Below are 72,089 nucleotides of genomic sequence, written 5' to 3'. Positions count from 1 at the left end.
AGGTTATGTCTTTACATTGACTAGTGGAGGAGTATCATGGCGTTCTAGATTACAAGATTGTGTTACTCAGTCTACTACAGAGGCTGAATATGTTGCAGCATCAGAGGCATGCAAAGAATCAATTTGGCTTAATCGACTAGTAACAGATTTGGGAATCAAAGAAGAGATGCCTGTGTTATATTGTGATAGTGCTATACAATTGGCTAGCAATCCAGTTTATCACTCAAAGACAAAGCATGTGGATGTGAAGTATCATTTCATCAAGGAAATGCTCGAGGATAAGCAACTTCAGCTTGTCAAAGTTCACACCACAGAAAATCCTGCTGATCTACTTACAAAAGGACTTCCCTTAGAGAGATTTGCGCATTTTCGCAAGCAGTTAGGTGTAGGGTAGTACATCACTTCTCTACATCTCTTGTATATTAGCTTGTATAGTAGCTTCTCTCACACTTAAAGTACCACATTGGACTTTAAGTGGGAGGTTTTTGGGGTATAAAGCCCAATGTGGTCGCCCAGGTAAGTGGGCGGGCCGTCAGGTATGTACACATATTCTTTTGTAAAAACCTAATAATAACTCACTATGCTCTACACATTACAGTAGAGCGAGTTCACCATATCTTCGTGCTCTTCTTCTCGCGCACTCTCTCTCGCGTCGCACTTTCGCTCGTACTCCTTCAGACATGAGGTAAGCAGGTGCGTCATATGGAATCTAGTGGCGTCAGGATGGCGAATGGGGTCAATACTTGCACGCGGAGAAGTACGGACACAGCGTGGATGTTTTCTTGTGATAATTATGCAGAAAGGTCATCATGAGGACCATAATTTGGGGCCACTTCACGTGGTGGCGGGATGCATTATTGAAAAAAGCTGAGTGCCAGGTGTGCGGATGATGCAAAAAGGTGACAAGTATGCACTGCGAGGTCAGTTTTTGGCCTGCTCGGGGTCCGTTTGAGGTCATCTAAAAGGCCAAGGGTGCCCAAGTAATAAAGCTAAGTGTGGGAACTGAAAAAACAGAGAGAAGACCAGAAAAAATGTGGAGAAGAGAGGAGGAACAGCCGCAGGTGTGTTTTTGGGGTTTTTGGAGCCTGTTTTGGCCGTAAACTGCTCATCCGAGGTCGGATTTGAGCACTTTGACATTGTAGACTGGGTTTTTGGGCTGTTCCGGATGCGATGGCGCTATCCATTTTGCCAAATTCCTCACTCTTTTCGTGCTGTTTTTCTGTGTAAGTTTCTCCTTTGAGCGAAGCTTCCGCTCCAATTTGTGATTGTATCTGGTATCTTTTACCCATATTGTGTGAGCTGTTTGCCCCATTGGTGTTGGCCCAAGATCATTTGTATCTAAACATCAGAAGTTATCCTCTTTTGAGATGATTTTTTGGGTGTGTGTGTGTATGTGTGTGTCTCTGTGTGGAGTGGGCAAGTGGATAGTCTCTCTCCTCTCACTCCATAGGTGTGTTTCCTGTCTCGGCCAGGTGGTTGTGTAAGCCGAGTGGTGCCCCATAGTGTGTGTGTGTGTGTATCTTTCCAAGAGTGTGTGTCGGGTCGTTATAGAGGCACTGTGTGTGTTTTCATCCCGCTCACATTCTTTTGGTGCCCCCACTGAGGATCTTCTTCGAGTACCTTCTGCTTCGAGCTTCAAGCTTGGAGATTCGGGATTACAGGTTGCAGGTTGCAGATTACATGTTACAGGTTACAGGTTACAAGGATAGGTACAGGTACATGTGATTCACACAGGTACAGGTAGCTGGAGTATAGTGATATACTAGCAGTGATGTCACTTGCAGTTGTTGTGGGTATGCATCACTTGGCGCCTGTTTGAGCGCATTTTCTGCTGGATTGTACGTTACTTGTGGGAACTGCCATTGTACGCCTTTGTGGAGCCATATTTGGTTTTATTTGGCAGTCCCAGCCATTTCTGAGACTTGGTCTGGAAGATAGTCATTTTTGAGACTTGACTATACGAGGTTTGCATAAGCCTTCGTGTGAGGGTCGATAGCGTGAGATTTTATTGCGCTGGGGGATTCTCAAATACGGAGATCCTTTCGGTGATACAGGTAGCTGGAGCACCTTTTCGTGAACTCACCATAGGCTATGTACTAGTGATTCCTATTTGATGCTCGGGTTCTATTGTTGACAGTTTATGCATACATATATGGTCTATATTTTGGGTTCACACTGCTCTACTTCTGGGGAAACTCTGTCAAAATTTTTCCAAGTTATGATGGCTGGTTTTTTGGTCTTTTGAGCCATTTATGCTGTTACGCTGCTGAAATTTTGGCAAAAATCAGAGGATAAGTCAAGTGTGCTTTCTTGGTAGCTTCATGGTTGGCTTTAATGGATGATCAAAATGGACCTCAATTCACTCCTTTTCATTTAACTCAGAGAATCCAGATAAATGTTCATGTGTCCAAGAAGATTTTTTTCCAACAACACATAGTCTTTATATTTGGGCCAATAAGATTACGAGAGATCCTGGAATGTCCTTTTCCTGTTGTAATTCCAATGATCAACTATGAAAACTCATTTGATGTGCATGTGTTTGTCCTTATCTAAAGTTGAGCTCCATTGAGGTTTCTGGGGATTGAGTCAGTCAAAAGTTATGGGTTCTTGCATGTGTGTTTGAAGGGGTTCTCAAAGCATCGTAACATTGGGTAGCCATGGCTTTCTCTTATCCGGAATTTCATGGAAGAAGTGGTGAAGATGCGGAAGACTTTCTGGAGCAAGTCGAGGTGGAATGCATAAGCAACAATATGTGTGATGAGGAGAAGATTTTGAGGCTATTTGGATTGCTTTTGAAAGATGAGGCCCGTGTTTTGTTCAGGGATTTGGAAGCTAAAGAAGCAGTGGCTTCTTCTTATTGTTTGAGTCTTGACAAGTTTATAGAAGATTTTTTAGAGCGTTTCCAGGTTTTTGAAGATGCAAATGCAATATGGAATGAGCTCAATGCTCTTAAGCAAGGTTCTTGTCAAGGTGTTGATGCCTATATACAAGGTTTTACAGATTTATGGACTCGTTGGTGTGTTGCTCTTAAGGATGAGACCCCCCTTTGTTCATTGAAGAAAAGTTCTTTTGTTGATGGTTTGTCACCTTGGTTGCGGTTCGAGGTTGAGTTGAAGAGGCCCGAGTCTTTTGAAGATGCGGTATGCATTGCAAAGCACAAGGAATGGAAGTTTAAGCGTCTTGAGGAACATGGTATTAGTACAGGTATGCATGTGCAAAATGGATTTGACATGGAAGATGAAGTTAAGCCTAAGCAGGTGAAAAGTAGCCTATCCTATGATGTTTCTCGTTTCTTCCCAAGGTCTATTGTGAAGCGTAAAGAGGTCTTGAAGGTTGACAGGTTTATGGAAGAGCCTAAAGAGGTGAGTAATGCTTTGGATACAGGATTGAAAAGTCTTGAAGAGGATGCATTGCCTACTTGTGTACCTTGTGATTCTAGGTGTGAGTGTGAGGTTGAGGTTATTGATGATGAGCATGTATCTTTGGATACTAGTTCCTTGGAAATTAGGGAAGAGGGCAAGGTTGAGAGCCATTTTGTGGATTTGTTGGATGTGGAGCCTGTTTTGAAGCCATATTTTGATGTATGTGCAGTGATTGAACTGATTTGTGAGCATGATTGTGGTTTAGAGCAGTGATCTGTATTCTTGGAGACTGATGAACCCATGCTAGAAGCTATGGATAGTGGTGCTAGCCATGATTATGATGTGGATAAAGTTATGTGTGATGATGAGTATTCTTATGATGATGAGAAGGGGTTTGACATATATGAGTCCAATCTTAGCTATGTGGATGCCTATGCTAGGGATATGTGTGCTGCGGGGATACTTTTGTGCTTTGGATATCAACAACTTTACCTTCACACAATGCTTTTAGCTACTTGGGTGCATGATTTGCAGGTTGTTGCTATGGATGGTGAAGCCAAGATGCCAGGTGATGAGTCACTTCAGTTGTCTCTATCGGTTGGGTTGAATGTGGCATGCAATATTTATGCTTTTGGAACTCCAGACAGGGTGGATGTGTTAGTTGGATATGCCTATGGTGCATTTTGGTTGATTGTTGACAAATGTAGGTGTGGTGTTATGATGCTTCTAAGGAATCGGACGATATGCCTTTGGCCTTTTGATCCAGGTGGGATGAGCATCTACTAGTGCTGCTGCTGAGCATGAATGCTCTAGCAGGCTAGGGGGTGGGCAAATTATGTCAGGAGTTTCTTGGAGCAAGGAATTGTGCATATGTACATACCCATGCATGGTGAATTGAATAAAGGATTGCCCAGAGCCAGGTGGTTACGTGGGGCCCACATGTGTACAGGTAGGACACCATGTACATAGTGCATCGATTTTCATCATTACCAGTACCAGTGTGTTTTCTCTACAATAATTATTTGGTAGCACATAAAACTTCTCGAGGAAGATATCCGCAGGCCGACGACATGAGGTAAGCAGGTGCGTCATATGGCATCTAGTGGCGTCAGGATGGCGAATGGGGTCAATACTTGCACGCGGAGAAGTACGGACACAACGTGGATGTTTTCTTGTGATAATTATGCAGAAAGGTCATCATGAGGACCATACTTTGGGGCCACTTCACGTGGTGGCGGGATGCATTATTGAAAAAAGTTGAGTGCCAGGTGTGCGGATGATGCAAAAAGGTGACAAGTATACACTGCGAGGTCAGTTTTTGGCCTGTTCGGGGTCCGTTTGAGGTCATCTAAAAGGCCAAGGGTGACCAAGTAATAAAGCTAAGTGTGGAAACTGAAAAAACAGAGAGAAGACCAGAAAAAATGTGGAGAAGAGAGGAGGAACAGCCGCAGGTGTGTTTTTGGGGCTTTTGGAGTCTGTTTTGGCCGTAAACTGCTCATCCGAGGTCGGATTTGAGCACTTTGACATTGTAGACTGGGGTTTTGGGCCGTTACGGACGCGATGGCGCTGTCCATTTTGCCAAATTCCTCACTCTTTTCTTGCTATTTTTTTGTGTAAGTTTCTCCTATGAGCGAAGCTTCCGCTCCAATTTGTGATTGTATCTGGTATCTTTTACCCATATTGTGTGAGCTGTTTGCCCCATTGGTGTTGGCCCAAGCTCATTTCTATCTAAACATCAGAAATTCTCCTCTTTTGAGCTGAGTTTTTGGGTGTGTGTGTATGTGTGTGTCTCTTTGTGGAGTGGGCAAGTGGATAGTCTCTCTCCTCTCACTCCATAGGTGTGTTTCCTGTCTCAGCCAGGTGGTTGTGTAAGCCAAGTGGTGACCCATAGTGTGTGTGTGTATCTTTCCAAGAGTGTGTGTCGGGTCGTTATAGAGGCGCTGTGTGTGTTTTCATCCCGCTCACAACGTGTATGATGTCCAAGGTTACAAAATTTCAGTTTTTGGTCACAAAACTCTTGCACATGCCCTCTTACATGCTCAACATCAATTTGTTATGCAACAATGTAAACATAACTCTTTTTATTGAATTTTTTTCTCAAAAGAAGACTTTTCAAAGATTCCAAATGCAAACAAGCACTTTAGGCAAATAAATCAGTGATGAATAGCTCTAGATCAGAATCAAATCACTTACCTAAAGCTACTCTTACAAATCATATGGGGTTTTACATTTATGAGTAGAAAAACAATTGAATGCCACACACGGACTAGCAAACACTTTTATCACCTCACAAATCACAACTACTCTAATCCACAAATCCTAACTAAATCTACGTAGTTGCAGACCCTCGGCAAGACACGCGCTTTGTGGCTATCCACTTGATCTCGGAATAACCTCTTCCCAATCCACTTGAAAAAAAAAGCCTTCTTTAGCCGAAACTAAAGCAAGCAAGCATCACATGAGTGTTAATAGGATCACCTGCCTAAGTCCTTGTATCCTCGACCATGGTGCCAATGTTGCGAGAGGGAATCACACCACCCATAAAGTGCATGCAACACAACCTAGATCAACATAATGTCAATGGAGGACACTGATGACACGATAGGCACATGGAGGAAATATCTTTTGCTTGTGAGGCTGAGACCATCCTACTCATACAACACTCTATAAGGATAACTAAACCAGTAGAATCTCATTGCTCTCAACTACACCACCAACCCACATACACAGAACGGAAGGAACCCATTAAATCATACCAGAATCGTACGCAACTTAAGAAAAATCATCCCCTCGCTAGGATACAACTATCAGAAAGCCTCTACACTCAAAACCCTCACTCTAACACCATCTACAAAAAATTTGTATAAAGATAGAGCAGAATTGTGAAATGCCCGAAACTAAAACCTATGAGTACCTATGCGTAACTTATGTCATCACGATTCTAATGACTACTTTCATGCACAAGACGAACATCATTTGATACATGTACAGCCACAAATAGCTCATAGGTGTGTCGACATGTGTGCTTCATCTTGAGTGAAACTCTTGGTGTTGTTGCGTAGCTCTCCTCAATCCTACAACAATGATGCAGTCGGATCTCCAATGCAATGAGTGAGCGGGGTGTAGCATGAGGATGAAGCTCACACTTACTCTCTTTCTCCCACACAAACAGTAGACAACAATGCTAAACTTTGATTATGATTAAGTTTTTTTACAAAAGTGACCTAGGTACCTTATATACTAAGGCTACCTTAGTTTAACCAAGAATAGAGTTTGAGGGGTTAAATGGCTTGGTATTTACAATTTGGAGATGCCATTGCATGCCGGCTTCTGCAACTAGACTACCTACTTATTAGAAATGATGTTTATAACCATAATCCTCAACATTCCATAACTCTGAGAGAATAAGTCTTTGTTGAGTTATGTCGTGTTGTTGAACCAACCATCAACACCTTTGTAAACTTCCTTCTCCTTGGATTGATTATTGTTGTTGTAATTTCTTTGGGAAGCTTTTTGGGCATTGGTTTTCCCCTTTGCATCACTTTTGCCTTTGCTTTCCATGGGCTTGACATTCCTTCTAGCCCCTTCTTAGAAATTGAGGCATGAAGCAACCATAGTGTGTTGGATTAATAACATGATGATAGAACCAGGCCATTGGGAGTTGACGTACTCGTCTCTTCTGGTAATTTCACACAAAATTGTTGCTTTTTGCTCAGCAAAGTCTTTCTTTTAAAAGACAATAGCCTTGAGATGTAAATCCCAAAAAAATTCCACAAATTTGTGGATAGACTCATGGAAGAGAAGCTTCAAACTCCATCATTTGATAAGAACTTTGGTCTTTGCATCGCTTGCAAGGAAATGCTTCATGATCCATGTCTTTGGGGCTTTGCCATTTCCACGAAGAATAGCCCACCATTGACAAACCAATTTTGAGAAGTGCATAGCTACATGGTGTATCTTGGAGGACTCCGTGAAGCCCTCGTCTCCAAAGGCCGCATGAAGGCCAATATTTTGTTGGTAGCACCAAAGGTGCCATCATAGGTGAGAAAAGAGATACTCTTTCCTCCCTCTTTGAACTTCTTGAGCTTTTGGGACCTTCGCTATGCGGGTAAGATTTGCGATGTCCTCTCCTCTTGTATTCTCTAGGAGAATAGCCATAGCTTTTGTTGGAAGAGGAGGAAGGTGAAGAAGAAGGAGAAGAGCGTGACCTCTCTCTTGCCCTTTTCTTCCTTTGTCTTCTCTCTTCCCGTTTGGAGTGATGAGGAGAAGGACTGTGGGTTGACTGTTTCCTCTTGGGAGGATTTGGAGACCGTCTAGACGGTCATCTTCATGGAGCCACATCTTCAAAGGAACTTACAGATTCATTAGTTTCTCGTTCTTTGGATTTCTCCTCTTGTATGGGAGAGAGTCTCCTTTTGGGGGTCTTATCCAGAGGCCTCCTAACCTTTCTCTCCTCTTGCAGAGGAAGGGAAATGCCATAAGCACAAAGTTGTTTAGTAACTTTGGCTTGCAAAGCAAGGTTGCCCATAGCTTGCTGCAACCTAGTAACAAGATAACTGGCAAACATGAGGGAATCATTATTAGCACCTTCATGTGTAAAATCAAAGTTATCAATGTTCATTCTACTCTCTTGGTTGTTGTCAGCCATGCTAATTAAACTTATGTATAGATTTATTTTGTGCTTTGGTATCCTCCAAAACCTTAGTCGCTACTCTTCTTTACCTTTGAAAATCAGTGCTCAAGTAGCCACACCCGTGGTTTAGACACTGTTGATTGCAAAGACTAGTGGAGAGGGTCTAGCATTGCTTGGTTGATTATAGTTCCTATTGATCTTGCTTGTAGCTCAATAATGGTAAATCCAAAGGCAAGCCCCGAGAGGTTCCATTATTATAAGACTATAGTTCCCAATGGTATATCTCGAACTAAGTCCTTATCAACCAAGATAATAGATCCCTGACTCACTTACACTATTGCAATAAATAGGCCCAACCTTTCATGGACAACTTAAGGACCTCTCTTCTTAAGCAAGAAAAGATAAACCAATAGCTTTGATACCAATGCAATGAAAATGGACTATGAACTTTGAGAATAGAGGAATTAGAATAATTAGAGAAAGCATTTATGTGAGACTAATTTGAAAACATAGAGGGTGAACTTATTTAGCAGTAGAAACTTAACAAAAATACCTAATTAACTTGTCATGAACAATACTTTTGCAAGAGAGAGAGAGAGTTTAGAGAACTTGACAACAGTTGAGGACCGGATTTATGTGGAGCCGGTCCCCCCTCTAATAGTCTTTTGTATTATAGATTCTCCCATCAAGAGAGACTTGGTACAATAAAATCTTTGTGTTTCTTGTGACCTTGGTGATGCAATGAAGATGGAAAGCTTCATGCATCACGCGCATAACATAGACTTTGTAAAAAGCATTAACTATCCCCAGCCTCAGTCCCAAGGCCTTAAACACCTTTAAAGGTGGAGAGATCTAGAGGGGAATGAGGGTAGTGAAGAGAAAGAAGAAGTGTAATGGAAATGGCCTATGAACTTTGAGAGTAGCGGAATTAGGAAATTAGATAAAGCACTTTTGTGAGCCTACTTTGTCAGCATAGAGGGTGAACGTAATTGATGGTAGAGATATAAATATAGTACTTAGTTAAATATAGTACTTAGTTACTCTCTCTCTTTTGCAAGAGAGAGAGTTTAGAGAACATGACAATAGTTGAGGACCGGATTTACGTGGAGTTGGTCCCCCCTCCAATAGGAATTTGTATTATTGTTTCTCCTATCAAGGGAGGCTTGGTACAATACACCTTTGTGTCCCTTCTACCTAGGTGATGCAATGAATATGGAATTCTTCATGCATCACACGCATACCATAAAATTTGCAAAAATCATTAACTATCCCAAGCCTCAGTCCCAAGGCCTCAAGCACCTTCAAAGGTGGAGAGAGCTAGCGGGGAATGAGGGTCGGTAAAGTTAATGATTTTTGCAAAGTTTATGTTATGCTTATGATGGATGAAGCTTTCCATCGTCATTGCATCACCTACGTCACAAGGAACACAAAGATTGTATTGTACCAATTCTCTCTTGATGGGAGAAACTATAGTACAAATGCCTATTGGAGGGGGGACCGACTCCATGTAGATCCAGTCCTCAACTGTTTTCATGTTCTCTAAACTCTCTCTCTCTCTCTCTCTCTCTCTCTCTCTCTCTCTCTCTCTCTCTCTCTTGCAAAGGTATTGTTCATGACAAGTTAAATAAGTGCTATGTTTATGTTGCTACCATCAATTACGTTCACCTTCTATGCTCACAAAGTAATCTCATAAAAGTGCTTTATCTAATTTCCTAATTTCGCTACTCTCAAAGTTCATAGGCCATTTCCATTACATTCGTATCAAAGCATTTGGTTTCTCTTTACTTGCTTAAGAAGAGAGGTCCTTAAGTAGCCTATTAATGGTTGATTTTGTTGATTATAGAGAGTTATGGAGTGGGTCTAATGTTAAGTATGAAGCCTGATTTACCCTTGTAATTTTCTGTGGTAAAAGCGCACATTTGTAAGGCCCCCATTATGAGGAGAAGCCATCGTGCATGAAGGAAAATCACTCACTGGAAACCAAAATTTTCACGGACAAGAATCAAGGGCAACTTTAGAGGCCTTGGGGGCGGAGGCCCCCGAGACTTTTTTTCCGCCGGAATATTATGGCCGGACGGCGGCCGGAAAGTGGTCGAAAACAACCGGTCGGTTGGCCGGTGGCCGGTAGTCAATGGCCGATGGCCGGTGGTCGGAAGTCAATGGCCAGTGGCAGGTGGTCTAAAGTCAATGGCCGGTGGCCGGTGGCCGAATTCAAAAGCGGACTTGTCTTCTCAAGGGCGGCCACACATGGGCGGATTGGAGGGTCCGATTTGGACTTATTCGCACAAGGGCGGCTACACATGGCTGTCTCTCATAAGAGAGGGCAGCCCTTTTGGCCTATAAAAGGAGGCCATTTCTATACACATTTCATAGTGTGAAGTTAGTGAAACAAGGTGAGTGTGAGGTGGTGAGAGTGAAGCAAGGCGGGAGCTCTATCAAGGGTTTAATCCCTTTGTAAAATACTTCTTCTTTTGAAGTGCTAAAGCCATAGAGTGGCTGCTTTCCCGTGGACGTAGCCCACATTGGGTGAACCACATATATCGTGTGTAGTCTCTCTCTCTCTCTCTCTCTCTCTCTCTCTACTCTATAATCTCTTGTGTGTGAAATCTATCTCTCTCCATTAAGTAATCTACTCAAAAATCTATTTAGCTACGTCTTATTTCCCAACAACTGGTATCAGAGCAAGGTTTGCTCGTAGCTAAATTATCTCAAGGAAAGGATTCCTTGAATTGAGTGGGAGTTATGGCGGAGGAAGGGAAGCTCAAGATTGAGAAGTTGAACGGCAAAAACTACCAACATTGGAAGATGCAGATTGAAGACTATCTCGACCAGAAGGACCTCTATTTGCCACTAGGCGGTCTTGCGAAGAAGCCCGCAACAATGGCAAATGAAGCATGGATTGTCCTTGATCGAAAGGCACTGGGAACAATCCGGTTAAGCTTGGCGTCAACGGTGGCCTTCAATGTTTCAGAGATGAAGACCACGGAGGACTTGATGAAGTCACTTGACGACTTCTACGAGAAACCATCGGCATCCAATAAGGTATTTCTTATGAAGCGCTTGTTCAATCTAAAGATGGCAGAGAATGGTTCAGTTCCAGAACACCTAAATGACTTTAACAAAAACATAAGTCAACTTTGATCAGTGAAAATCAATTTCGATGACGAAGTGCGAGCTCTCCTTATACTATCATCTCTACCGGATAGTTGGGACAGCCTTGTGATGGCTGTAAGTAATTCTATCTCTGGCACAAATACTCTTAAGTTTGATGATGTTGTGGGTGTTCTCCTAAGCGAGGAAATGCGAAGGAGAAGCACAGGAGAATCATCAAGTGTTGTACTATCAGTGGAAACAAGAGGAAGGCCTAAGGAGAGGTTCAAAAACCAAAAGGGTCGTGATCGCTCAAGGCGGAGCAAGTCACGCACAAAGTCAGTTCTTGAATGTTGGAACTGCGGCAAGAAGGGCCACGTCAAGAAGGATTGCTGGTCCAAGAAGAAGAAGGAGACAGAGTCTCAAGACACCAAGCCAACATCGGAGGCCAATGTGGCAGGTAAAGTAGAGCAAGATGCTCTAATTCTCTCATTAGACAATGTGTCTAATTCTTGGATAGTAGATTCCGGGGCTTCATTCCATGTGGCACCACACAAGCAAAATTTCCAAGACTACAGCAAAGGTAATTTTGGGTATGTATACTTGGGAGATGATGAATCTTGTGAGATTGTCGGCAAAGGTACAGTTTCTGTCAAAACTGCTAACGGAAATGAATGGAAGCTTAAAGATGTTAGGCATGTTCCTTCTCTTCGCAAAAATTTGATCTCTACAGGAAAATTGGACGATGAAGGTCACAACATTGCATTCGGAAACAAACGGTGGAAGATCTCAAAGGGATCTTTGGTGGTTGCCAAGGGAGAAAAAGTCGGTACACTTTACTTGTGTACTGTTAGCACGCAACCTTCAGCCTGTGCAGCAACTACAGAAGTTGATAGTGCGGTGTGGCACTACCGACTTGGGCATATGAGTGCCAAAGGAATGCAAATCCTTCAAACAAAGAAGCTTCTACCAGGTTTGAAAGAAGTGGACTTAGAGTTCTGTGAAGATTGTGTTTATGGTAAACAAAAGAGGGTAAAATTTCAAAAATCAGAAAATGAAAGAAAAATAAAAAAACTTCAGTTGGTTCATTCTGATGTTTGGGGTCCATCAAGTACACCATCACTTGGTGGCTCATTGTACTATGTAACATTCATAGACAATGCGACTAGAAAAACATGGGTCTATGTCATGAAGAATAAATCCGATGTATTTTCCATATTTCAAAGGTGGAAAGCCTTTGTGGAGAATGATACAGGTACCAAGGTTAAATGCCTCAGATCCGACAATGGAGGCGAATATTGCAGCCAAGCTTTTGAAAGCTTTTGTGCTAGCAATGGAATTCGGATGCAAGGGACAACCCCAAGGACACCTCAACAAAATGGGATTTCGGAAAGGATGAACAGGACAATCATGGAATGAGTACGAAGCATGCGGCTACATGCAGGCCTACCGCTTGAGCTTTGGGCGGAAGTTGTAAGTACGTCTGTGTACTTAATCAATCGGTCACCCTCAACGGTATTGGATGGGGGAGTTCCAGAAGAGGCATGGATAGGTAAACCGGTGAATTATGCATTTCTCAAAGTGTTTGGGTGTGAGGCTTTCATGCACATAGATAAAAGCCTAAGATCAAAGCTAGATGCAAAGTTCAAAAGGTGTTTCTTCATTGGCTATGGAGAAGAAGACTTTGGGTATCGCCTATGGAATCCTGAAGATGGTAAAATCTTAAGGAGTAGGGATATAATTTTTAACGAACAAAATATGTACAAAGATTACTTGGAAAGAAAACAAACAAAAGAAACAGGTGATGAGTACATGGAGCTTGAGGACGGTGAAGACTCAAGGACTGCAAATGGTGACAATGTGCAACAACGTCAACCAAATGAGGAGCCTCAACCTATTCCCCGAAGATCTACAAGAGCAAGTAGACCTCCAGAAAGGTTTGTTCCCTCCTTCAACCATCTCTTGATCTCAGATTCTCGAGAGCCAGAATCATACGAAGAAGCTATGCAACATGAATCCAAAGAAGAATGGATGAGGAGCATGCAAGTGGATTAGCGGGCACTTCAAAACAAATGGGTGTACAAGCTGAAGGAAGAAGAAGGTGGGAAGAAAAGGTACAAGTCTAGGCTTGTGGTAAAAAGTTTTTCTCAAAAGAAAGGTATTGACTTCAATGAAATATTTTCTCCTGTTGTAAAAAAAAACTCAATTAGGCTTGTATTAAGCCTTGTGGCTGCTCATGATCTAAATCTCAAGCAAATGGATGTAAATACGGCATTCCCTCACGGTGACTTAGAGGAGGAAATCTACATGCTTCAACCAAAGGGGTATGAAGTAAAAGGTAAGGAGAAATGGTTTGCAAATTAAAGAAGAGCTTGTATGGTTTAAAGCAAGCATCAAGACAATGGTACTTGAAGTTTGATCGATGGATGTTGGATCATGGATTCACAAGATGCAACTCAGATCATTGCGTCTACATGAAGAATTTGGGAGATGGGAAATTCATCATCCTAATGTTGTATGTTGATGACATGTTGATTGCAAGTGCTAACATGCAGGACATCAAAGACCTAAAAGAGGAGCTATCCAAATCTTTTTCAATGAAAGATTTAGGTGTTGCAAAGAGGATACTTGGTATGAAAATATCAAGGGACAGGACGAAGAAGACAATAAAGCTATCTCAAGAAGATTACATCAAGAAGGTACTAGAAAGGTTTGCAATGCAAAATGCAAAACCAGTTTCTACACCTTTGGCTGGTCATTTTAAACTAACGAAGGATATGTGTCCAAAGACACAAGAGGAGATAGCCTATATGTCTAAAGTTCCATATGCTGCAGCGGTAGGTTCTCTAATGTATGCTATGGTCTGGACAAGGCCAGACATTGCACATGCAGTGGGAGTTGTGAGTAGGTTCATGGACAACCCAGGTAAAGAGCAGTGGCAAGCTGTGAAGTGGATACTTAGGTATCTAAAAGGGACAACAACAAATGCTTTGCATTTTGGAGGAAGTGATGTTTTTCTAGAAGGGTATGCTGATGCAGATATGGCAGGTGACAAAGGTACTCGAAGGAGCACTACTGGCTATGTGTTCACAGTTGGAGGCACAGCAGTAAGCTGGGCTTCAAAGCTGCAAAATGTGGTTTCACTTTCTACCACGGAAGCAGAGTATGTAGCAATGACGGAGGCAAGCAAAGAAATTCTGTGGCTTCACGGATTCTTAGAAGAGCTTGGATTCAAACAAGACAATTGTGTCTTGTACAGTGATAGCCAAAGCGCTATCCATCTTGCGAAGAACTCAGCCTTTCATTCAAGGACAAAGCACATTGACGTGAGATATCACTTCATACGCACTCTTTTGGAAGAGGGACAACTAAAGCTAGGAAAGGTGCATACAAGTGAAAATCCCGCAAACATGTTTACAAAGGTGGTCAACAAGGAGAAGTTGAGCTTTTGCTCATCTTCAATCGGCATTCAAGGATAAGAAGCTAGAATGGAAAGAAGTCACATGTTTGGTTTGGAGATTAGTCTCCAAGTGGGAGATTGTTAAGTATGGAGCCTGATTTACCCTTGTAATTTTCTGTGGTAAAAGCGCACATTTGTAAGGCCCCCATTATGAGGAGAAGCCATCGTGCATGAAGGAAAATCACTCCCCGGAAACCAAAATTTTCACGGAGAAGAATCAGGGGCAACTTTAGAGGCCTCGGGGGCGGAGGCCCCCAAGACTTTTTTTTTCGCCGGAATATTATGGCCGGACGGCGGCCGGAAAGTGGTCGAAAACAACCGCTCGGTTGGTCGGTGGCCGGTAGTTAATGGCCGATGACCGGTGGTCGGAAGTCAATGGCCAGTGGCCGGTGGTCGAAAGTGAATGGCCGGTGGCCGAATTCAAAAGCGGACTTGTCTTCTCAAGGGCGGCCACACATGGGCGGATTGGAGGGTCCGATTTGGACTTATTCGCACAAGGGCAGCTACACATGACTGTCTCTCATAAGAGAGGGCAGCCCCTTTTGGCCTATAAAAGGAGGCCATTTCTACACACATTTCATAGTGTGAAGTTAATGCAACAAGGTGAGTGTGAGGTGGTGAGAGTGAATCAAGGCGGGAGCTCTATCAAGGGTTTAATCCCTTTGTAAACTACTTCTTCTTTTGAAGTGCTAAAGCCATTGAGTGGCAGCTTTCCCGTGGACGTAGCCCACATTGGGTGAACCACGTATATAGTGTGTACTCTCTCTCTCTCTCTCTCTCTCTCTCTCTACTCTATAATCTCTTGTGTGTGAAATCTATCTCTCTCCATTAAGTAATCTACTCAAAAATCTATTTAGCTACGTCTTATTTCCCAACATCTAATAGTGTAGAATTGCCGAGGGCTAGCTCCTTTTGGACCTCTTATGGCTCAATAATGGTAAATCCGTAGGCAAGTCTAAAAAGACTCCATTATTAAGACCAAAGCTCCCGAGGTGTGCATCATATCCCACATAGTGAGCTCAACAAAACTGATAATAGACCATCAAAGTCTCAAATACTTCATGACACAAACAAATCTTTTCGACAAACAAATGAGGTGGGAAAATTTTCTTTTACAATTTTATTTTCATATTGCTCACATTGCTAGTAAGCACAATCAAGTGGTTGTTGAACTTTCACGACGACCAAAATTTAATGCGGTGTCTATAGTTCCTCACAATGATCTATCTTATATGATAGATGAGTATGATTCTGACCCTTACTTTAGAGACATAATGTCAGCCCTTGCTTTGGGAAAGAAAGAGGAACCATTCACCTTGCACGATGGTTATCTTCTCCATGGAAATAGGCTATATGTTACCCACTTCCTTCATGAGAAATTCATGTATGAATCACATGATCCTCCTTATGCGGTACATAGAGACATAGAGAAACATACTTTTACTGGCCTACCATGAAAGTTGACAAAGAAGAGTATGTTTTAAAATGTGTAATATGCCAAAAGACCAAGTATGATAAAGGGAAGCAACCTGGATTACTCCAGCCATTGCCTAGCCCAAATTCACCATGGGAGAGTATATTCATGGATTTCATCTTTGGATTACCCAAGTCTATCCATGGGAGTATGATAATATAGACAATAGTCGACAGGTTTAGCAAGGAAGCACACTTCATTGCTATCAAAAAGTCTATTAAGGCACACCAAATGGCAACTCTCTTCATATCTCAAATTTTCAAACACCATGGATTATCAACATCCATCGTGTTAGATATAGATCCTAGAATGAACAGTAATTTTTGGAAAGGTCTCTATGAAAATCTAGGTACAAGATTGAATTTCTCTTTGAACTATCACCCACAAACGGATGGCCAAAATGAGATAGCCAACCTTACGATACTCGATCTACTCAAGAATTATGTTACCAAAGTAGATCAACGCTCACAATGAAAAAAGTACTTACCTCTCATAGAGTATGAGTACAATAATAGTGTAAATACTTCTACAAGAAAAACACCTTTTGAAATCATTGAGGGAATAACTAAAAGTCCCTTGCTACTTAAGGTACATGGGAAGATCTTCGCTGCCGATAAGTATAGCCGTGACCTACAAGAATATTTTCAAAAGATTAAGGAGGCTATATCCATATCTCAACAACTGCAAAAAGCTGCTGCTAGACAAGCACAAAAGGGCCCTAACGTTCAAAGAAAACAATTGGGTCCTACTTAAGTTTCCCAAGGCTCGATTAAGGAAAATGACGGGAAAAAATCCTATGGTCCATAAAAAATATTATGCTAAACTAGAAAAAAGATACTATGATCCTTTTCAAATCTTGAAGCCCATCAATGAGATGGCTTATCAACTCAAGTTGCCTAGCCATTGGCTCATACAATGCTTTTCATGCGAGCCTACTTAATCCCTATAAACGAGAGCCACCAAGTGAACCAATTATTGAAGACCTCCTGAAATTGAAGACCAAGAAGAGGTGCTACAACCTAAAGCTATCCTTTGGCATGAAGACAAGGTACTACGACAAGGTAAGATTATTCGACGGTATCTTATTAAGTTCAAAAATTATCCTTTTGAAGATGCTAGATGGATGCAAGGAATAGAGCTTAAGGATAGCATGAACCTTGTCAATGCTTACACTGCTACATTAGAGTAAGAAAATATATAAATTTCCTTTAAATGATCAATATTTTTTTCTTATAAGACTAGTTCTCTTTTTATTGTCCACAAGTTTAAATAGCATCCATGCCTAGAGTCATGTTTGTGATGACAACGTCTCTCAGACACCAAGTAGAATTTGTCACTCTACTTTGGAGAATGAAATGGACTAACAAGCAGACATGCTTGCGGAAACTATGTCCCCAAGCACGAAATGGATTAGTCATCCATCTTGGAAAGATGTCACAGGGTAAAAAGGGATCCTCTACCCACTAACAGAGATTGACTAAAGACTAAAAATTTATCTCTTCTACCTCATAGTCGAGGACAACTATGATTTCAAGAGAGAGGTAATGTAATAAAATCTAATATCTAACCAACCCAAATGATTTTCTCATATTAAATTCATCATTTAATGTGAGAGAATAAATAGGAATAAGGGTTAGAATATAGACATGTTCTTACAGATCTATCTCAACACGGGGGCAATGGTAAAGGGGCCCAAATGAGAGATGGTCTGCAAAGAGCAAGGATACCCAATGGAGCTTAAAAGATCTATCTCAACATGGGGACAATGGTAAAGGGGCCCAAATGAGAGATGGTCTGTCAAAGAGCAAGGCTACCCAATGGAGCTTAAAAGACCTTAGGGTTAGCTTCATTGAAGGCATCCAAAGGTTAGTGTTAAAATGTTCTTTGACCTTAGGTAAGCTAGGGCTAAGCTTGAGGTGGAACCTGGCCCAAACTTGAGGTGCTTGTCATGCTTGATGACTAAGACGCTTGAGGTGCTTGTCGTGATTGAAAAATAAGGTGCTTGAGGTGATTTTCATGCTTGATGACTAAGGTGCTTGAGGTGCTTGTCATGCTTGCTGACTAAGGTGCTTGAGGTGCTTGTCATGCTTGCTGACTAGGTAGCTTGAGATGCTTGTGGGAACATTACCCAAGCTTGAGGTGCTTTTTCATGCTTGCTGACTAAGGTGCTTGAGGGTATGGTGTTACAAAAATTCAATAACTATCCCTACAAGGAGGGGGCGAGCCCTACAAGAGGGGGCTAGAGAGAGAACACAGACACCCTAACACAAGGCAAGCTTGGTACAAAGAAATCATATAAGACACTTGTCAAGTTCCTCCTCATGTTGCCCCATGGTGTGCCTAAAGCCTATTGGTTAACCTCCCAAGGGGTCCAATGATAATTTAGTAGATTTAATGAATTATTTTTGCACTTATCAAATCCTCTCTCTCAAAGGGGAAAGGGGGACACTTGTCCCAAGACTACACTTGTTGATTGTTATGCAACTTACAGGTGATTGGCTAAGCCTATAAGGGTCTAATGAGCTTCAAGCATGAGCTACAAGGGGGGGGGGGGTCGACCAAAGAAATATAGGGGGTTTCTTGAGGGGTATACTCTCCCACACACACTCACACACACTCTCATCATGGGAAGTGCAAAGTGCAAGAGCTCCATCTCCTTCTCCAAGCTAGTAGAGAAGTTGAGAGCCTACATCAACACTCTTGTCTAGGGAATGCAAATCCAACCAAGAGCTGTGCTTCAATGCTTAATCTTGACATCTTCTCCATATTCATTACTATGCTATTATGTATGCTAGCAAGAAGAGTGATGATAAGTGAGGAGCTAATTCTTTCTCATATGATATGTTTCTTGTTCGTGTTCCCTACCCTCATTCCCCGCTAGCTCTCTCCACCTTTGAAGGTGTTTGAGGCCTTGGGACTGAGATTTGGGATAGTTAATGCTTTTTTGTAAAGTTTATGTTATGCTTGTGATGCATGAAGCTTTCCATCCTTTATTGCATCACCTAAGGTCACAAGGAACACAAAGGTTGTATTGTAGTACCAAGTCTCTCTTGATGGGACAAACTATAATACAAATGCCTATTGGAGGGGGGATTGGCTCCACATAAATCCAGTCCCTCAACTGTTGTCATGTTCTCTAAACTCTCTCTCTTGAAAAAGTTTTGTTCATGACGAGTTAACTAAGTACTATGTTTATGTTGCTACCAAAAATTAAGTTCACCCTCTATGCTCACAAAGTAATCTCACAAAAGTGATTTATCTAATTTCCTAATTCGCTACTCTCAAAGTTCATAGGCCATTTCCATTACATTGGTATGAGGGTAGGGAAAGTTAATGCTTTTTCCAAAGTTTATGTTATGATTGTGATGCATGAAGATTTCTATATTGCTTCACCTACGTCACAAGAAACACAAAGGTTGTATTGTACAAAGTCTCTCTTGATGGAAGAAACTATAATACAAATGCCTATTGGAGGGGTAACTGACTCCACATAAATCCAGTCCTCAATTGTTGTCATGTTCTCTAAACTCTCTCTCTTGCAAAAGTATTGGTCATGCCGAGTTAACTAAATACTATGTTTATATTGCTACCATTAATTAAGTTCACCCTCTATGCTCACAAAGGAATCTCACAAAAGTGCTTTTTATAATTTCCTTATTCTTCTACTCTCAAAGTTCATAGGCCATTTCCATTATGTATGTTTCTACTCCTCAAAGAGTAGGTTGAATCCCTCGATGCCCCGCATATGGAGGAGCATGGGATTCATACATGACTTTCCAATGAACGGAGTGAGTAACACATAGCTTGTTGCCATGCAGAAGATAACCATTGTGCAAGGTGAATGGTTCCTCTTTCTTTCATATGGCAAGGGTAGACATTATGTCTTTAAAATCAAGGTCAATAGCGTACTCATCTATCATGGAAGATAGATCATTGTGAGTTTCTATAGACACCACATTTACCCTCGATTGTTTGTCGTGATAGTGCATGGGCCACTTGATTATGCTTACCAACAACATGAGCAATATGAAAATTAAATTGCAAAAGAATTTTTTTCCACCTCATTTGTTTGTGGGAGAGCTTGGTTTGCATCATGAAGTACTTGAGACTTTGATGGTCCGTTTGCAAAAAAAAATGGAGTCCCAAATAGATAGTGCTTCCATGTATCTAGGACATGTAGAATAGCTAAAAGTTCTTTTTTATATATGTCCAAGACCCATTCATCGGTATTGACCCTTTGGCTCTCATATGCTATGGCATGCCCTTCTTGAAGCAAGGATGCTCCAAGAAAATCACCACAAGCATCACATTGGACCTCAAATGGCTTTGAGATATCCGGAAGTATAAGTACTGGTTGGGTGGTAAGCTTCTCTTTGAGCTTGTCAAAATAATTTTTCTCTTTAGCAGTCCATGAGAACTTAACATTCTTCTTTGTTAATTCATGTAATGGTCCTGCTATTTAAGAGGATTTTTCTATGAAGTGACTATAGTATGCACACATACCAATAAAGCTTTGTAGCTCTTGTAATTCCTTGGATTAGACCAAGCTTTTATTATCTCCAACTTTGATGGATCCATACGGATACCATCTTGAAAGGTAATATGACCTAAGTATTGAATCTCTTGAAGGAAAAATTCACTCTTTTTTTATTGATAGAAAGCTTATTCTCCCTCAAATCTTGAAAAATTACCTGGATATGCTTCTTCTGTTCCTCCAATGATTTGGAGTAGTGATGATGTCATCAAGGAACAGTGAACTTGTGGTAGGGTCTAAATATTTTCTCCATTAAAAGATTGAATGTGGCTGGAACATTTGTCAAACCAAAAGGCATGACAAGATATTCATAAAGATTAAATGTTGTCTGGAATGCGGTCTTTACGATATCTTCATTCATTATCCTTATTTGATGATAGCCACTTTTAAGGTCAATCCTACTGAAGTAGGTCAAACCTTGTAGCTTATCAAACGGATCTTCTACCATGGTACGGGAAATCTATTTTTGATACTGATACAATTTAGTGCTTGATAGTCCACACACATGTGGTATGTACCATCTTTCTTTTGCACTAAAAGAACTGGAGAACAGAAGGGAGAGGAGCTAGGCCTCACCATCCCTTTGTCTACTAGCTCATGCACTTGCCTCATAATCTCCTCTTATTCAGCTTGAGAAACTCTATAAGGAGGTTTATTAGGCGGTGAGCTCTTGGGTAGAAGCTTTATCATATGGTCATCATCCCCTTGTTTTGGAGGTAACTCCATAGAGATGTCGTCGATAAATACGTATTGGAATCTATTTAGAAAAATAGACAAGTTTAATTCTTCTTGATTCCTACCACTTTGTTTTGTTAAAGCATTAGCATCATTAGAGGCTCTCATGTAAGAGGAAACTGAGCTTTTCATTGACTTATCAAAAGCAGGTGAATTTACAAGTGGTATAGTATGACCAGACGCATTAGCATCTATTTACATTCTCATTTCCCTGTAGGTGAAGTAGATTCTCCTTTCAAGGAACTTCATGTTGGCAGCCATGTGATTGAACCATGGTGCCCCTACGATAACATCCTCATGTTGGAGAGGAGGGATGAAAAAGTCTTCTTTGTCGACATAGCTTTGGAAATGAAGCCTCAACTTCTCAATCAAGGGCGTAGCGGAGGCTTGATGTCCCTTGAAAGCTCCATCAACAATAGCTACCATATCTCCCATTTTGAAAGCTTGAATGACAAACTTAGTAGCCAAATCCATTGATATGAAGTTGTGAGTAGAGCCAGGGTCAAACAAGATGAAGGCATCATGCTCCCTTACCTTTCCCCAAGCATAGGAGAGAGGTGATCCTAGCAATGAGCATATCTTTTGGAGCTTCAATCGTGGAAGCTCTAGGAGTCTCATTGCGGTCATTTCTTTTGGGGCAAGAACGATAGCCATGTCCTTGCTCCCTACACTTGAAACATTTATAGTCCTTACAAAAAGCTTCTAGCTCTTCAAGAGAGAGTTTATTTTTACCTTTGTAAGCTCCCTTCTCCTTTGACCGATTGTTGTTGTTGTTGTTGTTGTTGGAATTGCCTTGGGAAGAGTTTTAGGCATTTTTCTTCCCCTTTGCATCGTTTTGATATTTGTTTTCCATGGGCTTGGCATTCCTTTTAGCCCCTTGTTGGAAATTGATGCTCGAGTTAAACATAGTGTGGTGGAATACTTCAGCGATAGTAGTAGGCCACTGCAAGTTGACATAGTCAGCCATTTCTTCAGGTAGTCCCGCACAAAATTGTTGCTTTTGCTTGGGGAAGTCTATTTTTTGAAAGACATTAGCCTTGAGGTGTAAATCCCAAAACTTGTCAACATATTTATGGATAGACTCGTTGGAGAGAAACTTCAAGATTCACCGTTCGGTAAGCACTTTGTCCTTTGCATCGCTTGCAAGAAATTTCTTCATGATGGAAACTTGTAGAGTTTTCCATGTCTTTGGGGCTTTGACTTTTCCACGAAGGCTATCTCATCATTGACGAGTAGATTTTCGGAAGTGCATAGCTACATGGTGTAGCTTGGAGGACTCCGTGAAGCCCCCATCTCCAAAGGCCACATCAAATTGTTGGATAAAGGCCAAGACTTTGTTGGTAGCACCAAAGGTGCCATCATGGGTGAGAAAAGAGATACTCTTTCCTCCCTCTTTGAAATTATTTAGCTTTTGGAACCTTTTCCAAGCAGGGGAGAATTTGTGATGTCCTCTCCTCTTGTATTCTCTAGGAGAATAGCCGCTGCTTTTATCGGAAAAGGAGGAAGGTGAAGAAGAAGGAGAAGAGGGTGACCTCTTTCCTGCCTTTTTCTTCCTTTGTTTCCTCTCTTCCCTTTTGGAGTAATGAGGACAAGTATTATAAGATGATCTCTTTCTCTTGGGAGGAGTTGGGGATCGTCGAGACCGCCATCTTTGTAGAGCCACGTCTTCAGAGGAATTTGGGGAATCACTTCTGACTCATACATTGGATTCCTCCTCTTTTCTTATCAAAGTGAGTCTTCTTTTGGAAGTCTCAAAAAGAGGCTTCCTAAGCTCTCTCTCTCTCTCTCTTCTTGGAGAGGAATGGAAATCCCATAAGCACAAATCTCTTGGGTAGCTTTAGCTTACAAAGCAAGGTTTCCATAGCTTGTTGCAACCTAGTAACAAGATAGTTAACAAACATTGGTAGTAGCAACTTCATGTGCAAAATCAAAGTTGTCAATATTCATTCTAATCTCTTTATTATTGGCAGCCATGCTAATTAAACTTATGTATAAAATAATTTTTGCTTTGGTACCCTCAAAAACCTTAGTTGCTACTCTCCTTTATCTTTGAAAATTAGTTCTCAAGCAACCATACATGTGGTTTAGAGACTGTTGATTGCAAATAATAGTGGAGAGGGTCTAACATTGCTCGGTTGATTATGGTTCCTGTTGAGCTTGCTAGATATAGTTCAATAATCCAAAGGCAAGGCCCAAGAGACTCTATTATTAAGACTATAGTTCCCAATGGTGTACCTCAAACTAAGTCCTTTTCAACCAAGATAATAGATCCCTGTCCCACTTACCATATTGCAATGAACAAGTCCAACCTTTCATGGACAACTCAAGCACCTCTCTTCTTAAGCAAGAAAAGAGAAACCAATAGATCTGATACCAATGTAATGGAAAAGGCCTATGAACATTGAGAATAGCAGAATTAAGAGAACTGTAGTGAGAATTTTTATGAGACTACTTTGAGAAGATAGAGGGTGAGCTTAATTAGCGGTAGCAACATAACCTTTTTACTTAATTAACTGGGCATGAACAATACTTTGTAAGAGAGAGCATTAGATAACTTGAGAACAGTTGAGGATCGGATTTATGTGGAGCCGGTCCCCCCTTCAAAAGGATTTTGCATTACAATTTCTGCCATAAAGAGACTTCATACAATACAAGCTTTGTGTTCCTTAAGACCTTGATGGCTCAATGAAGATAGAGAGCTTCATGCACCACAATTATGCCCTTAACTTAGCTAAATGAAAGCATTAACTTTTCCTTGGCCTCAATCCCAAGACCTCAAACATCTTCAAAGGTGGAGAGAGCTAGCAAGAAATGAGGATCGGGAAGAGGAAGAAGAAACATTCTTATGAGAAAGAAATAGTTCCTCACTTATCATCACTCTTCTTGCTTAGCATAGCATATAGCATAGTAATGAAGATAGAGAAGATAGCAAGCTTTAGCATTGGAGAATGGATCTTGGTTGGATTTGAATTCCATAGCCAAGAGTGTTGGTGTAGGCTCTCAACTTCTCAACAAGCTTCGAGAACGAGATGAATTGCTTGCACTTTGCACTTTACACAATGAGAGAGAGAGAGAGAGAGAGAGAGAGAGAGAGAGAGAGAGAGAGAGAGAGAGAGAGAGAGAGAGAGAGAGAGTATCCCTCAAGCAATCCCTCTACTTGCATGGTCGACCCCCTCTTCTACATCATGATTGTGGCTCAATGGATCTCTCTCAAGCCTAGGCAATCACAAGCCTTGGCCACAACTAGGAAGAGAGGTAGCCTTTGAACAAGTGTCCTCCTTTCCCCTTTGAGAGAGAGGACTTGATAAATTCTTAAACAATTAATTTCATTAGCTAAAATATTATTGGACCCCTTTAGAGGCCAACCAATAGGCTTTAGGAAACTTATGAGGGAAACATGGAGAGGAGTTTGACATGTGTCCTTGTTTCCTCTTTAGACCAGGCTTGCCTTGAGTGAGGGCATGTGTGTTCTCTCTCATGCTCCTACAAGTAGGGCTCGCTCCCTCATATGTAGGGATTCTTGTTGACTTTTGCAACATCTTAAGCCCCTCTAGCACCTTAGTCATGAATCACCTTATTCATGAAGCACCTCAAACACCTTAGTCAGTAAGCACGACAAGCACCTCAATCTTGGGCCAGGTTCCCACCTCACGTATAACCTTGGCTTTCTTAAGGTCCTAGGTCTAAGGACTTTTAACACTAACATTTGAAGGTCTTTAATGAAGCTTACCCTAAGGTCTGTAAGCTCCATAAGCTAGCATTTCTCTTTGACAGACCATCTCTCATTTGGACCCATTGATTTTGACCCCTTGCTGAGATAGAACCAATGATAAGCACATGTCTATATTCTAACTCTTGTTCCCATTTATTCTCCCAAATTAAATGATCAGTTTAATATGAGAAAATCATTTGGGTTAGTTGTATATTATATTTTATGACACGCTTCATAGTTTCAAAGGATTGCAATCAGTTTTGAAGCATTTGAGCTAGAGTTAATCAACTCTTGCGAGTCTGGAAAGCATTTAACTATCAAAATTGCTTTGGAACGAGAAGTCTTGTCAGCTCAAGCATGGAGAATTTGAATGTGCAACCACAAAATCTGCTAGAGTACACTTTACAAACCAAGCCAACATGGACTCAAGTCAAAGCTGAGAGTTCAGGTATAGCACAGCTAGCTAGCAGTGATAGTAGCACAAACACACGTGCAGTAGAGGAAATCTTACAGCTATATGGCTACAACAGAGACAAGTTTTATATGCAGACTCAAAAGTCCATATGTATCTGATGAGCAACAAAAGCAACACATGAGTCAAGATTTTGTTGGTCAAAGTGAAGCCATAACTAGAGAAGTTAGAACTCCCAGATGTTTATAAATTTTAGTGGCGCTAGGTATTGCAAGCTCAAAGATATGGAAATTTTGGAAGAAAAGGTGAACATCTCTCAAAGGATTGTCCCAAGAATCCAAACAACAGGGACATAGAAACTACAAAGCAAAACATGGAGCAAATTGAAAATGCAAATCTTGATGTAAGTGCATATAATGCGTCATTTTTTATGCATTCAAATTCTCTCGCATTACCATTAGAGGCACCTGTAAAAGCAATACAAGTTCAAAATTTCCATGAAGATTCACGGGCACCTAAAAAGCTTAATTTGGAACCGTTCAATAGTAAATCCTGTGTGAATTTAGTCAAAGTCTCCAGCTATCACCAAAAGTTAAAAAGAGTGTTAGGTTTGCAAATGATTGTGCATCCATAGCTAGTAGTGTGCAATCATTTATGATTCAAAGGGATACATCAAAGTGAATGTTGTTTAGCATTATGGAACACGTCATTCCTATGCACACTATGTAGACCAAGAAGGGCAACTGTACAAAAAGAGCTGACCAATGTTTGAGAGGCCTACGTACCAGCTCATAGAATTATGCCCAGTGATAGATTAGGAAGGATGGTCTATCTCTGAAGAGAGAATCTATTATAGCCCATCCTCTCTAGAGCTAAATGATATTAACCAAGTGAATCTAGAAATTTATCCTGAGCCAAATTCTCACCCATCAAAATTCAAGCTTCAATGTTGTGACCAACTGAGCATATAATTTGACCAAAATGGATGTAGGTATAGATGGGAGTCTAAGATTTATGATGCCTTAGGCCCTGAAACCATAGAATCTCATTTCATAGGATACCCACAAGATAGACAATATTAAAGTGAAGATAAGGCTATTTACAACTTGACCTGGGAAGACATGTGTCATGTTTCACGAAGGTACATAGGAAACTATGTGGAAGGTTTGAAGATGCCAAACCAAACAGTCTTGGGCCCAGTTCATGGAGAAAGCATTAGTGATCACCCTAGGAAAGGATGAACTACAAACCCTTCAAGCCCAGCTCTTGTACAAGGGACTACAACTTCAGCTAGAATCCCTAGAACTTCTAGCCACCCCTCTTCAAAGAAGAAGCCATTAAAGGATGATATGGTTGTAGGAAGTTCTCATTTGACACAAACTCCATCAAAATCTGATGACAAATGCTTCTATGAAAATCAACGAGGATGAAAGTTTCATATGAAAAATATCAAGATGTACACAACAACAAATACCACCAAGTTCATGACTTTTTACAAACTCATATGGATGGTAAGCCTGAAGGAAAATATTATCTTAAGTTAATGGAGAACCTCAAGATGCTAGAACAAGTGATAGATAGCTTAAAATTGGCACTGCATATTCTCAAATTAAGTGATACCCAAATGCAGGCAGATAATGCACAACAATTGTAAGTAAAATGTGTATCACAATCAAATGAGCCAACATTGATTGAAGCAAGCGGTCAAAGCAAAGAAGATATAGAAAAAGTTCAACTGTCAATAGTACAGAAAGAAATCCTAAGAAGATCAAGTGCAAGATTATTAGTGAACATGAAGAAAACTTGTCAAGCAAGATAAAGCTAGATTTTCAGCTAGATAATAACCTCATGTCTTTTTGCACTTGGTGAAAATGTGGACAACCACAATTAGAAGATTCTCCAAAATTTGTTAGCATATACAAAAACAAACAAGAAAAAATGCTAGGGAATCATTTCCATTGCCATTCAAATAGGTTCGGAGACTCTCAAAGATCAATTTCATGTGATGACAATAAAAGGTGTACCATATGAAATTATATTGGGAATGTCACTAGCCCAAAAAGTTCTAGAAATATGGAGGAATGTGATCTTCAAAGACAATTGAGTATGGAGGAAACCAAAATTGGTCACCGAGATTGATGCCAAAAGAGATCTTATTGAAAATGATTCATCTCAACCCAATAGAAACTTAAATGAGCTTGAAGAAAATTAGGCAACAACAAGTGCAATTGAAACACAATGATGAGACTATGACAAAAGCAAGACAAAGGTCTTCAATAGAACCACCAATGAGGATAGCTATAGTCCTTAATAGTGAAAATGGAGAAAGTCTAAGTTCCAACGCTCTATTGGATAAATAAGTGAACTGCACTATGGTTTTAGAGAACATCCAGGGAATCCTCGAGATATCTCTAGGCAACCAAAGATGAGAGAATATGAAGCACAAAGATCAGACAATATGAAGCATACCCGTTTGGCCTTCTTCCTTGGGAGAAATGGTTGTTACTCTTAGCATCCAAACTCATAAAGAGCCGGTAAAGTTTCAAGTAAATCCTTTAAGAGAAATTCTTGCAAATGTCATCCTTGGTCATCAGTGGTTAGGCCAACACAATGCCTATAGAGAAGATACATTGCTATTACTTTCTTTCCCAATGTTAGCCGTTAGGATGCCTTGGCCGTATGGTGGGAACCTTACCTAGGAATGGGGGGATGCCAAGAGGCATGAGTCATGAGGAGCGAGGAGTCATTGATAACCTATATGAAGGGCCTCTTGTGACCTTTGTATTCATACACAATAACCAATCTAATCAGATATGGCTGCAGACGTGAACATCTCTCTCTCTCTCTCTCTCATTCTCTCTCTCTCATTCTCTCTCTCTCTAATGCTGTGCGATGCTTCTCTCTCTTGCATTTCTGTGAGCACAGTCTCGTAATAGGCAGCCATGCCTATTACACTTGGCGACCACGGAGTTGATCGAACCTCCACCCTTTGGTGATGATGGCCGTGCGAGAAGCAAAGTAAACATCAGGAGTAGCCGCAATGTATGCGCTGTCAGGGTGGTTATTGGGATCAAGTCAGTGAAAGCGATGTTCTGAGGGAGGAAAGTGCTACCACAATCTGTTACGGAAAACCTTGCACAACTGAAGACATGATTACAGATTGTCACAAAGAAGGATTGCTGTCGTAGAGGACCATATGTGGGAGGCTTCTTTTGACTATGCCACAACACAGGGATGCAGACCAATGGAGACTGATGGGGGCAACCTTAAGGGTTCAGCAGTTTGGGTTTCTGTGTTGAGCAGCATCGACGGATGTGCTGTGAGGACTGCCGGTGATGGAAATTATGGTGATGCTGTGGCTATTGAACAAAAAGGAGATTGTTAAATATTGGGAAGAGAAGCGGCCTGAGATTTTGTTAGATGAAGCACAGAATCATCGATGCACAGAGAGGGATGAGGTCATGGCGCTAAGACGCAGGTGTGGCAGAGATGTTGCGTGAAGCAAAGAAATCGCAGGAAACAAAATTGTGCAGGAGCTTGAGTATGGTACAGAAGCTCATGCACAGGAGTTAGGCAAGCCAAAATAGCGCATCTCTTGTTGGAATTTGCCTATGGTGCTTTGTGGAGCAGGTTTTCGATGTGCGCAAAGAGTTTTTTTTTCTTCTCTCTCTCTCTCTCTCTCTCTCTCTCTCTCTCTCTCTCTCTCTCTCTCTCACTCCTGCGAATGGGCACAGAGAACTCGATGTACAGCAAGGAGAAGGAGGTTGTAAGAGAGACTGGTTGCGCATTCTGATGGTTGGCCCTCCTAATGTCAGAAAATGCGGTGTCCTCCAGAGACTTCTTTGAAAGCGAATAGCCAAAGGGAGTACCGCAAAAGGTTACAGAATAGCGGAGAATTCAATAATGATCCGCATCCAGAGTTCAAGGACTTTGGTATTCAATAAACAGATGGAGCAGCCTTCTTGTAGAGAGAGGTGTCTTTGTGCGGAATTAAGAAAGCAATGGGATGCTCATGGGAGCAGGGATGCATGATATCGGTGAGTGGCATAAAATGGTAACCATCTTTTTGCAACATTTGTCAGCCTACTCAACGTCCTCTTCCTCATATGTGTATATATTTTTCTACGCTATTAAGTTATCTAGAGTAAATTCCCCCTCTTTGTTTAACCTTTGTGGCGACACATACATTATACTCTTCCCAAAAATGTCACCTTAGTCGTATATTTTAGATTACCACCCTTTTCTTTTTTTCTTTGTAAATAGAATAAGCATACAATAACCAACTATATACCCCCAAACTTTCTTACCTCTTGTGAATTAGTAGTAGAAAAATAATATATCCATCTTCCACCCCATATAGATAAATTCCCATGGAAATCAACTCTCCACTTGTCTTTACCAAATATTATGGTCCCTCTCTACAAGTCTTCTATGCCCCCTACATAGGTGGCCCAATATCTCTTAAGAATATACATATAGTTTCTCTCCTTTCAAAAAGACTCCAATTGTATATTCTTTTCACAAGAAAATAATATTGATCCCTCCTCTATTTGTTTAAGCATCATAGCCCTTTGAAAAAGCATGATTCCCCTTGGATGCATACAAGCAAAGGGCCCATACAAGAAGACTTGGAAGCAATAGGTTCCCTAGCCTAGTGTGGACCTTCCAAACCAAATTCCTTGGTGTATGGGCGTGAGGAATAGTCCAAATTCATATCAAACATGTTGAGAAGGTCAATTTTGCCTTTTGAAGCATGTCATTCCGAGCTACAGGTAAAAAGTTATGGTCAAAATAGTGTAAATCTGTCAGATTCGCAGCAAAAGGGAACTCTAAATCAAGTAATCAAGAGGGTGAGATCTTATTTTTACCCTACTCATCCTCTAGAAGAGCAATGAGTATTCAAGGTCACTTGCATGTGATGGGACCAACCTAAAGATGCTTTCTAAATGCCAAGACAAACAAGTTGAGATACCCCGTAGGAGCCACCCGTAGGGCCTCATGGTGGGGCCCACCTACATTATGCACCCCTATGGAGCCTTCACGGTCTAAAATGATATTTTTGGTGAATAAATAGTCCCTTTTATGTCCAATATTCAATGAGTGTTCAAAGGACACTTAATTAGGTCTAATCACTTACTCTAATTAAGTGTAGCATAATCCCACTCCTACACAACTATAAATAGCCCCCCTTGGAGAGACTCAAGGACACACACCTATATTTTCAACTTCATGTTGTTTCTTGATCAATAGTAGAGAAAACCCCAACTCTCCCTCTTTCACATCCTCCCCCCTAACCCTCCTCTTTGGAGGAAGTGCAACTCTATTCTCCGCTCTTTCCATTCTACAATCTCTTACTCCATCAACCCAATAAATCATTTGTAGCACCTCAATAACTTGTAAATACATCATGATCTCTCTCATGGTTATGTTAATGATCATGAAATCATCTTCAAAACTTTCAAGTGTCGCAATTCGTGATGGTTAGCCAGCGTCTGTCCTCCCCTTAAAAGGCGTGCGAGAAATCAAGTAAGTGTCTATTTTCACTTTACCATTGGTTGTTGATTTTAGCTTGTTTATTTTTAATTGCTGAAAGAACATTCCACACCCATCGAGTCTCTCTTTTTCTATTTTTTTCTTATTTTCTTAAATTTTGTGGATATTTTTTCTTGAGTTTTATATTTATTTTGTATTTTCTTTTTTGGTAATTTAATCTCTTTTCCATATTTCCTATTCTATTTTTATGATTTTGTTATTTTTTTAAAAGAAAAATAAAAAAGTCTTCCTAAAAATATTACTTGAAAATAACAATGAATTAAATAAAGAAACAAACGCAAAAAGAAAAAGAACATATCAAAATATAAGAAAACAAAGACAAGAACATTCCAAAAAAAAAACCAAAAGAAGCTATAAATAGCTTTGGTAAAAGGTCTTGCTTTCTTTGTAATGTTTTCAAGAATTGATAATAACTTTGTGCTAACATCTACTTTGTGTTAAGAGGTTTACTAGTCCACAAAATAAAGTAGTGCATTGCTAGTGGGAGATCTGTGATGGTGTTTGAAGTAGGTGATGGTGGAGAGATTAGGAGAAATAGAATGATGGCAACAAAAGTACAATGGGAAAACAAAAGTTACTCGGATACATAAGTAGGTCCCTCTAGGCTAGTGGGTGATCTTGAACGAGATGTATACAAAATGACTGATCTTGTATGCAACTTTGACAATTGAAAACAAAAATTCATTCTCAAGTAGATTAGTCATAGGCCTTGTTTTTCATTGCTTAGAATCTAATTAAAATGGTCAAGAGCTTGTAACAAACCTTCCCATAGCCATTGTAGACTCCCATGGCCATGTAAATGTACTCAAGGAATTGCATCCTTGCATCATATGTCATTGAGAGGTCGCTTGCCTCACCATTAACTTCCTCACCATTATCATGCTAGACATATTCTGCAAGCAATGGTTCTCAAACACCGCATCCGACCACAATCTATTATGTTCTTTATAAAGCAAGACACCGTAGAGATGTGAGCATAGATGATTGCATGTAGAGTGTCATAAAATCTAATAACTAACCAAAACAAATGAACTTCTCATATTAAACTGATCATTTAATTTGGGAGAATAAACGGGAACAAGGGTTAAGATATAGAGATATGCTTATAGATCTATCTCAACACGGGGCCAATGGGAAAGGGGCCCAAATGAGAGATGGTCTATCAAAGAGCAAGGCTAATCAATGGAGCATAATACCTTAAGGTTAGCTTCATTGAAGACCTCCAATAGTTAGTGTAAAATTCCTTTGACCTTAGGTAAGCTAGGGCTGAGCTTGAGGTGGAAACCCGGCCCAAGGTTGAGGTGCTTGAGGTGGGAACCCGTCCCAAGCTTAAGGTGCTTGAGGTGCTTGAGATGCTTGAGATGCTTAAAGTGTCCAAGCTTGAGGTGGGAACCCATCCCAAGCTTAAAGTGCTTAAGGGCCAAGCTTGTAGTGGGAACTGGGCCTAAACTTGAGGGGCTTGAGGTATCAAAAGTCAAAGATCCAATCCCTACAAGGAGGGGTCGAACTCTACATGAGGGGGGGTGAGAGAGAACACCCACACACTCACACTCACACACTCACACAAGACATACTTGGTACAAAGAAAGCATAAGGAACACTTGTCAGGTTCCTCCTCATGTTGCCGTCATGGTGTGCCTAAAGCCTATTGGTTGCCCACCCAAGGGGTCCAATGATAATTTAGGAGACTTAATTAATTGTCTTTGAATTTATCAAGTCCTCTCTCTCAAAGGGGAAAGGGGGACACTTGTCCCAAGGCTACCCTTGTTGCTTGTAATGATTTCTGCTTGTGATTGGCTAGGCCTAGAGGGGTCCAATGAGCTTCAAGCATGAGATACAAGGGGGGTCAACCAAAGCAAGATAGGGGGTTTCTTAGGGGGTATACTCTCCCACACACACTCTCATTATGCAATGTGCAAAGTGCAAGAGCTCCCTCTCCTTCTCCAAACAAGTAGAGGTTGAGAGCCTACACCAACACTCTTGGCTATGGAGTGCAAATCCAATAAGGAGACATGCTTCAATGCTTAAGCCTGCCATCTTCTCCATCTTAATTATTATGCTATTATGTATGCTAGCAAGAAGAAATATGATAAGTGAGGAGCTAATTCTTTCTCCTATGAAATGTTTCTTCTTTCTCTTTCCTACCCTCAGTCCCTGCTAGCTCTCTCCACCTTCGAAGGTATTTGAGGTCTTGGGACTGAGGCTTGGGATAGTTAAAGATTTCCCCACAGTTTATGCTATGCTTATGATGCATAAATATTTCCATCTTTATTGCATCTCCTAGGTCACAAGGAATGCAAATATTGTATTGTAACAAGTCTCTCTAATTGGAAGAAATCATAATACAAATGCGTATTGGAGGGGGGACCGGCTCCACATAAATCCGGTATCATAATACAAATGCGTATTGGAGGGGGGACCGGCTCCACATAAATCCGGTCCTCAACTCTTGTCATGTTCTCTAAATTTTTTCTCTTGCAAAAGTATTTTTCATGCCAAGTTACTAATGAGTGGCATAAAATGGTAACCATCTTTTTGCAACATTTGTCAGCCTACTCAACGTCCTCTTCCTCATATGTGTATATATTTTTCTACGCTATTAAGTTATCTAGAGTAAATTCCCCCTCTTCGTTTAACCTTTGTGGCGACACATACATTATACTCTTCCCAAAAATGTCACCTTAGTCATATATTTATATTACCACCCTTTTCTTTTTTTCTTTGTAAATAGAATAAGCATACAATAACCAACTATATACCCCCAAACTTTCTTACCTCTTGTGAATTAGTAGTAGAAAAATAATATATCCATCTTCCACCCCATATAGATAAATTCCCATGGAAATCAACTCTCCACTTGTCTTTACCAAAGATTATGGTCCCTCTCTACAAGTCTTCTATGCCCCCTACATAGGTGGCCCAATAACTCTTAAGAATATACATATAGTTTCTCTCCTTTCAAAAAGACTCCAATTGTATATTCTTTTCACAAGAAAATAATATTGATCCCTCCTCTATTTTTTTAAGCATCATAACCTTTTGAAAAAGCATGATTCCCCTTGGATGCATACAAGCAAAGGGCCCATACAAGAAGACTTGGAAGCAAAAGGTTCCCTAGCCTAGTGTGGACCTTCCAAACCGAATTCCTTGGTGCATGGGCGTGAAGAATAGTCCAAATTCATATCAAACATGTTGAGAAGGTCAATTTTGCCTTTTGAAGCATGTCATTCCGAGCTACAGGTAAAAAGTTATGGTCAAAATAGTGTAAATCTGTCAGATTCGCAGCAAAAGGGAACTCTAAATCAAGTAATCAAGAGGGTGAGATCTTATTTTTCCCCTACTCATCTTCTAGAAGAGCAATGAGTGTTCAAGGTCACTTGCATGTGATGGGACCAACCTAAAGATGCTTTCTAAATGCCAAGACAGACAAGTTGAGATACCCCGTAGGAGCCACCCGTAGGGCCTCATGGTGGGGCCCACCTACATTATGCACCCCTATGGAGCCTTCACGGTCTAAAATGATATTTTTTATGAATAAATAGTCCCTTTTATGTCCAATATTCAATGAGTGTTCAAAGGACACTTGATTAGGTCTAATCACTTACTCTAATTAAGTGTAGCATAATCCCACTCCTACACAACTATAAATAGCCCCCCTTGGAGAGACTCAAGGACACACACCTATATTTTCAACTTCATGTTGTTTCTTGATCAATAGTAGAGAAAACCCCAACTCTCCCTCTTTCACATCCTCCCTCCTAACCCTCCTCTTTGGAGGAAGTGCAAACTCTATTCTCCACTCTTTCCATTCTACAATCTCTTACTCCATCAACCCAATAAATCATTTGTAGCACCTCAATAACTTGTAAATACATCATGATCTCTCTCATGATTATATTAATGATCATGAAATCATCTTCAAAACTTTCAAGTGTCGCAATTCGTGATGGTTAGCCAGCGTCTGTCCTCCCCTTAAAAGGTGTGCGAGAAATCAAGTAAGTGTTCTATTCTCAATTTACCATTGGTTTGTTTCTACACACTTATTCAATTGGTCTAAAGAAATTTCTCACTCCAACTCTCTTTTGCTTCATTACATATGCATGTACCTACCTCTCATGGTGATTTTATTTGTGTCACGGCATTGCATAGATGGAGATTTTATTTGTTAGTTTGATGTAAGTGATTCTCTTGTGTGTTTGAGAGGCAAGTTATGTGCGCATGATTTTTTTATGAGTGCTTGAGAGAGGAAGAGTTTGGATGTATTATGGGTATTCTTATGGGGAGAAGGTGAATGCTATTCCACAAATTGCATATTTCATTTTGATGCACGGCATTGGGTTGCATAATCATTGATGGTGTTCAAGTGTCCAAAGTGTATATAGAGTAAGGGGGTTTTCAAAGTGTGTTGCTTGAGTGGGTGAGTGCAAGTGTTATTTTGATTGGTTTCCTTATCCACTCCCAAAAGAAGGTGGTGCCCCAAGTAGTGTGCGTACCTCTTTATGAACATTTTGTGAGGGTAGGCCCATTGGTTTGGGTTTAGAGGCCCCATTTCAAAAAGCTCGCCCTCATAAAGTGGATCCCCCACTGAGGAACATATTTCCAAGTTACCTTCAAATTTTTTAGTGATGAACAATGGAGTTCCCATCTATCCATTTCATTTTGCACAACACATTAGAGTAAATGTTCACATAGATAGAAAAGTCTTTTTTCAGCAACGCATTGTTTTTATGTTTGGTGTAGAAAGACTTAGAGAAATACTGGCATCACCCAATCCAATTATACTTCCAATCATCAATTATGAAACTTCTTTTGATGTTCACATTTTCATTTTGTTTTAAAGGCAGGAACAAGGAGTGGTGAAGGGGTGCTCAAGGGCCATATTAAGGAACGAGGTCTTCAAACCAACAACGAGGAGTAGCACATGAATCACGATCAAAACAATGAACCTTTTAGGCCTATTGCTCGGCAATCCATTCATATAATCATTGCAACTAAGTTTAGGTTTCAATCTATCATAAGGAGGATATTTGGATCCACTCGCCTCAATGAAATCATTGCTTCAACTAATCCATTTATTCTACCTATGATAAAGTACGAATTAACAATGGATGTGTACATCTTCATTTTAATGTAATCAGATTTATAGTGTCAATAATCTTGTGTGGCCCGTAAGAGAAAAGTTTCTTTAAAAAAAAGAGATTTCAAAAAGTCTAAACAAAATGTCAAGTTCTTTTCCCACGTTCTATGCAAGAAGTGGGGAAGATGCGCAAGAGTTTCTTGACAACTTGGAGATGGCACATCTCATATCCGGGAGAGATGAAGAGGAAGTAAAGCTACGAACCTTCCCATTGGTTCTAAAAGTAGAAGCTAAAGCATGGTATGAGACCTTGCAACCCCAAATCAAGTCCAATTGGGAGAGACTGCGAGCAAGCTTCCTCTCCAAGTTCGGGCAAGGTGATACTTCTGAAGGACTATGGAAATGTCTTATTGGACATAAGCAGGTATCACTTGAAGACTATCCCTCTTATGAAGCAACCTTTGTCAATCTATGGGGTAGGTGGGAGGCTACATTAGAAAATCATGGTGGTGCACCTAACTTTCTAAAAAAAGAGAGATTCATGGTTGGCTTGTATCCACTTTTAAAGGCTAAAGTAGAGCTAAAATTCTCATCCACCTTCGAAGAAGCACGTGAGGTAGCCATCATCAAGTTTAGAAAACTACACTTCCAAGCACATAGAGCAAGGGGTTTGAATGAAGTGAGTGAGAGGGAGTCTTCACAAACCATGGAAGCACCAATTAGGGCCCCTCTTGCACAATCTTCACAAATAGGAGATAACTCTCAACAAGAGGTTTTACAAAGGCTAACTCAACAGCTTGAGAACCTCACTCTGAATCTAGTACAAGGCCTACGTCAACAACGACAACCAAGAGAAGGGAATCGCAATCAACGAAGACAAGCTCAAGAGTTGCGATGTTGGAATTGCAATGAAATGGGCCATGGCATGTACAATTGTCCACATCCAAGGCGACTTCCGGGAGACATATATCCCCCCAGACCGCCTCCTCTCACTGTGCAGCAAGAACAAGCTCAAGGCCCACAAATCCTTCGTCGACCACCACCACCAGCAAATATACCTCCCGTCCCACATGAGGAGGAAGAAAGAGGAGTCAACATCATCAAGCTAGAAGAGGTAATAGATGAGCATACTCTAAACTTTGATGTTATGCCGGCAAAAAAACGCACAAGAGCACATGATAAGGATGAAGACATAAGAAGTGAAGGAACAAATTTAACCAGAAGGGACAAGAAGAAGAAGTCAAAGATGGAAGAAGCTGAAAGTAGCAAGAAGAAAAGATCAAAGCAAAGGGAAATTGGTATCAACGACTTCCCATTGGGAAAGGAGCTAGAGTTCTACAACATCCTGGAGGATTTACAAACCCAAAAGCCAAACATTTCATGGCCTCAACTTCTACACCTATCAGCCAAAGTAAGAAGGCAATGGCCAAAGTTGGTAAGTACAAGAATTCCAAAAAAGAAAGCAAATCTTTCCATTAAGGTTGTGGCCTCAAAGCTACAAAAAGATGTGGAACCCATTGTGGATGCTTACATAAGGGGTAAAAAGGTGTCTAATGTATATGTTGATGGTGGAGCTCAAATGTGTGTGATCACGGAAAAATCAATGAACAAGTTAGGGCTTGAAATTACAAAGTCCTCTAATTGTCAAGCTAGGCTAGCCAACAACTCAAGTGTGAAGTGTTTGGGGATCATTGAAAATGTAAAAGTCTCTATATGTAACATAGATGCACGAGTGTATATGTATGTCATGCCAGCTAAGGGGGAGGGCTATCCCATCATCCTAGGGAGGCCTTGGCTCATTGCTGTGAATGCAGATCAAAAATGGGGAACTGGTCGTTTGATTCTTAAGAAGAGTCAACCGGTGGTGTATGATTGGCGAGAAGGAAAGCAACTAGATATCAACTATGAAACCACGGCAGATGAAGAGAGCGAGGAGGAGAGTCCTTACTCAAGTGATGAGGAAGCATCAACCAGTGAAGAGGAGTCTTCTTTGGAGGTAATGGGAATTGTATTCAACGCCAACACTCAAGATGTTCTAGTAGAAGAAAAGCCAACAGACAATCACACACGAGGGGATGAAAGATGCCACCACCTTGAAGAAGGATTTGAGAAGATGCTTGCAAAAGATCTTACTTGTGAGGAGAAGAGGTCCTACATCAATATGTTAAGGAGGTATCCCAATTTGTTTATCACTGACTACTCACAAATAAGAGGTGTAGATGTAATAGAGCATCGAATTGAATTGAAACCAGGGACCAAACCCGTGGCTCAAAAGTTAAGGCGACTAGGATCTGTGCAACAAAAGGCTCTCCTACAAGAAGTGAATCGACTCTTGAAGGCTGGCTTCATCTATCCAGTATCCAACTCCGAATGGGTATCACCTATTGTAGTCACTCCCAAGAAGAATGGTAAGTGGAGGGTCTGTGTGGATTACAAACCCCTCAACGCTGCGACAAAGAGGGACCACTTCCCTCTCCCTTTCCAAGATAAAATTTTGAATGAAGTAGCAGGTCACGAATGCTACACTGTGTGTGATGGGTATTCAGGATATTTTCAAATTAGAATAGCAAAAGAGGACCAACCAAAAACCACCTTCATCACACCTTGGGGATGTTTTGCATTCAGAGTGATGCCTTTTGGGCTCACCAATGCTCCTAGCACCTTCATGAGAGTCACAATATTTGTATTTCAGCCATTCTTTGGAAAATCCATAAGAGTCTTTATGGATGATTTCTGTATTTATAGTTGTAGATCACTTCATTGCCAAAAGGTTGAAGAGGGGCTTAAGAGGCTCCATCAATTTGGGGGACAACTCAACCCAGGGAAGTGTCATATCAGTGAATATCAGGTGGTTTTGCTAGGCCATGTGGTTTCTTCACAAGGAATTCAAGTGGATCCCTCTAAAGTAGAGGCCCTTTTGTCATTATCTCCACCAACAACAACTAAGGAGCTAATGACCTTCAACCACAAAGTGAGGTACATGTCTCGCTTCATCCATCTCCTAGCAGAAGCCATCGCCCCTTTGCATAGGTTGTCAAGCCAATCTACATTTGAATGGGGAAGTGGTCTTTGCAATCTTGTTTGCGGTAAGGAAGTTTCGATCGTATCTTCTCCCTGTGCCATTTGTTTTTCTCACCTTAGAGCACAATCTACCATATGTAGTACAACACATGAGCCTCTCATCTAGAATAGAAAAGTGGGTGCTTGAACTCCAAGAATTTGAATACACTTTCCTTGTAGAAGATAGCACAAGAGCAGGACTTGTAGACATTATCACCTACAAAGTGAGAGAAAGGGAAGGATCACGACTACAAAGAGAGGAAGGCTCAAAACAGTTCAAAGTAAAGGAGATTGATAATGCCCATACTTTATGCTTTGACGGAGCTTATCAACGCCAACAAGACAAAGCAGCAGGGGGGATCATCATTTTGAACCCACAAAAGGAGGTAATGGTTAGAAAAGGTATCACTCTACCCAGTGTTCACTCTAACAATGAGGCTGAGTATGCTGCTCTAACCCTTGGGTTAGAAGAATGCAAAGAATTAGGCATACAAAGACTTATTATAAAAGGTGATTCTTTGCTAGTGGTCAGGCAAATCCAAGGGACTTGGAGGTGCAAGAATCGTACATTGTTTGAGTGGCTTAGTAGTGTAAGAGCTTTGATAAAGGGTTTTAAAGCAACACAGGTACAACACATTGTGAGAACTCATAACAAGGAAGCAGACTTACTCGCAAATGAAAAGCTTCAAATGGCGGTAGGAGGTGTGAAACTATATGAACCCAAATATCAAGGTCAAGAGGAGCTAAAAGACGTTATCTTCTTTCTAAAAGCAGGTGAGTGTCCCAAACATTTAGACAAGGTGCAAAGAAATAGACTAGTTAAGAAGGCCACACCTTACCAGTTGATCGGGGATGATTTATATCACAAAGGGAAAGATTTGGTCTTGAGGAGAGTACCAGGTGTGCAAGAGATAGAGAAAATTCTTCTTTCATGTCATGATGATGTCTGTGGTGGTCACTTTTCTCAAAATATTACAAGTAGGAAGATTTTACAAGCAGGTTTTATTTGGCCGATCTTACATCGTGATGTCCAATATTGGTGTAAGGCATGTAAGCCATGCCAAATTGCTGGGGATAGACGACTAACATATGAGCCTCGAGTCCCAATAATATCTTATGGCCCTTTTGAAAAGTGGGGTGTGGATGCAATAGGTCCCCTACCTCGTACTTCTACAGGGAAGGTTTTCATCATCATGGGTGTTGACTACATGACACGATGGGCGGAAGCAACAAGCACAACCCGAATCACAGCTGAAGAGGTATCAAAGTTTATTTTTGATCATATTTGTAGTAGGTTTGGAACACCCCTAGAAATCTTATCAGATCGAGGCCCGGGTTTTAGGGCTGGCCTTCTGAATGATCTCTTGAGGAGGTTAAAGGTGAAACACCTGCATTCCACACCCTACTATCCTCAATGCAGTGGATTGGTGGAAAAAGTGAATGGAATGATATGTAAGATCATTTCTAAGCAGGTTGTGGACCGGCCTAATGATTGGGATCGCCATTTGACGGCTGCTCTTTGGGCGTATAGGAAATCTTTCAAGGTATCTACCCAATTCACCCCTTTTCATCTAGTTTATGGACGGGAAGCACTTCTCCCCATTGAGGTAGAGCTCTCAAGCTTGCGCGTTCTTGCAAGAGTGGCAAAAAAACCAAAAGAGGTTCTACATGAAAGGATCTTAGATCTCCAACGACTTGAGCTAGATAGAGAAGAGTCCATTGATCACTACATCACCAAAGCGACAAGCCAAAGGGATAAAATCAACAAGAAGCTCAAGGGGAAAGGATTGAAGGAAGGTATGTTGGTTCTTCGCTATGATAACTGACTTGATACTCGACTTGACAAAAAGTTTTTGCAAAGGTGGGAGCGACCTTTCATGATAAAAACAAAGTTTGGGAATGGTAGTTACAGATTAGCAGATTTATCAGGAAAACTCCACAAGACCAGAGTCAATGGATGGAGATTAAAGCCCTACTTTCAACATATCAATCCGTTGATAGGCAGTCATCTGCCTACATCGTCTAAGCTCCAAATTGACATGGCTCCCTTCGGCTTGGCAAATGCTCCACCTATTTTTAAAGCTTTGATGTGCAAAGAAGAACCAGCTTTGGAATCTGAACATACCCAAGGCAACCCTCCCATCTCCGATTTATGGGATTGAGGTAATGAAAAGCAGGTCTAATGGAGTAAAAGAGTGCATGACACTCCTCCTATTGAAAAAAAAAAAGTGGAAAAGGAAAAATGAAAAAAAAAAGAGAAAAAAAGAAGAAAAAGAAGCAACACCGTCCTCCTAAAGATATGAATATCTCTAGGCTTGGCGGAGGGCTAATATGAGTGGCATAAAATGGTAACCATCTTTTTGCAACATTTGTCAGCCTACTCAACGTCCTCTTCCTCATATGTGTATATATTTTTCTACGCTATTTAGTTATCTAGAGAAAACTCCCCCTCTTCGTTTAACCTTTGTGGCGACACATACATTATACTCTTCCCAAAAATGTCACCTTAGTCATATATTTATATTACCACCCTTTTCTTTTTTGCTTTGTAAATAGAATAAGCATACAATAACCAACTATATACCCCCAAACTTTCTTACCTCTTGTGAATTAGTAGTAGAAAAATAATATATCCATCTTCCACCCCATATAGATAAATTCCCATGGAAATCAACTCTCCACTTGTCTTTACCAAAGATTATGGTCCCTCTCTACAAGTCTTCTATGCCCCCTACATAGGTAGCCCAATATCTCTTAAGAATATACATATAGTTTCTCTCCTTTCAAAAAGACTCCAATTGTATATTCTTTTTACAAGCAAATAATATTGTGCCCTCCTCTATTTGTTTAAGCATAATAGCCTTTTGAAAAAGCATGATTCCCCTTGGATGCATACAAGCAAAGGGCCCATACAAGAAGACTTGGAAGCAAAAGGTTCCCTAGCCTAGTGTGGACCTTCCAAACCGAATTCCTTGGTGCATGGGCGTGAAGAATAGTCCAAATTCATATCAAACATGTTGAGAAGGTCAATTTTGCCTTTTGAAGCATGTCATTCCGAGCTACATGTAAAAAGTTATGGTCAAAATAGTGTAAATCTGTCAGATTCGCAGCAAAAGGGAACTCTAAATCAAGTAATCAAGAGGGTGAGATCTTATTTTTCCCCTACTCATCTTCTAGAAGAGCAATGAGTGTTCAAGGTCACTTGCATGTGATGGGACCAACCTAAAGATGCTTTCTAAATGCCAAGACAGACAAGTTGAGATACCCCGTAGGAGCCACCCGTAGGGCCTCATGGTGGGGCTCACCTACATTATGCACCCCTATGGAGCCTTCACGGTCTAAAACGATATTTTTGATGAATGAATAGTCCCTTTTATGTCCAATATTCAATGAGTGATCAAAGGACACTTAATTAGGTCTGATCACTTACTCTAATTAAGTGTAGCATAATCCCACTCCTACACAACTATAAATAGCCCCCCTTGGAGAGACTCAAGGACACACACCTATATTTTCAACTTCATGTTGTTTCTTGATCAATAGTAGAGAAAACCCCAACTCTCCCTCTTTCACATCCTCCCTCCTAACCCTCCTCTTTGGAGGAAGTGCAAACTCTATTCTCCACTCTTTCCATTCTAGAATCTCTTACTCCATCAACCCAATAAATCATTTGTAGCACCTCAATAACTTGTAAATACATCATGATCTCTCTCATGATTATGTTAATGATCATGAAATCATCTTCAAAACTTTCAAGTGTCGCAATTCATGATGGTTAGCCAGCGTCTGTCCTCCCCTTAAAAGACGTGCGAGAAATCAAGTAAGTGTCTATTCTCAATTTACCATTGGTTTGTTTCTCCACACTTATTCAATTGGTCTAAAGAAATTTCTCACTCCAACTCTCTTTTGCTTCATTACATATGCATGTGGCTACCTCTCATGGTGATTTTATTTGTGTCACGGTATTGCATAGATGGAGATGAGCTCTCTATGCAAAGTGTGTTAGTTTGATGTAAGTGATTCTCTTGTGTGTTTGAGAGGAGGCAAGTCTTGTGCGCATGATTTTTTTATGAGTGCTTGAGAGAGGAAGAGTTTGGATGTATTATGGGTATTCTTATGGGGAGAAGGTGAATGCTATTCCACAAATTGCATATTTCATTTTGATGCACGGCATTGGGTTGCATAATCGTTGATGGTGTTCAAGTGTCCAAAGTATATATAGAGTAAGGGGGTTTTCAAAGTGTGTTGCTTGAGTGGGTGAGTGCAAGTGTTATTTTGGTTGGTTTCCTTCTCCTCTCCCAAAAGAAGGTGGTGCCCCAAGTAGTGTGCGTACCTCTTTATGAACATTTTGTGAGGGTAGGCCCATTGGTTTGGGTTTAGAGGCCCCATTTCAAAATCTCGCCCTCATCAGCACGAGAGCAAAGTGTTGAGGAAGAAGTAAATTGTGGAGATGCGGATTTTGAGGGGTGCGTATTGAGATGTCGAGCTCTACACCTTGAGCTGGCATCCACTACAGGTCTTGGCCGCTTACGGCATTTACTCACTGGCGCGTTAGGTGACCGACACGGAGGATCTCTGCCAGTGATTCTACTGCTGGACTACACTTATAGTGCCAGCTTAGTACGCTTCTAGCGAGTTCACACTTAGTGACCGCATGTACATATGTGCTACTTTTCAGCTATAGCACTTAGTCATTTTGTACTCTCTTTTCTGTGAAGAAGAAGAAGAAGCTTTCCATCTCTGTGTGCTTTGTGCTTGTCTTGTGTAGCTCTCTTGAATCCTCATTCTTTACATGGTATCAGAGCCTGGTGTAGGCAAGAGAGGCTAAGAGAGCAAGAGCATCACAATCCCTTCGTTCGCAATCCACGACGTTTGAACACAGGTTTCTGAACAGGTCTCCAAAGTGCAGTATACAGAGATTTACTGTGCAAGTACAGTGGTTGTGAAACGCTTGATTGTGGACACTCGTTGAGTGTAGAAAGTGTTACAGGAACCACGATAGCAGGTTCAGCAGATTTGCAGGTTTTTGCAGATTGCAGCTATTTTGTCTTAGTGCTTCAAGATGTCTGACGGTTTCAGTCAGATTGTTACTGAGAAGCTTGAGAAAAATAACTACCCTGCATGGAAGTTCAGAATAACAAATTTCCTAAAAGGAAAAGGTTATTGGGACTATGTAGAAGGAGACAATGAAAAGGAACCAGAGATTCCCGAGGCAAATGCTACAGTAGAACAAAGGAAAGCTTTGAGGGACTGGCAACAAGGCCAGAGCAAAGTGATGTATTGGCTGTCTATGAGCATCACAGATGGCATGATGGGCTATCTACAGGATGCTGAAACCCCTGCCATTGCATGGAGAAACTTAGGCAGAGTGTTCGAGGTGAACACCAAGGCCAGGAAGTTTCAACTAAAGTCGGAGCTAAATCAGGTTAAGAGGAACAACCTCTCAATCAATGATTATGCCTTGAAGATCAAGAGTATCATTGAGGCTCTTGGATCTATTAAAGTCTCAGTGGAAGACGATGACATTGTCCGTGCATGCTTGGATGGTCTGGGAGATGAGTATGTACATTTTAGGTCTTCCATGAATACAAGAGACGACATCCCCGTGTTCCAAGATTTGATTTCTATGCTTATTCTTGAGGAGAAGAACCTTGACACATCTTCTTCTCATGGCAGAAATAATTCTGAACAGGCCTTCTATTCTAACTCCAACAGAGGTAGAGGTAGAGGTCGTGGTCGAGGCCCAAGGGGTTGCAGGGGCCAATTTTTGGAAGGTCAATCAAATCAAAACAATACAGGTGGCAAGGGAAACCAGTCTCAAGGCAGGGGGAGTCAAAGAGGTCGTGGTGCAGGATCAAGCAGGCAGCAACATACTCCAGATAGTAGAGAATGTTGGACTTGTGGTGAAAGAGGTCACATGTCACGTGACTGTCCAAAGGGAAAAGCAAGTAGAAAGAGAGAACAGGGCAACTATGCATCTACTAGCAGAGATGCAGATGATAGCAAAAACGAGCGCATGTTTGTTATGTAGCATGTAATGAATACAATGACTGCAGAGAATTCCACCCAAGATGATGTTTGGTATGTGGATTCAGATGCCTCTAATCACATGACGTCTTGTGGAGAGTGGTTTAGAGATATGCGCAAACCAGATGTGTCAGGCTATGTGCAAACAGGAGATGATACAGCTCACCCCATTGCGCATGTAGGGGACATACCTCTAAATACGAAGAGTGGGAAATCAAAGTACTTAGCAGATGTACTTCATGTCCCAAACATTACAAAGAATCTTGTTTCTGTTGGACAAATGGTTGAGCAGGGTTTGCAGGTTCGCTTCAATCCAAATGGCTGTTATGTAGAAGATTTCCAGAATGGCTGTAAGCTGATCACAGAGGGCAAATGTGTGGGCAGAATGTTTACGCTGAATGTAGACATGCCTGAGGTAAAAGCTGCATTATTTGCACAGGGCACAGGTGTTGTGGCTGATGTTGACATTTGGCACAAACGCATTGGCCATGTCAATGAGCAGAGATTGCGTAGCATGCAATCAAAACAGATTGTAAAAGGTTTGCCCAAATTCAAGGTGGATGGTATGCATAAAGTGTGTGCAGCATGCCAGTTTGGAAAACAGTCAAAGGGCTCATTTCCACATGAGCGCAATGTATGTAAAAGGCCACTTGAGGTGGTGCACACAGATGTTTGGGGTCCAACCGATACTGCAAGTATACATGGTTGCAGGTATTATGTCTCTTTCATTGATGACCATACAAGGAAAGTATGGGTCTACTTCATGCGTAACAAAAGTGAAGTGTTTGGTCACTTTCAAGACTTCAAAGTCATGATTGAGAAGGAGACAGATATGAAAATCAAGACATTGAGGTCAGATGGAGGGGGAGAGTACTTCTCCAATGATTTTTCAGATTTTCTGTGAATGCATGGTATACACAGGCAGTTTACATGCAGATATACTCCACAGCAGAATGGGGTCGCAGAAAGGAAAAACAGGCACATTGCAGAGGTTGCACGTGCATTGATGAATGAGAAGAACATGCCTCATCATTTCTGGGCTGAAGCTGTAAATACAGCTGTGTACATTATGAACAGGACACCTACAGCTGCGGTGCATGATGTAACACCTGAGGAAAAGTTTACAGGTACAAAGCCTGATTTGGCACACTTGAAAGTGTTTGGCTGCATAGCTTACGTGCATGTACCAGATGAGTTGCGTAGGAAATTGGATCCTAAAGCAGAGAAATGTATTCTTGTGGGATATTCCCTTGAACAAAAGGGGTACAGGTGCTACAATCCTACTACACGAGAATTACGAGTAAGCAGAGATGTAGTCTTTGATGAGATGAGCAGCTGGTACAGTAATGCACATGGCACTATTGGGGCTGATGTAAAAGATGATGTGGTTGTACAAAATGTGAGGCCACAGTCACAGGTTTTGAGTGGACCACAAGAGTCCTCTTCTCGTGGCTCTGTTGATAAACCATGGAATGGTAGACTACGTACGCAGGTTACTCCACCAACAGGTACAGGGAATGTATCACGAAAAGGAAAGGAAAAGGTTGATCTTATGGCTGATGCATCATCAGGTTTTTCACATGTAGACATGGATTCAGATGGTTCTGAACAAAGTCTTGATGAGGAATTTGGAATTCCGGCTGTCAGGACACCTGGTGTAAGGAAAGTACAAGAAGATGCTAGAGGGCAAAGGAGTGACCAAGGACCGCGCAGATCTTATAGAGTCAGAAATCCAGTTCAGAAATTGACTTATGATGGGTATATAGCGCATCACCAAGCCTACATGGCTAAGGTGATACAGGATGTGGAGCCCACATGTTTTGAGGATGCAGTTGGAAATGTGCATTGGGATGATGCAATGAATGAAGAGATGGCTGCATTGGAAGCAAATGACACATGGGAGTTGGTGCCATTGCCAAGTGGAAAGAAAGCTATTGGCTGTAAATGGATGTATAAAACCAAGCATAAGGCTGATGGTAACATTGAGCGTCACAAGGCAAGGCTGGTCGCAAAGGGTTATGCACAGACGTATGGCATAGACTATGAGGAGACCTTTGCTCCAGTGGCAAAGATGACGACTGTGAGAGCTGTCATAGCAGTGGCTGCATCTAGAGGATGGATTATGCATCAAATGGATGTAAAGAATGCCTTCTTGAATGGTGAGTTGCAAGAGGAAGTGTATATGGATCAGCCACCTGGTTATGTCGATCCAGGTTACCCAGATTATGTATGCAGACTTCTCAAAGCTTTGTATGGGTTGAAGCAGGGCTCTAGAGCATGGTATGACAGGATTGCCAAGTATCTTGTCAGTATTGGTTTTAGGAGAGCTCATGCTGATCATTCACTCTATGTACGTGAGAGTGATGTGGGGATTGTGGTCATTACCATATATGTAGATGACCTTATTATTGTTGGTGACAATGCTATGGAGATTGACCATGTGAAGGGTCTTCGCAAACAGGAGTTTGAAATGAAAGATTTGGGCGAGTTGCGCTACTTTCTTGGCATTGAGGTGATCAGGACTCCAGAGGGTGTATGGCTGTCATAGAGACAATATGCTTTGGACATGTTGTCAAAGTATGGTATGGCTGATTGTAAGCCGATTTCCATTCCCTTGGATGTGAATGCAAAGCTGAGTGCAGAGAAGGGTGATGTTGTTGAGGATGTCAACATGTACAGGAAGATTGTGGGTAGTCTAATCTACTTGACTATCACGAGGCCAGACTTGAGCTACACAGTAGGCTTGGAGAGTCAGTTCATGCAACTTCCGAGGAAGCCACATTTGGATGGAGTACGACGCACACTTAGGTATGTGCAAGGTACTCTTGACTACGCATTGTTCTATGCAGCAGATGCACCATTAGCATTGTATGGGTATACAGATGCAGATTGGGCAGGTAGCGTTGTTGATAGGAGATCTACGAGTGGCTTCATGTTCTCTTTTGGGAGTGCTGTTGTTACTTGGAGCAGCAAAAAGCAGCCTACGGTTGCTTTATCGAGCACAGAGGCCGAGTACAGAGGTGCAGCAGTTGCGACGTGCGAGGTAGCTTGGCTACGCACATTACTTGAGGACTTGGGAGTGCAGGTGGACCAACAGATTGTCATTCATTGTGACAACCTCAGCAGCATGCAGTTGGCTAGGAACCCAGTGTTCCATGCTAGGACCAAACACATAGAGGTCCATTACCACTACGTTCGAGAGCGAGTGTTGGCGGGCGACATCGACTTGGTCTACGTCAGCACAGAGGAGCAGATAGCGGATATCTTTACCAAGGCCCTCGGAGCTGAGAAGCTTCAACGTTTTCGGACTATGCTTGGACTCTGCGACATGCAGAGCTCGAGGGGGAGTGTTGAGATGTCGAGCTCTACACCTTGAGCTAGCATCCACTACGGGTCTTGGCCGCTTACGGCATTTACTCACTGGCGCGTTAGGTGACCGACACGGAGGATCTCTGCCAGTGATTCTACTGCTGGACTACACTTATAGTGCCAACTTAGTACGCTTCTAGCGAGTTCACACTTAGTGACCGCATGTACATATGTGCTACTTTTCAGCTATAGCACTTAGTCATTTTGTACTCTCTTTTCTGTGAAGAAGAAGAAGAAGCTTTCCATCTCTGTGTGCTTTGTGCTTGTCTTGTGTAGCTCTCTTGAATCCTCATTCTTTACAGTGCGGGCAACAATGCTGTGATGGGGAAGTTCTTGTACTTGTTCTTCATTGTGCTCGAAGTCTCAAACGTCCATGTTCCACTTTTAATTGCAGCGAGGGTGGTGATGTCCAAGTGATGAAGGTTGATGCGGCATAGGGACATGTTGATGAAGAACGAATGGAGTGTCTATGACAAGGCATCAAATTCATGAAGGGACGACCAAAAGTTTTTGCGGTTATGCGGCAAAGAGGACCATGCGATGTTGTGATTGCCAGCATGCTGTGGAAAAGACATGTTTGTTGGAAATGTACTTCTTGCACTTGAGGTTCTCTGCCTTGACTATGCCTAAAACGATTTGTAAAAACAAATTGCACTTGACTTCTAATCAAGGGTCACTTGTGAGTTCACACAAGTCCACCGTGCGTGCCAAGTGTTAGCCGTTAGGATGCCTTGGCCGTATGGTGGGAACCTTACCTAGGAATGGGGGGATGCCAAGAGGCATGAGTCATGAGGAGCGAGGAGTCATTGATAACCTATATGAAGGGCCTCTTGTGACCTTTGTATTCATACACAATAACCAATCTAATCAGTTATGGCTGCAGACGTGAACATCTCTCTCTCTCTCATTCTCTCTCTCTCTCTCTAATGCTGTGCGATGCTTCTCTCTCTTGCATTTCTGTGAGCACAGTCTCGTAATAGGCAGCCATGCCTATTACACCCAAGTGGTAGTGAGCAAAAGACACAGGTATTGCTGTTGTTGGATTCAGAGTTACCAAGGTCACGTGAGTCAAGGGAACATCTTACAAGCAAAGGTAAAGCTACAGTGGACCTACAACGGACTAGCACAAAAGATGTGACAACATATGCCTCTACATCAAAGAATCCTCATGGATCATCTCCTTACTCTAGCTTTAGAAATTCCCAACCATTTTCTTACGAAAACAAAACCTCTAGGGAGACAGGTATAAAAGCAAAGGTATATCAGCCCAAGTACTTAGCAAAGCAAAAAAATTCAAGCAAGAGTTTGTTCCAAGTAGCCTAGTAAAATTCAAATATCTAGTGTGAATTTTGTGGTAAGCACAAGAATGTAAAAAATCAAGTCGCCAGCCTGTGCAAAAAACACTCTTTGGCATAGTCAGAGTTGGGCTGCTGAGCTGAAAAATGAGCAAAGCGTTAGTACCAAAGCTTCAATTCTTAATAAACTGTGTGCTAAGAGTCATAGTTATTAGGCTTACGTTGAAGATGAAGACTTGAGCGTATCTAAGTTGTGTCGTTCATGCTGGATGAGATGAGCATAAGAGTCAAAAGTTATCAACTTAATCATGGTGGAGTGACGTAGAGTCCTACACTTTCTCACAATGCACAATAAGATGAGAGCACATATCCTTGACAGTAAAATCCTTCTTAAAGGGGTGCCATTTTGTAAAGCCATGTTTTATTCTTTTATATCTACATATTCTTTCTGAAGGACCCCTCAACAATATTTCCTACACAACATATTGTTTTCAATGCATTTTTGTGTATGCATATAGGATGTCCATCATTGGAATTATGAATTAGGCACTCTTTTTTACTTCCACCTATGCACCATGAGTGGACTACAATAGGCAAACCAACTTTCCATATTCCTACCCTTATATTTGCTTCCCTCTTATTTCTATATCCATTAGCAAATAAGTTGTTTTGTACCATACTAATATTTCCCATGCTAATAAGTACTCCAACAATGTGCGTATTCCAAAGGCACTTTTTTCCCTTGGGGTTTTTCCTTTTGGTCATCCAGATATTAGACCCTAATTTAGATTCTCATTTCTCTACTTCTCTTGTACATACTCTTAATAAGTAAATAGTAAACATGGCCATCATTCTTCCACAACGAGCAATGCAACATCATCTCACACTAGAGACAAATTTGCACATTTAGGTTGCTACACTAGAATGGACCTCATCAACAAATTCATTGACAAATGAAGACAATATAGTCTATCGACAAACAATCAATTACATTTTACAACATTCATGGACACTCCTCACCAATTCCCAAGGACGGGCACTAAAATCAAAAGGGGGAGAATGTTAATTGAGCCGACGAGAGTTAACAGGAGCTACTAAAGGTCCAATCACTATGAATGAGCATCAAAGATAAATACAAAGAAGCAACAAAGATTGGAGATACACATTTTTCACATCTTGCCAGAATGGCCATGTATTGTAATTTCTCAATTTATTTCAATCCATTGTAATAATTGTAATGTGTTATGGGCTCAAGGAGAGTTCCAAGATGTAAAGAATATGTGAGTTAGTGTGTCTCGGTTGCACATATAGTAAGTTGTGGAGCCCTACAAGCCTTGGGTGTTTGGACATTACACATTTTAAACCCAATCGCTAAGGTATAAAAACTAGTTTTTGAAAGCGTTTTGTAAGTTTTGGATAATAAGCATAACGAAGGTTTTGTAGAGAACTATGTACTCTCCTTCTTCTTTCTCAAACTCATAATTACCTCAAAAAGTGTTCCTTTGAAGTGACATCTGCTTCATTACATTCATAGGTGAAAGCTCTTAGCAACATTGTGGTTTTCTCATGATAAAATTGTTTTTTTTTTGTTGCTCACTTACTCATTAATGTGCTCATAACTCTGGATTTGCTTACCAAAATTGCATTTTATGTATTGGAGGGGTGAGGGGTCATCATTGTAAATCTCTAGTGTGTATTTGGAGTTGAAAACGATTAGGTCAAATCTGCCCTGTAGATAATATGTGCAATTTTGGCAAGTGCTCAAAGGGGGAAGTTGAGAGTTCAACCATGTGTCTTTAGATGAGTTCAAACCATTCTATAAGTCTCGTCTCGTTTAGACTTCATTTTCTTGGTGAGGCAATGAGACTTGTGTGCGGTGTTTTAGATAGCTTCCATTGCCTGACATGTAGTAGAGTGTAGATTTGAGTGAGACAAGGATTGAACGTGTTTTCCAAAATATTGATATCCTCTCATAACCTCCATGCACTAATCGAGTCGACTCTGTCTCGTGGTATGACATTTATGTTCATGGTTCTCACTATCACTACAATAAGATAGCGAGGCTTGGCATTCGGGGAGCCTTCCATTTTGGCACCATTGTAATAACTGTAATGAATACATTAGTTAGCATGCGTAGGTTGTAGATACATGAAGTTGTGGAGTCCTAAAGGCATTGGGCATGCAAACATTGCACATTTTAAACCCTATGGCTAAGGTATAAAAGCCAATTTTTTTAAAGGTTTTTTAAGTTTTGGATAATAAGCGTTACGGTGTTTTTGCAAGAGCATTGTGTACTCTCCTACTTTCTTCTCTAGCTCATAAATCCCTCATGAAGTGTCTACTTGAAGTGTTGTTTGCTTCATTGTGTTCATAGGTCGCTTTGCGACATTGTGCTTCTCTCGTCGTAAAATTGTGTTTTTGTTGTAGCTAACCTCTTAAATATGTTTATAGCTCAAGATTTACATAATGAAACTACATTTTATGCATAGGAGGGGTGTTGGTGAATCATTTCTAAGCTCTAGGGTGTATTTGGGTCCCACTAGATATTAACCTCGACAATAACCTAGGATACCTAAGAAGCAGGCATACAACAGAACAACACTGAATGCCTCAATTCTACCACAAGTCTCAAGAGGATATAGAACAAAGATGGATTTCAAAGAATCTTCCTCTTGCAAAAAGGTTCTACAAGGGCAATACAAAGATTTGGCTACCAGTCAACCAGACCAACTAATACAAACAAGTTGCATGAAGACCTTAAGAATTCAACAAGATCTCAAGCTATACAAAGTTCTCAAGGAAGCTGCAAAGGTATTGAAAGGACTTGGATTCCTAAATCTTCTAATGCTCCTAGTCAAAAGTTGGATTTTGACAATCAACAAAGGCCTACAACAACATCAAAGGCTCCTTACAACAAACCCATTTGGAGAATCAAATAGACCATGGAGTCTTCATAGTCAAACAAGGACAAGCCAATCGACATATCTACATATTTCAAGCTAATAAAATAGGTATGGCAAAAGAAATATTATATGCCAACTTGGTCCTTCAATAATCCACTTTTTGAGTATTCAAGCTTACTTTTACCAGAAGAAAAGTTCATAGTAAGCTCAATAATGTAAAAAGTCAAGTCGCCAAGGTGAAAAAACACTCTTTGGCATAGTTTGAGTTGGGTTGTTGAGACAAAAAATGAGCAAAGTGTTCGTCTCAAAGCTTCTAGTATTATTAAATGTGGTGCTCAGAGTCATAGTTAATAGGCGTACACTCAAGCTGGAAGAGTTGAGAATATCTAAGTCGTGTCGCTCACTCTGGATGAAATGAGCATAAGAGTAAAAGTCTATTTACTTAATCATGGTGGAGTGACGTAGAGTCCAAAACTCACGCACAATGCACATTAAGAGATGAAAGCACATATCATCGACAATGAAAACCCTTCTTATAGGGGTGCCATCTTGTAAAGCCACGTCATATAATTTTATAGCTACACGTTCTTTTGGAAGAACCCCTCAAAACTCTTTCTTGCACATCATATTGTTTTTCATGCATTTTTATGTATGCATATAGGATGCCCCATCATTGGACATATGCATTAGACACTCTTTTTTGCTTCCACATACGCACCTTGAGAGGACTACAACAAAAAAGCTAACTTTCCATCATTCTACCCTTATAATTTTTGCCCTCTTATTTCTATATCCATCATCAAATAATCCCTTCAATACTTTATTTATATTTTCCATTCTAATAAGTACTTCAATTATGCACCTGTCCCAAAGGAGCTTTTTTTCCTTTGGTTTTTCTCCCTTTGGTCATCCAGTACTAGAACCTATTTTATATCCTCACTTCTCTACTTCTTTGTGCAATCTCGTAATAAATATAGAAGTCTCGCCATTATACTACTACAATTAAACAAATGAACATTATCTCTCACAATAGAGACAAATTTGGACATTCAAGAAGCTACACTGGAATGAGCCTCATCAATAAATACATCAATCCATGAACACAATACAACCCATCAATAACCAATCAACAACCTTCCATCCTCCACGGAAACTTATCAATAGTGCTCGAGGACGGGCACTAAAATCAGAAGGGGGGATTGTTAATTGAGCAAACGTCAGCTAACAGAAGCTGCTGAAGGCCCAAGCCTTCTGAATGCACATTAAAGATCAATACAAAGATGCAGTAAAGATTGGAATATTTCATTTTTACCTTTTCCCAAAATGGCCATGTATTGTAATTTCCCAATTAATTTCAATCCATTATAATAATTGTAATGTGTTATGGAATTAATGAGAGTTCCAAGTTGTAAAGAATAGGTCATTTAGTATGCCTAGATTGGAGATGTTAGGTTCAAGACCTATATGGTCTAATCTCATAGGAAACGCCTCATAAAGCATGCAAGAAAGATTAGTTCAGAGTGAGTTTGCATGGAAGGTTTGATCTATATATGTAACACTCTTTTTTGTTAAAATTATCTCATATAGAATTTTCACTTTGTTGCTATGTCGACTCTCTCTGCTCTCTCTCTCTCGTTCTTCTCTCATGCCATGGCTTACAGCCGCCATCATCCTCCATAGCTTCGACACCAAAGCTGGTATCAAAGCCAAGGTCCACTAGGGCTAGATGTAGGTGAAAATTCTCTTAGGTGGGCAACAGTTTGTAGGTGGCATATTAAAATGCTGTCAGCACTTGCATCTCAAAACGCCTTATAGGTGGGTGGAGTAGGTGGTGAATTAGGTGAGGAGTTTTTGCAGCATACCAAAAGGTAGCAGTTGAGCTCATTAATTGGGCAACAAGAACAAGACATCCACAACTTATCAAAACGCCTGTGTAGAGGGACTATAGCGCATCATAGTCAACAAGCACACTCATGAAGAGATTGTCTAGGGTGGTTGCTTGCATATAAAGCATATCAAAATGCTGCAAGTCAATGATATACACGAGCTGATCAAGCCAAAGGGTCTATTGATGAAGACAACCTTTCAACATATAAACACAAAGGTAAAGACGGTGCAATAACCAACAATAACCCTCGTTAGTAGGCTTCTTGAAGGCTTCAATATGGCATTGAAAGTTGAGAAAACCAAAGTGAAGGGATATCTGATGCGAAAGAATCTTTGGAGCGTCGTCAAGTCTCTATCAATAGACAAAGCAGGCACATCCGCTGCTATTACGAGAGCACTATCCGTCAAGCAACAACACAAGGACGAGCAAGCATTAGGTATTATTCAGACATCTCTCGAAGACGATTTTATTCATTACTTGGATGATGTGCAATCTTCTAGTCCTGCGTGGATACAGCTAGAGAAGGTTTTTGGTGCTAAAGCTAAGTATCCAATGATGAGTCTAAAGATGTACTTGTACTCTCTTGCTATGCATGCTGATGAAAATATTACATCTTCAGTTAACCATCTAAAGAGTATTAAAACTCAACTTGCTTATGGCGAAAGCCTAGTATCAGAAGAAGATCTCATAGCCGTTTTGTTAAAAAGTTTGCCTGACAAATTTCATCAGATTGTTATTGTTCTAAAGGACAAATATCCACTACCCTCCTTGGATAGTATCATCAATTCATTGCAAGAAGAAGAACGAAGGGTACCTAATACAAATTCTCCTATTATTCCTAGTGCATATACAGTCTCCAATGAAGTATCCCCCGTTAGTTCTTCTAATACTTCCAGTGCCTATGTAGTTACTAATTGCGCTTCTACTTCAGCTTCATCTTGACCATCCATTGGTACCGGGTCTTGTGCCATTTGTGGGCACAACAATCACAAGACAAAGGACTGTTTCAAGAAGTATCCTCATGATCACTACAGTAAAACAAATCATCCTTTAAATAGATTCTTTCAAAAGGGTAAAAATCAAATTCATGTGATTGGTGGAGACACCGAATCTCAAATATTTTCCGTTGACAATGATGTCTTTTAGATCAACTCTTTTCATCGTTTTCCTAGTCAAAATAAATTGTATGGATTATAGACACTGCTACACATGAGTGGTAAGACCTCCCAAACTATCAGTTTTTGTTCAAGTCCTATTTTGTTTAGCTTCTCATGAGGTTATTGGGTACACCTTAACACTAGTTTGGTACCAAAACAGGACACTTAAGTGTCCTTTAAATACTACTTGCATCAGACGGTGTATTTAAGAAAACCCTCTTGATATGCCTAAATATGTTAGCTAGAGGGTCTTTGAAAAATATAACCTTGCATTTTAGAAGCTATCATGATCAAGAAATATACTCATCAAGTGGAACCCCCATAAGACTGCAATGGATGCTTTGAAGAAATCAACTTTATACGCTCAAGAAAAAATGAAGCGACCTTGTAGAAAATTGTACACAACTTTTCAACAATTGTGTTGTAGATAATTGCAAGTTTCATGTGCAAAAAAATTTACTTGAGAGTATATAAAATAATGGGAAGTTCTACACGTTTGATATGGCCATTTCAAGCATATCATTGTATGCATAAAAGAAATATGTTTTTGGTGTGTTTTTGAGTTTTAGATGCAATACATTGCTTACCCCCTCCAACAAGGACTCAAGGTGGCAAGTAGAAGTGCTTTGGTAAGAAACAATTTTTGGATCATTTCAAATATTCAAAACTGCGCATGATATTTTAATTCTTGAGACATAAGTATCCAAAACCTCACATAACTTCAGACTTTCCACACATATCAACTAAATGTATCAAAGTGCATGGTATGAATACAAATGGGATACCTAAAACCTTGGTTTCAATGATATTGTGGAGGCACTCAAGATTTTCAAGAGTTTTTGCACAATCAAAATTTCAAGATAGGGTGTAAGCAACAAGATTTAAGTTGTTTTTTGGTTTTAACATATAAAGTCATTTGATGTTGTCAAATTGCACTAGAATAGCCCCAATTCCTTGAGAGGACCTTTGAAAGGCCAAAATTATGCTCTTATTCAGCATGTGGTCAAGTATGAAATCATGTTTATAACTTACAATTAAATTTGAAACTATTCCTTGAAGGTCATTCCATTGTTTTGTAAGACTAAGTACAAGCACTTGGCTTTTAAAAACATTAAAAAACTCATCTCTACAAAAAGATATAAGAATTTTATGTTTTTTGGGCAAAACAGCTTCAAAAACTTACGACTTATAAATTACCACAATTCTCTCCATAGGGCTTGTATTTTGACATGGAGAAAAATCCAATGTTTTCTTTCCCTCATAACCAACCTATGGTAGAAGCAAGGTGTAAAAAACTTCTTTCTAGCTTGACAAATAAACTGCCACAAATTTGTTGAAAAATAGGACACTACAGTGTCTAAGGACACTTTAGTGTTCAATTACAGAACTAGTGTTAAAACCAAGGTTTGGCAGTGAACCAAAAACTTCATTTGTTGGTAGATAATTTTTTGACCTACACCCTATCTGTTCATAGCACCAGGTTATGGATATACCAAAATCCTTGGTTGTGAGAGAACCTAAAACTCAGGGTTGATGAGTACACCAAAAACTCGAGGTATCATAAGAGTGATGTAGTTCGGGCTTGAGGGGTGGATTTTTGGGTTCAAGCCATTCAGTTTGCATGAAAGGTTTGATCTATATATATAGCACTCTTTTTTAATAAAGTTGTCTCATATAGCTTTTTCACTTTTTTCCTGTGTCAACTCTCTTTGCTCTCTCGTTCTTCTCTCTCGCCATGGCTTACAGCCGCCATCATCCTCGATAGCTCAATCACCCAAACAACAACAGATATAGTAAGATGTGGAGCCTTAAAGGCTTTGGGCACCCAGACATTGCTTATGTTTACCCTAGGTATATAAGGCAGTGTGTAAAGGAAATTAGGTTTCTCAGTCTCATTTGTTGAGACCATTCTTTAGTGAGAGTTCATGAGGTGTGTGGCTATGGAGTCCTTGAGCTTATCCTTTCTCATGTGACTTGATTAACACTAATCAATTCAACCCTTGATTTTTCAACTTGGCTTGTGGTCTATGACCCTTATAACCATGATCACATAGATAGAGGGCCTCCTCTCTTCTGTTGCTCGTATCCTTGCTTCATGAAATCACAATAGGGTGTTGTCAATGCAACTTAAGAAAAAAGGAAGGCCATCTATCAAGTTGCCCCATTTTTGTGAGTTGGGTACCTCACAATAAATTGGTCTATATTATAGTGATCCACAAGCCTTTTACCATCGTGAGCTTCTTTATTAAAAAGTTTGTCTTGAGTTCACCCCAAAGGTGAACTCTAAAACCCCAAAACCAAAACAAAGTATTGTTTGGTTCAATGAGCTTTTAATTGGAAACAGGGTTTATTTTAGTACAAATTTAAAATTTTAAAATTTAATTTAAATATGTTATGATATTTAAACATGTTGGTTCATATATTTTGTGTATAGTAAATTAGTTAGAGTAAAATTAGTGAATGCTTACCATATATAGAAAAAAATCACATTTGGAAGTGATTTAATTTAACTTAAATGAGTAGTTACTTCTTTGTGTAGATCCATGCTCACGCTTAAAAGTAACTTAGGTAGAGTTAGTTCGTGGTTGCCTGCCAAGTTTAGAGCAATTCTCACACTAGAGGTGATTTATGTAAGTAGAATAGTGATCATTTACCTTGTGTAGAGTTTGACTCACATTTGGAAGTGATTTAAGTAGGGTAAGTTGAAATTACCTCTCACATGTAGAGATTAACTTACACCTAAAGGTCATTTAAGTAGATTTAGGAGATTTTATGCCATGTGCAAAGTTTACTCACACTTGAAAAAAATGTGTAGAGTGAAAGCTCACACTAAACATGAATTTTTAAGATTATGTTAATCTTAAAAATTCATGAAGTGTGAGCTTTCACTCTACACATTATAAATGGCTGTTGATTTTCAAATGAGATAGCAATGTAATGAATTGATTCTTAAATAGAGTAGCAATGATTTGTATACATTGAAACTAATTTGAGTTATAATGTTGATAAATAGTTTTGTTGATGTTCACAGACTCCATTATGTACTATGGTGAAAAGATATGAGTGGAGCTATGTAGATGAATTAATAGTAGGAAAGACCTCATTGAGGTTGAGGTGTAAGTCTTGTGTCCATAAATTTTGCAAGAATGCACACATAATAAAAGAACATGTGTTCAAAATACCTGGAAATGTGCTAGCTTGCAAAAACCCTCCAAAATGTATTCAGGAAAAATTTCTTGAATGGGTGCCCAAAGCAAAGAGAATATTGTTGTCGAAGGAAAAAAGAAGGCCAGTACAAAACACTGACTGAGAGGGATATGGAGATGACTTTTAAAAATGAAGTAAGCTATCCCATGTGTGCACAAGGGGGTGAACAATCCTCCCCCACTACTAGTGCATACAATCAAGCATCTGGTGGTTTAAACCCCACACCAACTGCCACTTCTCATTTAAAAGGATTTGATATAGCGTCAATTGGTGGTCGACAAGCACATAGTGCTTCTATTTTGTATGATTGCTTGAGCTACATCCCAAGTGGACTCAAGCTTTTTTTGCTTGCACAATTCGCTTAAATGTAATCAGTAATCCTATCTTCAAGGATGCTTTGATGAGCACAGCGAAGAAAGGATTTGTGGCACCTGATTACAAAAAGATACATACATAATATCTAGATAAAGTGAAATCTTAATCAAAGAGAATTTTGAAGAGCAAAGTACTTGAGTAATTGCCACAATACGGATGTACAGTAACACTTGATGAATGGACAAATTATATTTTAAAAAACTTGATAAATGTGATGTTGATTGTCCGAGGGGATCCATTTTCATGGAAGCAACTGATACATGCAATTTTCTAGCAGACATGAGCATGCAATTTGAAAATTTGGTGGGCCCAAAAATGTTACTTTCCATTGTCATAGAGAATGCATCTAACTACAAAGGTGCATGGACAACAAGAATCTACAGATCTTTTGTGAGACATGATTTGCAACTATGTACTACGTTATTATAACGTTGCAACAGGTTAAGCCAACCCTATGTGAAATAGTCTCAGATAGAATATAGGATATTTAGATTAACAAGTATCCCCGCTATGAGCCTGCAACCACCAATCAAGTGCTTTCAGCTTGCAAACTCTCTTGTGTTCTAGAGAAATGTGGAAAGAATTTTCACTGTTATAAATCCTTTCATACATTTAGTGTGCTTAGATGATGAAGATGCATTCATATTTGGTCAATTGGTCCATGCATGAGACTTTTTTCAAGTTGAAAGAGAGCACGTCCATTGCAATACGAGAGAAAACATGATGGTCTCTTTTGCTGAGAAATGTTGGGATCAATTACACACCCCTTTACATGGATCAGTCTTTGTGTTAGATCTAAAGTTTCAAATGCACAATCAATCTGCTAATAAGATGAGGTCATCAATAATTTTAAGAAAGTGTGTGCACTTTTATTGGGTGATGCAGATGGCAAGGTAGATTAATGCAGAAGACATTTTACACCATCAAAGAAGGGATGTTCGGGGATCCATGGCAGATAGATGCAATCAAGACATTGAGTACACCTGTTTGGTGGAAGGAATATTGGCAGAATATGGTAGAGAGAAAGTGGAGCTACAGAATGTGGCTGTCAGAGTATTGTTAGTGGTCGCATCTAGTGGAAGTTGTGAGCAAAATTCTCTTTTGCTTTTGTACACACTAAGAAGAGAAAGGATAGCTACATGAGCTTGGAGAAAAGCTTCGAATGTTTTTAGGCCCACGAAACAATTTCCGGGAGAAGCCCACTCTAATGACAAAAATTGAGTGGGATCTGAAAGATGTGGAGCCAGACTATTCAGATGTGGAGGAAGTGGATCATAATATGGTTCCTATGATTGATGCTCTATATGATGTATAAGAAACATATCTCCAATCAAGTAAATCCCCTTGGTGTCAAACATCTCTCTCTCTCTCTCTCTCTCTCTCTCTCTCTCTCTCTCTCTCTCTCTCTCTCTCTCTCTCTCTCTCTCTCTCTCTCTCTCTCTCTCTCTCTCTCTCTCTCTCTCTCTCTCTCTCAGTCATCAAGTCACTTCATTAATTTGGTTATTACAAAACTATGGGCTTACACCAACAGAGAAGTGATGGGAAGTTACAAAAAAATGGTATTTGCATAAATAAGATCTAGCTTAGATCATGGGTGTAATCTCCCATGATCTCTGATAAGTGAAACTCATATGTTTTCATGGACTGCTTGTCCTTGCTTCCAATATATCCTCTTCCAAGGTACCAAAATTTGCCTTGTACCTTGCTAGTTTTTGCTTCAATCCAACATTCTCAGATTCTAGTGCTTTGCATTTAGCATGCAATGATTGTGCAGTGCCTCCTTAGCTGGCAAGTTTTATGCCTTGAGTAGTCTACAATTGCTTAAGGATTGATGTCTCCTTGGGGAGGTAGGTGAATCCCTTCTTGTGCAGAGGCTCTCCTTCATTTGTCTCTTAAGCGTAAAATCATTCTAATTGGGTGTCCCTTGCCAACTCCTCCAGTGCTAGGTCGATCATCCCAGTTCAATTTGGGCCCCAAAACATAATAACAGTAACATTGTTGCACAAAGTAAATGGCTATCTAGTTTTTGTTTAGGTTTGGCATGTACACTTGTAAGAATCTGGCATGCGTGTGCAGTGCCAATATCATGTGATGCAGGTCATATATCTTTGAAAGAGGGGATCCCTTTGTGTTGGTAGTGGTTGTGCAAAGTATGTGCCACACAAAATGCTTTGGGCACAGATGTTTGAATTTCTTGTAGCTCAACGGCTCTCCATCATTGTCTGGCTTGTGTTAGGTTTCCAAGCTGGTGGGAACACTGCTTATAGCATGCAAATGAACTCAAGCTCCCTTTTTTAGTTTGCATGGAAATTCTTGCCTTATATGTTGTAAGGTTCTTTACAAAGATTATTATCAAGCATAGCGTGTTTTTCTTTTATACTGTGTTGAATCTCTGCTCTCATTTTCTATGCACTCTCCATGTTATGGCTGCAAGGCATCATCATCCCTAGGCTACTACTCCATCAACACTTGGTATCAAAGCCTCAAGGGCTTGTGCTCAATAAGATTTGCGGGAGCGATCGCTTGTCGAGGAGACCATCGCTTCATTCACCTACATAGAAGTGGTCATAACTAGCATCAAAAGCTTCGCCATGGTCTGAAGTACAACCTTCACCACTGAAGTACCCTCCAACTCGGCCTCTACAGGCTACGGAGAAGCAAGTTTGCCATCGCGCACTATCTGCTACAGAAACTTGTCAGTTGGTTTTTCGTTGCACACTATCTTTTAAATTTGACCAACTGTTAGGAAATAAGACATAGCTAAATAGATAATTGAGTAGATTACTTAATGGAGAGAGTCAGATTTATATACACGAGATTATAGAGTAGAGAGAGAGAGTACACACGATATACGTGGTTCACCCAATGTGGGCTATGTCCACGGGAAAGCAGCCACTCAATGGCTTTAGTACTTCAAAACAAGAAGTAGTTTACAAAGGGATTATACCCTTAATGGAGCTCCCGCCTTGCTTCACTCTCACCACCTCACACTCACCTTCTTGCATCAACTTCACACTATAAAATGTGTGTAGAAATGGCCTCCTTTTATAGGCCAAAAGGGCTGCCCTCTCTTATGAGAGACAGCCATGTGTAGCCGCCCTTGTGCAAATAAGTCCAAATCGGACCCTCCAATCCGCCCATGTGTGGCCGCCCTTGAGAAGACAAGTCCTCTTTTGAATTCGGCCACCGGCCACGGGCCATTGACTTCCGACCACCAGCCATCGGCCATTGACTACTGGCCACCGGCCAACCGACCGGTTGTTTTCTGACCACTTTCCGGCCACCGTCCGGCCATAATGCCCCTGATTCTTATCCGTGAAAATTTTTGGTTTCCGGTGAGTGATTTTTCTTCACGCACGATGGCTTCTCCTCATAATGGGGGCCTTACAAATGTGCGCTTTTACCACAGAAAATTACAAGGGTAAATCAGGCTCCATACTTAACAATCTCCCACTTGGAGACTGATCTCCAAACCAAACCTGTGACTGCTTTCCATTCTGGCTTCTTATCCTTGAATGCCGATTGAAGATGAGCAAAATCTCAACTTCTCCTTGTTGACCACCTTTGTAAACATGTCTGCAGGATTTTCACTTGTATACACCTTTCCTAGCTTTAGTTGTCCCTCTTCCAAAAGAGTGCGTATGAAGTGATATCTCACCTCAATGTGCTTTGTCCTTGAATGAAAGGCTGAGTTCTTCGCAAGATGGATAGCGCTTTGGCTATCACTGTACAAGACACAATTGTCTTGTTTGAATCCAATCTCTTCTAAGAATCCGTCATTGCTACATACTCTGCTTCCGTGGTAGAAAGTGAAACCACTTTCTGCAGCTTTGAAGCCCAGCTTACTGCTGTGCCTCCAACCGTGAACACATAGCCAGTAGTGCTCCTTCGAGTATCTTTGTCACCTGCCATATCTGCATCAGCATACCCTTCTAGAAAAATATCAGTTCCTCCAAAATACAAAGCATTTGTGTTGTCCCTTTTAGATACCTAATTATCCACTTCACAGCTTGCCAATGCTCTTAACCTGGGTTGTCCATGAACCTACTCACAACTCCCACTACATGTGCAATGTCTGTCCTTGTCGAGACCATAGCATACATTAGAGAACCTACCGCTGCAGCATATGGAACTTTAGACATATAGGCTATCTCCTCTTGTGTCTTTGGACACATATCCTTCTTTAGTTTAAAATGACCAGCCAAAGTTGTAGAAATTGGTTTTGCATTTTGCATTGCAAACCTTTCTAGTACCTTCTTGATGTAATCTTCTTAAGATAGCTCTATTGTCTTCTTCGTCCTGTCCCTTGATATTTTCATACCAAGTATCCTCTTTGCAGCACCTAAATCTTTCATTGAAAAATATTTGGACAGCTCCTCTTTTAGGTCTTTGATGTCCTGCATGTTAGCACTTGCAATCAACATGTCATCAACATACAACATTAGGATGATGAATTTCCCATCTCCCAAATTCTCCGTGTAGACGCAGTGATCCGAGTTGCATCTTGTGAATCCATGATCCAACATCCATCGATCAAACTTCAAGTACCATTGTCTTGATGCTTGCTTCAAACCATACAAGCTCTTCTTTAATCTGCAAACCATTTTCTCCTTACCTTTTACTTCATACCCCTTTGGTTGAAGCATGTAGATTTCCTCCTCTAAGTCACCGTGAGGGAATGCCGTATTTGCTCGAGATTTAGATCATGAGAAGCCACAAGGCTTAAGACAAGCCTAATTGAGTTCATTTTTACAACAGGACAAAATATTTCATTGAAGTCAATACCTTTCTTTTGAGAAAAACCTTTTACCACAAGCCTAGACTTGTACCTTTTCTTCCCACCACCTTCTCCCTTTAGCTTGTACACCCATTTGTTTTGAAGTGCCCGCTTAACTTTAGGCAACTCAACCAACTCCCATGTTTGGTTGCGATGTAGTGAGTCCATCTCCACTTGCATGCTCTTCGTCCATTCTTCTTTGGATTCATGTTGCATAGATTCTTCATATGATTCCGGCTCTCCAGAATCGGAGATCAAGAGATGGTTGAAGGAAGGAACAAACCTTTCTGGAGGTCTACTTGCTCTTGTAGATCTTCGGGGAATACGTTGAGGCTCCTCATTTGGTTGACATTGTTGCACATTGTCACCGTTTGCAGTCCTTGAGTCTTCACCGTCCTCAAGCTCCATGTACTCATCACCTGTTTCTTTTGTTTGTTTTCTTTCCAAGTAATCTTTGTACATATTTTGTTCGTTAAAAATTACATCCCTACTCCTTAAGATTTTACCATCTTCAGGATTCCATAGGCGATACCCAAAGTCTCCTTCTCCATAGCCAATGAAGAAACACTTTTTGGACTTTGCATCTAACTTTGATCTTAGGCTTCTATCTATGTGCATGAAAGCCTCACACCCAAACACTTTGAGAAATGCATAATTCACCGGTTTACCTGTCCATGCCTCTTCTGGAACTCCCCCATCCAATGCCATTGAGGGTGACCGATTGATTAAGTACACAGACGTACTTACAGCTTTCGCCCAAAGCTCAGGCGGTAGGCTTGCATGTAGCCGCATGCTTCGTGCTCATTCCATGACTGTCCTGTTCATCCTTTCCGAAATCCCATTTTGTTGAGGTGTCCTTGGGGTTGTCCTTTGCCTCCGAATGCCATTGCTAGCACAAAATCTTTCAAAAGCCTGGCTGCAATATTCGCCTCCATTGTCGGATTTGAGGCATTTAACCTTGGTACCTGTTTCATTCTCCACAAAGGCTTTCCACCTTTGAAATATGGAAAATACATCGGATTTATTCTTCATGACATAAACCCATGTTTTTCTAGTCGCATCGTCTATGAATGTTACATAGTACAATGAGCCACCAAGTGATGGTGTACTTGCAGGACCCCAAACATCTGAATGAACCAACTCAAGTTTTTTATTTTTTCTTTCATTTCCTGATTTTTGAAATTTTACCCTCTTTTGTTTACCATAAACACAATCTTCACAGAACTCTAAGTCCACTTCTTTTAAACCTAGTAGAAGCTTCTTTGTTTGAAGGATTTGCATTCCTTTGGCACTCATATGCCCAAGTCGGTAGTGCCACACCGCACTGTCAACTTCTGTAGTTGTTGCACAAGCTGAAGATTGCGTGCTAACAGTACACAAGTAAAGTGTACCGACTTTTTCACCCTTGGCAACCACCAAAGATCCCTTTGACATCTTCCACCGTTTGTTTCCGAATGCAATGTTGTGACCTTCATCGTCCAATTGTCCTGTAGAGATCAAATTTTTGCGAAGAGAAGGAACATGCCTAACATCTTTAAGCTTCCATTCATTTCCGTTAGCAGTTTTGACAGAAAGTGTACCTTTGCCGACAATCTCACAAGATTCATCATCTCCCAAGTATACATACCCAAAATTACCTTTGGTGTACCTTCCTCTTGTTTCCACTGATAGTGCAGCACTTGATGATTCTCCTGTGCTTCTCCTTCGCATTTCCTCGCTTAGGAGAACACCCACAACATCATCAAACTTAAGAGTATTTGTGCCAGAGATAGAATTACTTACAGCCATCACAAGGCTGTCCCAACTATCCGGTAGAGATGATAGTATAAGGAGAGCTCGCACTTCGTCATCGAAATTGATTTTCAATGATCGAAGTTGACTTATGTTTGTGTTAAAGTCATTTAAATGTTCTGCAATTGAACCATTCTCTGTCATCTTTAGATTGAACAAGTGCTTCATAAGAAATACCTTATTGGATGCCGATGGTTTCTCGTAGAAGTCGTCAAGTGACTTCATCAAGTCGTCCGTGGTCTTCATCTCCGAAACATTGAAGGCCACCGTTGACGCCAAGCTTAACCGGATTGTTCCCAGTGCCTTTCGATCGAGGACAATCCATGCTTCATCTGCCATTGTTGCGGGCTTCTTCGCGAGACCACCTAGTGGAAAATAGAGGTCCTTCTGGTAGAGATAGTCTTCAATCTGCATCTTCCAATGTTGGTAGTTTTTGCCGTTGAACTTATCAATCTTGAGCTTCCCTTCCTCCGCCATAACTCCCACTCAATTCAAGGAATCCTTTCCTTGAGATAATTTAGCTACGAGAAAACCTTGCTCTGATACCAATTGTTAGGAAATAAGACGTAGCTAAATAGATAATTGAGTAGATTACTTAATGGAGAGAGACAGATTTATATACACGAGATTATAGATTAGAGAGAGAGAGAGAGTACACACGATATACGTGGTTCATCCAATGTGGGCTACGTCCACGGGAAAGCAGCCACTCAATGGCTTTAGTACTTCAAAACAAGAAGTAGTTTACAAAGGGATTATACCCTTAATGGAGCTCCCGCCTTGCTTTAGACAGCCATGTGTAGCCGCCCTTGTGCGAATAAGTCCAAATCGGACCCTCCAATCCGCCCATGTGCGGCCGCCCTTGAGAAGACAAGTCCGGTTGTTTTCCGACCACTTTCCGGCCATAATGCCCGTGATTCTTGTCCGTGAAAATTTTTGGTTTCCAGTGAGTGATTTTCCTTCACGCACGATGGCTTCTCCTCATAATGGGGTCCTTACAAATGTGCGCTTTTACCACAGAAAATTACAAGGGTAAATCAGGCTCCATACTTAACACCAACCTAGTTAACCATTTAAGCCAGTGGACAGTCACACCCTCCGGTTTTGTGCTCGGTGCTCGGTGCTCAAAAATGATTTTGGAGGCTTATGTTCAAGTTGAAGCTGCTGCATATGGGCTATTGAATGAAATGCAGTTGTTGTTGACTCTTTAAAGCGGTGTTAAAGGTTTGATTATTTTATGCTACGGATCACGGATCCACTGATGTGTTAAAAAGCAATTCAAAATTCTATAACCAAGATCAACAGTCATAACAGGATCAAACTATCATTAGCATATTGAATGTGGCATGGAGATGTTATCAAAGGTGCATAAATTCAACGGAGCCGGCTTCCACACCTAAAAAATCAAAATGAAAAGATATCTGATGGGCAAGAATTTGTGGAGCATCGTCAAGCCGCTATCAACCAACAAAGCAGGCACATCCACTACAGTTACGAAAGCATTATCTACCGAGCAACAACACAAGGATGAGCAAGAATTAGGTATTATTCTGACATCTCAGGCTCCAAGATGATTTTATTCATTATCTAGATGACATGTAATTTGCCAACACTGCCTGGATACAGCTAGAGAAGGTGTTTGGTGCTAAAGCTTAGTATTCAATGATGAGTCTAAAGATGGAGTTGTACTCTCTTGCTATGCATGCTGATGAAAATATTACATCTTTAGTTAACCATCTGAAGAGTATTAAAACTCGGCTTGTTTATGTCAAAGCCCCAGTACCAGAAGAAGATCTCATAGACATTTTATTAAAAAGTTTGCCTGACAAATTTCATCAGATTGCTTATTTTAAAGGAGAAAGATCCGCTGCCCTCCTTGGATGGTACCATCAATTCATTGCGGGAAGAATTACGAAGGGTACCTAATACTAATTCCCTATTATTCCTAGTGCATATACAGTCTCCAATGCAGTATCCCCCATCAGTTCTTCTGATACTTCCAGTGCCTATGCAGTCACTAATTGTGCTTCTACCTTAGATTCATCTCGACCATCCATTGGTACCAAATCTTGTGCCATTTGTGGGTGCAACAATCATCAGACAAAAGAGTGTTTCAAGAAGAATCCGTGTGTTCACTATGGTAAAACAAATCATCCGTCAAATAGATGCTTTCAAAAGGGTAAAAATCAAATTCATATGATTGAGGGAGAGACCGAACCTGCAATATATTATGTTGACAATGAAGCTTTTTAGTTCAACCCCATTCATGTTTTTTAGTCATAATAAATTGTACGAGCTATAGACACTACCGCACATGAGTGGTAAGCCCTCCCAAATTATCAGTTTTTTGTTCTCAAATCCTATATTGTTCCCACTTCTCATGAGGCCCTACGAGGTGTAGATGCAACGGCTAGACAGGAAAAGATTCCTAAGATGCCACATTACAAGAAGATCGGCTACATATTACGTGAGCCACGGGTCAAGAGATCCACGTCACCTAGAGGAGGCATGCGTTACCGGCTAGTCGTGACTTGGATGCTCATTTTGGACTCTTGTTGCACCTTCTGTATTGATTTATCTCTCCTACAACACAAAAATCTCCCCTTACACTGCATGAGTTACCTTTCTATTTTACTCGCCAATGGCCCTACTACCAACCACCCATGCAGCGGCTTGTAAATACAAAGAAACCAATGTCTAGCTGATCATGTACCTCGTCAAGCACCATTCCAAGCTACCATCACCTACTTCTGTGCTTTGCATGCCCTGGCGGTCCTGGTGGATCATCATCTAGATTATGGACACTTTGCCTCTTCTTCTTCAATTTTATCTTGTTGTAATGTACTTAGTGATTCACTAGAGATGCCCATCCTTCTGAACTTCCCTCTCATCTCAAGTCTTTCTCTCCCAACCACATTCATGGAACCGCCATGCCATACCTTAACCCCCATCACCTCATGTAGAGAAGTTGCTTCCTCCACATATGATGTAATTTTGTCTCTCTTCACATATCTCCTATATCTCTATCTCTCTCGACCAAACCTTCATGGGTCACTGTAGATAGCTTACCACCAGAGGTATGATTGCTAAGGCATCCACTTTCAGCCAATTGTTCTCATTAGTAATATGAAAACATGAACCGAGGATTCTCATTCATAAGCTACTGGTTCAAATAGTCCATAACAACCCCGTTATAGTTCAATCTTGTCGCCACTGGCACCCAAAATACTCTTTGTAATACGTATGATGAATTTTATTTTAATTATTAGTAGAAGAATACAACTAAGAAAGAAATTATCTCTCAAAAAGGAACAAAATTTCTCTCTCCTCTCTATCTGCATTAGCCATTTGCTCAGTAATGAACGATTATACCCATTCGCGATGATGTAATTCAATTTTCACTTTGACTTCTCTACAAATTGTCTTAAATATTGCATCATATGGTAGTGAACCTATTGTTGCCTATTACTTGATATGGTTCAAACTTGTGCAGGCAAGTGGCAGCGGAGATGTATGCTTTATGTGGTTTTTTAGGCCAAGAAGGCTCTAGATAGGGTTTGACAAGGAGGAAGATGAAATGTAATCAAAGTGATCTTTTTTGGCTGAGATATGTAAAGCTTGAAGTGCTGAAGGAGCAGGTCCAGACGGTTCATTAAACAGAGCTACAGAGACCAAGATATTGGAGTTTGAAAGTACAATGTGTTGCAGATTCTTTCTTGATAGGGCTATTAGAGATGGGTGGCCCAAGAGGATATCGGTGTATGCACATGTAGTGCTCAATTTATGGAGCTTGCCTGTCTTTTAGATTGCAGATCGGAGTTATGGATTGCGAGTTATACCCAATTGAAGTTTTGTCGGGGGCTAGGTTGAAGAAGTGCCAACTTGGCCGCCTCGAGAAGTGTGCCATTTGATGATTTTGGAGTCTGACACGGATTTTCTTGTCAAGTATGCAGGGTAAAGAGGCCACTGGAAGTGGTTGCACATCAAACGGGACCCAGATCAATCAAATGTAAAAGTTTGAAGATGGCCGACAATTGTTAGCAGTATGGTATTTGGGATTTCTTGCCAGTTTTGATGCGCGTCGTTCGAGACCATCAGACAATTGTAGTGGAGAGAGCGCAAAGAGGGGTGAAGCCACGAAAATTTCTCTGCTGGTGGGAATTTACGGATCAGTGATCGGGCCACCGAGCCACAATTGGCAATCAGGAAAAAAAAAGCAAAAAAAGAAGATTTTTGAAGAAGTTGAAGGGGGTGTCTTTGGTAATGTTGAAGGTTATGGGAGGCATATGGGCTTAAGCCCCCTCCATGTGGTGGGGGCTTAAGCCCATATGCACAGAGGGGAGCCGGCCAAGCACGGTATGAGAGAAAAATATGGGTATCAAATGGGTTGGGAGCTAGTGGAGCTCTCTGGCTATGGATTCACGCGGAGGCGTTGCTTCGATGCCGCGTTTGGTGTCCACCCGCAGCCCTCGGCAGTGCTATGCACGAAGCTATTAATGACATGGGGCCTTTTGGGTTTGGTTCCCGCACCACAAGTTTTGAGGGGGCACACAGGGTGCAACGATGGCGCCGTCGGTGCCCCGCTTGACTTGAGTATGGTTCACGCGATGAGTGGCTTGAGTCCCAAGCAAGCGGCCCAAAATAGGGCAAGGGAAGGATCACATGCAACGGTGGAGAAAGAAGTGGTGCTAAAATTAGGAGGGGCAGCACACACACCCAAGAAAACATCTTTTCTTGACAGTTGGTGGATGACTTTTTTTGCAGGAGAGGAGGGGTGCTTGGGGAGGAAGAAGGAAAAGAAAGGAGAGGATTTGCAGAGCACAGGTGGGCGTAGATTTTGATTTTCATCTCCAAGGAGAAGTCCGGGCTGAGGCGGCATTAGTTCTAGCCCCAAGCTTCTTGTTGTTCGTCTCATCTAGGATTGTAAGATAGTGTGTTAGCACGAAATTGCCAGAGTTGTAGTCATCTTTCTTATTGTTAGTGAAAGGAAGCCATAGCCATTGTTGGTGTCATCTCTTTGTCTCTTTCTTTCCCTTTCTCGTCTTTGCTCCATCCCTATTGTGTGGTGCCGGTGGAGAAGTGTGTGCCTCTCCGAACCTGTGTCATGGGAGAAAGAGAGAGAGAGAGAGAGAGAGAGAGAGAGAGAGAGAGAGAGAGAGAGAGAGAGAGAGAGAGAGAGAGAGAGAGAGAGAGAGAGAGAGAGAGAGAGAGAGATAGTGGTTTTTGTTGAGTGAGAGCTGACAGCAGATTGTGCTAAGGTTGAAAGCTATGTTTACAGGGTTGTGTGCAAGGTTTGTAAACGAATTGTGTGAGTTTTGAAGGTGAACTCCAGTGGGTCGGGGTGCAGTGATTACCTTGGGCTATAGAGAGGCTTGCAATTTGTTGTCGAGTGTGTGAGGAGTCTGTTCCCTTTCCCCCCATCAATCTTCTGGTGCCCCCACTAAGGACCATCTGATTGCTCCTATTTGAATGTAAAGTTGTGGTTTCGGAGGGGATGAAGTGCAAATTTTGAAGAGCATGTGCAATGAAAGATGTCTTGGACGGGTTTTCCTATTTTCACTAGGATTATGGTTTATATGTGCTAGAAAGAAGGTTATCAAGAGAAGAAGGCGTGGTTCAAGTTTTGGTTCGTGGAAAAGCTAAAAGATGGTACAACGGATTGCGAGATGAAGAAAAGATGGATTGGTTAGCTTTAGAAGCAGCTTTTCAACGACAATATGTGTCGGATGTGCAAGTGCATGAAGTGAAGCGAAGGTTGGATGGTCTAAAGCAAAGCCTGGATGGTGATTTTCAAGCTTTTGAATGGGAATTTGAGGCCCTTTGGAGACAACTGATGGAGGTAACTATTTCTCAAAGTGTTGATTATTTAAAATTGAGCAAATTTTTGGGTTGCCTACATGAGGATGTTCGAGACAAGGTTGAAGCCGACGGGCCAGTGACATATGCGGAAGCGGTAAATTGGGAAAGAGGCCGGATGAAGAAGATCTTGAAGAATTGGCAAGCAAGGCAAAGTCTCTCAAATTTGGTGGTGCCCAAGCCAATTGAAGTGGTTTAAGTGAAGCCAAGGGTTCTGCAAAGAGACATGCTGATGCAAGAGGAACCGAGGGTTTTATGGTTACAAAGAGGTGGAGCAATTTCAATGCCAAGGATGCCACTTAGGGAAGCTCCAATTGTGAAATAAGTGCAAGCGGTTCCAAA

The sequence above is a fragment of the Adiantum capillus-veneris genome, chromosome 1 (genome assembly GCF_014529385.1).
Source record: "Adiantum capillus-veneris isolate H3 chromosome 1, ASM1452938v2, whole genome shotgun sequence".
NCBI classification, from domain to species: Eukaryota; Viridiplantae; Streptophyta; class Polypodiopsida; order Polypodiales; family Pteridaceae; genus Adiantum; species Adiantum capillus-veneris.
The sequence above is the reverse complement of the archived record's forward strand: the minus strand, read 5'-3'. Positions refer to the sequence as shown.